General features: G+C 34.1%; 10 protein-coding genes and 1 long non-coding RNA gene across 13 annotated transcripts in view; 8 read left to right on the top strand and 3 right to left on the bottom strand.

Moving 5' to 3' along the window:
• Positions 1-1,188: 1,188 nt before the first annotated feature.
• Positions 1,189-3,580, top strand: LOC112030461 (upstream activation factor subunit UAF30). Its single transcript, XM_024063149.2, has 3 exons — positions 1,189-1,317; positions 2,354-2,555; positions 3,227-3,580. Exons 2-3 carry the CDS (start codon positions 2,382-2,384, stop codon positions 3,353-3,355), a joined length of 303 nt encoding a protein of 100 aa, XP_023918917.1. The 5' UTR covers positions 1,189-1,317; positions 2,354-2,381; the 3' UTR covers positions 3,356-3,580.
• Positions 3,581-3,940: 360 nt separating this feature from the next.
• On the bottom strand, positions 3,941-6,550 carry LOC112007193 (GDSL esterase/lipase At4g26790). The gene is made up of 3 exons (XM_024039499.2): positions 6,153-6,550; positions 5,224-5,713; positions 3,941-4,329 (listed from the first exon to the last, which is right to left on the bottom strand). The coding sequence occupies exons 1-3, from the start codon at positions 6,516-6,518 to the stop codon at positions 4,133-4,135; spliced, it is 1,053 nt and encodes a 350-aa protein (XP_023895267.2). The 5' UTR covers positions 6,519-6,550; the 3' UTR covers positions 3,941-4,132.
• Positions 6,551-13,915: 7,365 nt separating this feature from the next.
• Positions 13,916-14,523, top strand: LOC112012951 (glutathione S-transferase T3). The gene is made up of 2 exons (XM_024045320.1): positions 13,916-14,299; positions 14,389-14,523. The coding sequence occupies exons 1-2, from the start codon at positions 13,916-13,918 to the stop codon at positions 14,521-14,523; spliced, it is 519 nt and encodes a 172-aa protein (XP_023901088.1).
• A 3,421-nt stretch (positions 14,524-17,944) lies between these two features.
• LOC112012950 (uncharacterized) lies at positions 17,945-19,189 on the top strand. The gene has a single exon (XM_024045319.1). It carries the CDS (start codon positions 17,945-17,947, stop codon positions 19,187-19,189), a length of 1,245 nt encoding a protein of 414 aa, XP_023901087.1.
• Positions 19,190-21,864: 2,675 nt separating this feature from the next.
• LOC112030450 (uncharacterized) lies at positions 21,865-22,702 on the bottom strand. Its single transcript, XM_024063137.1, has 2 exons — positions 22,461-22,702; positions 21,865-22,390 (listed from the first exon to the last, which is right to left on the bottom strand). The coding sequence occupies exons 1-2, from the start codon at positions 22,700-22,702 to the stop codon at positions 21,865-21,867; spliced, it is 768 nt and encodes a 255-aa protein (XP_023918905.1).
• A 157-nt stretch (positions 22,703-22,859) lies between these two features.
• On the top strand, positions 22,860-23,751 carry LOC136062394 (uncharacterized). The gene is made up of 3 exons (XR_010624154.1): positions 22,860-23,189; positions 23,327-23,439; positions 23,564-23,751. It is a non-coding gene; the product is annotated as an uncharacterized LOC136062394 (long non-coding RNA).
• A 4,986-nt stretch (positions 23,752-28,737) lies between these two features.
• LOC136062388 (mitochondrial pyruvate carrier 4-like) lies at positions 28,738-32,360 on the top strand. Its single transcript, XM_065761385.1, has 5 exons — positions 28,738-28,849; positions 29,706-29,804; positions 29,958-30,010; positions 31,638-31,711; positions 31,979-32,360. Exons 1-5 carry the CDS (start codon positions 28,795-28,797, stop codon positions 32,022-32,024), a joined length of 327 nt encoding a protein of 108 aa, XP_065617457.1. The 5' UTR covers positions 28,738-28,794; the 3' UTR covers positions 32,025-32,360.
• A 125-nt stretch (positions 32,361-32,485) lies between these two features.
• On the top strand, positions 32,486-36,500 carry LOC112012960 (mitochondrial pyruvate carrier 4). Of its 2 annotated transcripts, XM_024045333.2 has the most exons (5): positions 32,486-32,978; positions 34,144-34,242; positions 34,381-34,433; positions 35,590-35,663; positions 36,240-36,500. In XM_024045333.2, the coding sequence occupies exons 1-5, from the start codon at positions 32,924-32,926 to the stop codon at positions 36,313-36,315; spliced, it is 357 nt and encodes a 118-aa protein (XP_023901101.1). In that variant the 5' UTR covers positions 32,486-32,923; the 3' UTR covers positions 36,316-36,500. The 2 variants fall into 2 exon arrangements, with proteins under 2 accessions (XP_023901101.1, XP_023901102.1); XM_024045334.2 differs by lacking the exon at positions 36,240-36,500 and having other exon boundaries at positions 35,590-35,667.
• Positions 36,501-42,224: 5,724 nt separating this feature from the next.
• LOC112012962 (grpE protein homolog 2, mitochondrial) lies at positions 42,225-45,659 on the top strand. 2 transcript variants are annotated; one of them, XM_024045339.2, is made up of 6 exons: positions 42,227-42,535; positions 43,750-43,972; positions 44,051-44,244; positions 44,400-44,567; positions 44,957-45,085; positions 45,302-45,659. In XM_024045339.2, exons 1-6 carry the CDS (start codon positions 42,392-42,394, stop codon positions 45,386-45,388), a joined length of 945 nt encoding a protein of 314 aa, XP_023901107.1. In that variant the 5' UTR covers positions 42,227-42,391; the 3' UTR covers positions 45,389-45,659. The 2 variants fall into 2 exon arrangements, with proteins under 2 accessions (XP_023901106.1, XP_023901107.1); XM_024045338.2 differs by having other exon boundaries at positions 42,225-42,535; positions 43,750-44,244.
• Positions 45,660-49,346: 3,687 nt separating this feature from the next.
• On the bottom strand, positions 49,347-50,894 carry LOC112012963 (uncharacterized). The gene is made up of 2 exons (XM_024045340.2): positions 50,417-50,894; positions 49,347-49,493 (listed from the first exon to the last, which is right to left on the bottom strand). Exons 1-2 carry the CDS (start codon positions 50,744-50,746, stop codon positions 49,347-49,349), a joined length of 477 nt encoding a protein of 158 aa, XP_023901108.2. The 5' UTR covers positions 50,747-50,894.
• Positions 50,895-65,628: 14,734 nt separating this feature from the next.
• The window catches only part of LOC112039095 (purple acid phosphatase 15), a 9,431-nt gene continuing 5,773 nt past the window's right edge, over positions 65,629-69,286 (top strand). Inside the window, exons 1-4 of the mRNA XM_065761375.1 lie at positions 65,629-66,024; positions 66,469-66,648; positions 66,767-66,825; positions 68,790-68,814. Of these exons, the coding sequence (XP_065617447.1) occupies positions 65,760-66,024; positions 66,469-66,648; positions 66,767-66,825; positions 68,790-68,814 (529 nt within the window). The 5' untranslated portion in view covers positions 65,629-65,759. The remainder of the gene's footprint in view (positions 66,025-66,468; positions 66,649-66,766; positions 66,826-68,789; positions 68,815-69,286) is intronic.

Genomic DNA, 69,286 nt, shown 5'->3' with positions numbered 1-69,286 from the left:
TCTATGACATGCTAGGCGCGAAGGAATGCATGCTAACTAGGTTAAAACAAAACCGACGGGCTGAAGTCCCCTAGGCTGCTGAACAAAGCATAAAGGCTGACGGTAACTTAGCTGAAGGGAAGTACAGGCTGACGGCTGAAAGGCTGACGGTAAGGAAAGGATTCCGCAATCTACGCATAAGGATTCCTATAAGGAAAAGACTTCTACTCCAAGGAAGAAAGGTCCACCCTCTACTACTATAAAAGCCCCAATACCCTCATAAGCCGAGGTACGCATAATTAACCCCTCTCTAGCACTCTAGAGTTGAAAAGAAGTTCTAACTTGACCTTCGGAGGGTATTTGGCCGGCACCACACCGGTGCTCTCTGTGAGGCCCTTTCCTTTTTGTTGTGCAGGTGTTGTTTTGAGCGTGCAAGCGTCGTGCAACTCACTGGTGAAGTTTACGGCATCATCATTAACCATTGAAATTTAATGTGGCTTGATCTTTTGATAAGATGCTTTGTTCATTGAACTTGACATGTCGTAAACTTAATTATATTTTGGAGTGGAACTCATGTTCATCAAATGGCTCAATTTTTTTTAAAAAAAAAACTCTTGGATTATAAAATGACAAATTTACCCTTGATTGATTACCTAGTTGCAAAATTGGGTGTCAATGCCTCCCTTAATGTCCAAAAAGATACAGACGAAACAATTAAGCTTTTCAATAAAGTTTCTGCCTTCAAATCGGAAAATTATTGTGTACTTTCGGAGTACCATAAATGCATATTCCCTCATCTCACATGAATGGTGGGTCCTACCATAAATCCACCATTCATGTGAGAGGAGGGAGTATGCATTTATGGTACTCCGAGAATACTTAATAATTTTCCCTTCAAACCTTATGGCATCAAAGAGTTCCAACATAATTGCTTGTATGATTATAAATATGATTATTTTATGAACATAATAAATAAATAAAAATAGTAATAAAAAATAAATCTTGTCATATATTCCCCAAGTTATTAAACCTGTCATCGGCAAGTTATGGGCTCGGTCTTTAGCCCAGCCCAGCCTAGGGAGTGGTCCAACAACTTGGGCTCACGAAATGTCGAAGATATGGGCTCAAAGGCACAGGCCCAGAAAGGCCCAAAATTCCCAGATTTTTTTTTTTTTAAAAGTATAAAATAAAATTGAATCCCACGTGTACCCATTGCCTCTGAAGTCTGAAGTCGGTCAAGTTTGCTTTGTTTTAAATCATCAAAAACTATTCGAACTCTTAAAACATCGCCAACTGCAACTATTAACCTGAGTTGCCGCTAAAGTTTCTCCATTTTAGGTGAGCTCTTCACTTTAACTAGCTTTGTACTATGATCCTTATGATCAAAACCCTGTTGCCCTTTTATGGTTTTTTTATGCTTTCTAGGTGGTAAATGAAGTAGGGGTTGGATTTTTTTTTTTTTGGGTGTACCAGGTGTTTGATTAAAGTTCCCAGAGAATCAGTTTGGTTCCCCAGAAAGGAAAAAGATGTATGAATCTAAGTCACATAACTGAACAAGGATTAGTGAAGTTGGTTTTCCTTATTTTACTTCCTTTGTGCTGGTTTCTTGGTGATCAAACTGAAAATTATGTCTTGCTAGCCTTTTTAGTGCTAAAATTAAGACACTTGCTGCACTGGGTCATGGGAAAGGCTTAGGGAATATGTGTATCTTAGAATTGGAAGCTTAAGGCTTGTGAATAAGTTGACCCCCCTGATTAAATGTTGAAGCCAACTTGCAGTGTTGCATGTATGCGACACAATCTAGTTGGTGAAGGTATTTCGCATTTGATATGCCATGTGTATTGGCTTAAAATGATATAGAGACAGGTTTGCGTGTTAATCTTAGTGTTAGAGATTTTTTTTTCTTGGATGGGATATATAGCTGATTCATATTATGATGCAAGGGGTGCAACAGTATTTATAAGTGAATTGCACCCTGTCAGCAAAATCACTGCTTTGAGAGGCTTGGGGTTGTATCTTGTTGTGTATTTTGTTTTGCTTTTGAACCTAGCTCACAGTGCATGGCATTAACCCCTGATAAAATACTAAGATGAAATTTTTAATGACAATATCAGATATAATTTGAGAAGACTTAGAAGAGTGGCGTATTTGTGTTTAACCAAGTGACTCATGTTAATTCATAAATTTGTTTGCTTGGGCATATGCACATCAAATGCCTTTCCTGCATAAGTGTAGTAGTTTCAAATGGGAAAAGGAAATTTATGTTTCACCTCGAAATTTTTTACCAAAGTTTTATTTAACTTAAGATTGACTAGAGAATGAATTAGTTGTCCTCAAATATTCAGGTAACAATTTGTTATTTTGTGAGTTGTAGGTCACAACCAGAGTGAAGACTGATAAAAATGCTGCCACAGCACATGAAGAAGGCCATTACTGATAATCCAAAGAAGCTTGCCAACTTGATTGACCTTGTAAATCTTCCTTCAACACTCAGAGAGTTTGTGGGTCAGTCTCAGATTTCTCGTCTGGGCTGTTTTATGCGGGTTTGGTCCTACATCAAGACCAACAATCTCCAGGTTCTTTAACTCTCCTTTAAAAAAGAATGAAAAAATCTGATCAATTTTTTCCCCTTAAAGCTTCAATCTGAAGTAAGTGATATTCACATATCAACTCATTTTTGGCATTGGGATTTTAGTTATTTTGATTTTAGTTAGTAGGGGATAATTCTTTATAGTGTTTATGATTAGAAATTAATTTAATGTTTTACAATTGGTGATATTAATCTAAGAAGAACCAAAAGACTTTGTTGAAAAGACGAAAGATTTTTTTGAACAAGTGACAGATTTGTATGATCCTGGACCAACTCTCTTATCAAAATATTGGCAGTTCATGCATCTCTCTCTCTCTCTCTCTCTCTCTGTGTGTGTGTGTGTGTGTGCATGTGCGTGTGTGCGTGTGTGTGCGTGCACGTGCGCATACATTTCAAAGTCATCTCAGTTATAATAGGTGATGATTGCCATTGCAAACAGGGGGTTGTTTCTATATATTATAATGACCTCAATCCCAAGTACTTAAATCGGTTATATCAGGGGTGACTGAAGAAGCAATATGAAAGAGTATATATTAAAGTTTTCTTCGCCTTTATATTATTGCACTGATTCTGGTTTGCTAGATTTATGTTCTTAATGGATATAATTGTACTTCCTTACCCTGACATGAAATTTGGGGTGTGTCTTTAATTGTTAAGGATCCAAAAAACAAAAATTTGGTCAACTGTGATGAAAAGCTGAGGAGTATTCTCTTAGGCAAGCATCAGGTTGAGCTAGCTGAACTCCCTTCATTGATCAAATTGCATTTTCCCAAAGAGCCGAAGTAAGCTGTGCAATCAAGGCTAAGGTGCCTATCTTTGTTATTCCTACAGAATATTCTCTTCATGAAGTTTTATTTTTTTAATATAGTTTTTGGCTGCTTCATGTTGTACCAAGTTAAATGGTGAGTATTTGTACGTTTGAGTTTGTGACTGGCTTTGGAGTTAGCTTCTATTGTAGTTACTCCATGGCATTAAAATGATAATCTAAGTAGTTATTGTTGTATTTTTCCATATCCTATGTCCATATCAATGGTGGAACAAGAATGTCTGCTTTTCTTAAAGGTCTTTTCTCATCAGGGATGAGAAATGCCTCAGGTTTTGTACATAGGCTAGACCTTTCCCCAGCGAATTTATTTTGATTGAGAGGTTTGCAAGTGGTTACAAAGTACTATCTCCTAAAAGTGAAACCTTTCCCATTACATATCTCAAGGGATTCAATCCATTTGCTTGTTACACCTTATCTCAGCTTTTAGTGGCATCCCTTCCATCTGCCTGTATACATACGTACATGTATATACATACATACATACATACATATATATATATGTATATTCCTAGTGAAGTTTGGGGAGAATCTCAGTTTAAAGAAAATTTCAGTATTAAGTTTGTTTGATCTTTTATTTTTTATTTCATTTCTCATGGAGTTGTTATCAATAAAAACTACAATTGAGAAAGAGCAACATTTCTCTATCTTTCGTTTAAAAAAAAAAAAAAAAGAGCAACATTGTGAATGAATAAGATTAATTCTGTTGTAATTGCACATGGTGCATTATATAACTCTAGTCACCATAGAAACTCAGCTAGACTATTTTTCACTACATTATAAGCAATGATACCATTTGTTTTCTCCGTGGGATGGAAGGAATCCCAAAATACGTATTTATTTGCATCTGAACAAGTGAATGGATTTATCTTATCACACATGTAACTCATCTCGAACTTTCCAGTTCCACAACATGCCTTTGCTGCCTCTTCAAATCCTGCAACGAGGAATTAACTTATAATTTTGGTCTTGCAACACAAATCACTAGTGATGTGATTAGGAATTTGATATAGACAAGGCGCCTGCCCCCTCACTCCACTATGAGTGAGAGAAGTTGACGATGTAAAACCATATAAAGTCTATACCAGCAAAATTAAGCTCTTGAAGCAGATACATTGAAAACATGACACCAAGTAAAAATCAACATTTAAACAACAATATGGAAAGTTTTGCTGCCTTTGCTAGATTTGAATATGGTTTGATAGTCCCTGTTCGTATATACTTTGTTATCTAGTTTGGCAGAAAGTCACTGATCAGAAAAAAGAAGAATCTAGTTTGGTAGAAAGCTCAGAAACTACAATTGAATAACTGAATGGAAGAATGTCTAATTAAAGAGCTGGCTGTGATGCATGGGAAAATTAAAACAAAATATTTGCCACCCCAAACCCAAATAAATAAAGCAAAAGAAAGAACGCACCCATGCGCTTTGATATCTACAATTGTATATTATCTCTAGTTAAACCAGGTGACATGTTGATCGACCAGTTGGCTTGTAACTACAAGGAGCAATTTCATCCATTTAGACTACCTATGCCTCCTGAAAAATTACACGTGTTCCCCTTTCTGTAAATGTTAAATGTTTAATTTCCAAAATATAGTTACATTTGTTCCCTTACTTGGTAAGGATATAATAACACCACTGGCCATGTGATTGCTTGATGCGAGATATTTGTTCTACCATATTGGATCATCAAAACCGATTACATTACTGGACTAGTCATTTGTACCCTTTATGGTAATTGATGAGATGATATATATTATTGGACCTATATGTCATTCATATCATGCAATGTCAAGCCAGTTTTGATTGCAGGAATAGCAAAAGGCTTACCAAAAAATTCTGGATTCTGAATCATTTCTAAGAGAATATCGTAAGGGTTTGAAAGCACCAGTCGGATTCCAGCAAGCTGCTTGTTCAGATTTGCAATCATTCCCTTCAACTTTTCATTGAAATCTTTGGCCACATTATTGTATTTCTCTATACAGCCACCCCCTAACAAGATATTTGTGGTTCTTTCCAATGGTAAACACCCCATTGGAGGAAGCCCAGTTATGGATAGCTTCCGAACTCCAAGATTGTAGAGCTCCGTGATGAAATTTCCACAAATACCTATTAGAAAATTCTGGTACCCCTCGATGGAATACTCTAATGATCTTTTTGGAAGTATATAGTAGTTCTCTAGGAAATCATTGGTTCCAATGCTTAACAGGTAGAGTGCTTCACCCAGAACCACGTTAGCAATCTCATTGCCAAGATATCCTCTCAGTTCCTGCTGGTATTCCTTGTAGTACTCCAATTCCTTCCATAGAGGCATTACAGACTGCAAGTAATAAAGAGAATAAGCCTATAGCTAACCACAAATTTCTCATTATGAAACTTGATCTAGTAATTTTAACCATGTAACTGAATACACCATATTCTATTTTAGCAGTCTATATTTCCAAAACTGGTAGAAAACCATTAAGAAACTTAATCATAATGATGAGAACTTGAAATGGTAACTGAATTTATTTTGAAAATAAAACTGCAACTAAAGTTTTAATTGTCTATATTTTTCTTTAGGGTAAAACTTATTACACATTAGAATGTATGCACACAAGTATTAAATAACACTAAAATTGTGGGTTAAACTCACATTTTCAATTTCAAAATCATGATTTAGACTCACAATTTTAGTGTTATCACACACTTGTGTGGATACACACAAGTGAGTAATAAACACTGCTCTTTCCTTTTTCCAAGGTCAAAGTGTGACTTACTAGCACATCAGAAGTAGCATTATCATAACCAGTTCCAGCAGAAGCAAAGCAAACTCCAGTAGCAAATTCTCTGATATCATATGAAGGATCCAAATATGCAGGTATTACTGGCTTGATCCCAAAAGCTTCAGAAATGAAGTCTGTTGGAAGTCGACCGTTGGAAAACCTTCCTGTGGGCTGACTACCAAAGAAATCTCTACCATAAGGCTGAAAATTGCTCTTTAGGAGTGTAGACATTTGGTTATTGTTCCCTGAATCCACAGTAGAGTCTCCAAACACTATAATTGCCGGAACTCTTGCATATGTGTGCGCTATTTGCAGTAGGAAATGAGTTAAGAAGAAGCAATGAATGGCCTTATTTGCCATCTTTTGTTTCCTTCAGCTTTGGTCTTGATTAATTGGTTTATATTATGACAAGCCTGGAGGTAGTTGTAAAGTTGGCATGGATGAGTTTGAGTGGGGGATGAGAAGAGAGGTTTAAATGGTAAGTTAAAGCGGGCGAAGTTTGTTGAGACTTTTACTTGATTTTGGCACTCTTTGTGCTTAAATTGTGCATTAGCATTTAACTGTAGAAAGAGTGGGTTAGAAACATTTTGAGCTTTTCTAGTCTAAGCAATTGGTAGCCTTGTCTCATACCACTTCATCACGATATTCATGACAATAATTATAAGAAAGATGGAAGGAGTAGGACAATGTTTCTTGAAGTATAATTTCTCATTTTGGTTTGAAATTAATGGTGCTAGAAATCTTGTTAATATAAACCCCCTACCCCCATCTTTCTCTCTTCTCACTACCAACCAGCGAAATTGTTCTATTATTATTATTATTTTTGTATAGGTTCTATTCAACAGCTTTTTTGAAAGAAAAAAAAAAAAGAAAAAGAAGTTAGATCCCACCCAACACTAGCAATATTGCTTTGGTCTATAAGTTTAACTAATGAACTTGTGGTGATCATTAGAGTTTTTTTACATTCTAAAAAATGGGAGGGTATAGGTTTGATCCTCAGGCTTAACACCACCACCCCCCCCCCCCCCCCCCTTTTACTTTCTGGGAGGCTTATTATATCTCTCCACTTACTTATAGCACAAGGGTATTAAAAAAAAAATTATAAAGCCTCTAAAAAAGACCACTTTCTTACATCAATTTTGAATCAAAGTCAATTATTTCTACAGTTTCTTGTTGGGTAGTTTTTAGATAACAGAATCAAGCTTTCAAGAAAGGTTACGTTTTTCTACGTTAACAATTGAGAATGCAAAAGAAAGCAGTGAAATTGCTTTTAAAACATATTGATTCCCACGAGGAAAATGCTTGTTGATAAACTGACTTATAAACAATTAAACTTAGAAAGCTTAAATAGAATCAAACGTGAAAGGGATTGTTTTGTTAAAAGAAAATACATGCCCTAGCCTAACACCTTCGAGCATCGGTGGGTCAAATCACTTTCCCCAAAAAACAGCACTACTTTGGTGCTCTTGTAACGGTTGGGAAGACACTAACTTGTTTCTTTTTGTGTTGGTATATAGCACTGGCTGGTGGTAGTGTCTCATTGAGTCACAAGACTCAACTCACAATTTTAATGTGAAGCACCAGTCCATCTACAAGTGGACGTGTGGCTGTTTGTGCTCTCTCCATCCAATGATGGGCTATAAGTATAATTTTAATCGGTCCCCCTTTTAATGAAAATTAGTTGGTGCTATCAGAAGATGATGACATAATGTTTATTTCTCTCACATTTATTGTAGATTCTATCATGAATTTAATTAATATGATCCATAATGAATGTAAGAGGAGGGAAATTATATCACGGTGCTCTAAAAGCATATAATAATTTCTCAATTTTTATTTTGTTAGAAAAATATGTTTTTTTAGAGAAGATTATAGAATTCTCCAATATTGCAATAAACACATACTCCCTTATCTCATATGAATGGTGGATCTACCATAAATTTAATTAGCAAGACTCACCGTTATGTGAGATAAGAGAATATGCATTCATTATACTCCCAAAGTATTTTATAAATTCCCAATTTTGAGCCACATATGCCATCAAAAAATTGGGGTTGAAGTTTCATTATTTGTGCTATTGAAGCCTATCACAAGTTTGATTACATAGTCGACAAATAACTCCAAATCGATTTATAGCTAGCTTCTCCAAAACATTACATGGTGATTTATAAGATTATCTATGATTATTATTTAAACAATTCACACTACTCATTAAAAAAATAAAAGTACTACGTTCACAATATTTTCATAACACTTACACAATAAATCATAAGTTGTAAATTGTTATTGGTTCTAATTTGAATTACAACTTAAATTACTTTTTTGTCCGTCTATAACAACCAATAATAATTACCACTTAATTTGTTATGGAAGTTTTGTAAAAAAGCTGTAGACATAGCATTTCTCTTATAAAAAAAATTATATCCAAATATTTTCACAACAAAATTTTATGTGACAAATTATTACTGGTAGAAAAATATGTTAATAGTGGGCTCAGGTTAAAACTAAAAAATATTTAAATTAATATTATAATATAATATTTCTCTTAAAAACATCATGCTACTATTTTTACAGTCAGTCATAGCCATTGTTCCTAACCCAAAAAAAAAAAATACTTTTTTTTTTTTTTTTTTGAGAAAACATGAACTATTCATTCCAAAGAAAAAGAGCTACAACAGAGAGAGCACAAACACCAACAAGGAAAACAAAACAACAAACATCTACACACCACCATCCTCAATGATTACATGCTCCACAAAATCCAAGTGGTTCAGTGCATTAGTTTGGTGTGAGATACGAAGCTTCTTCTGAGGATTTTCAACACTCCCATCCGAACAGGCATGCATGGCTATTTTTTTAGAACCCGAGAGCCCATCAAGATTCTGTACTTGCATATTACAGTTTTGAGGTTTCTTTCCTTAGGCTCTAGCAACTCTTTTTAAATTCCTTCTCATTGGGCTTAAAACGGTATTGGTGGGCTCATTTTCAGGAGGGGGTTTTCTTGTAGGTTTCAGGCTGGATGATTTTTGGGCCTCAGAAAGGTGCATTTTAAAGCCCATATCAGAAGCATTGGCTTCTACTCCCTTTTCTGTCACTGAAGACTTTTGGGAAGCACGTGAGTGCACTTTTGAAGAGGGCGTTGGGCTCGAGGAACGTACCTGATCATCCGTTCTCTGGTTCTTCACTGACAGCACTACTGACTTGCTGCCTTGCCCTTGGTTTGCGTTGTTGGAGCTTGAGTGATTTGACAAAGCAATTGAGTGCCTCGTCTACTCCACACTTAGACTCATTGGACTAGTAGTCATTGGACTGTGCTGAACACCACTGTCTTCTTCCGGATCAGCATCAGGTGCAATACCTAGGGTATTGCACCTGGTGCAATACCCCAATTTCCTTCACAAATTTTTTAACTTTTTTAACTTTTTTACTTTAACATTTTTACTCCTTTTTAATATATTTTATTTAATGGCTGAGATTGAAAGTTGCTTTTTCAACTTTCAATCTCAGCCTTTGATAAACTATTGCACCAGGTGCAATACCCTAGGTATTGCACCTGATGCTGATCCGTCTTCTTCCATTCTTTCCTCCGACCTGCCGCTAGCTGCTTTTTGTTTTTCAAAAACTCCCTTAAAAAGTTCAAATCTTTTGTCTCATTTTTTCTGCTCCACTCTATATTCCATCAATAAATATTTACCACGTGTTCACTTAATTAATTAAATATTATCATTATTGACTTATTAATCTTACAATTATTAATTAATAGTATCACATGACAAGTATTTATTGATAAAATATAGAGTAAAACAAAAAAAATGAGACAGAAAATTTGAACTTCCTTAAAACCACTATTTGCTCTGATTCGGTCCCTATATTGCCTGTGACATTCGGACTTACTTTGGTACTCAGAACAATGTTTCTCATCATGATCCAAAACACCACAAATAAAGCAAAAGTTAGGAAGCCTTCCATATTTAAATGTAACCCAGTATTTCTCTCCTTCTGGATTGACTATATTTCCACCTCTTCTCAGAGGCTTATCAATGGGTACCTCCACTCGCATTCGCATGAATTTTGCTTGTTCCTCCGACCAAGATCGCCTATCAGATTGAATATACTTCCCCAATTTATCGCCGAGTTCCTTCCCTACTTCTTCTGTCATGCTTTCAAAGGGAAGACCCCAAATTTGAATCCAAAACGGAGAGTGAGTGAACAAAATGTTGTCCACTGACAGTCCTTTTCTCCATCTGCATAGGAGTAGGAGATTGTTGTCAAAATTCCAAGGACCATTTCTCTCAACCCACTCCAATTGGTAACTTGAACTGAACTTGAACTGGAAGACATTTTTTCCCACGTCTACAATCCTTAGATCCGAACCCATCTTCCAGGCAGATCTTAGAGTGGACTTGAAGGCTCGCATATTTAGATGCCCATCAGCTAAAAGTTGACCAAAAAGACTTAGCGTGCACTCATCCAAGAGGTCTGATCTAATGGTTGAAATGGAGATTTCTTCTTCCTCTTCCTTAGTGAGCTGAAGATGCTGAATCCCATTAGTGATTACTTGATCCATTTCGATGAGGGGTTTAAACCAAACCTTGTAGGCTACTTCTTCTTTCTTTTTTTTTCTTTTTTTTTGAGAAAACATGAACTATTCATTCAAAAGAAAAAGAGCTACAACAGAGAGAGCATAAACACCAACAAGGAAAACAAAACAACAAACATCTACACACCACCATCCAACCTTGTAGGCTACTTAAGACCCAAAAAGAACCCGTATTTGAAAAGGGAGAGAGGACTTGTACTAAGAGCATCCGCAGCCCACATTCTACATCCTAAATCCTATAATGATATGGCATTTAAATGCAAAATTCACCAACAACGGAAAGGCTATATCTTAAAAAGCCAAATTTTTTTGAGATTCAGCTACAGTACCATCTCAAATGTAAGATGGTACTGTAGCTGAATGGGATAAAAAAATAATAATTTTTTATTGCGTGAGTTGATATTTAACCCGGGAATTTCTCTCTCTTCCCTCATTATTGCTCCTCTTTTCTCTGTCTTCGTTCTCTCTTTCTCCTCTGGTCTGTGTGCTCTCTTTCAGACCCAAACTCTCTCCGATGCCCCTCTGTCTCTCTCTCCGATGACCGTCTCTCTCCGATAATGATTTCGACGAGCATCAGTGCTCCGATCCCTTTACCGATTCACAGGCACTCATAAATCCAACAATCTACATACCCATTTCACTTTTCACTCCATTACCGATTCACTCATCCCTTTTGGATTCACCGATTCACTCATCCCTTTACCGATTCAGTCATCTCAAGGGATTGTGGGTTTGGATTAAGACTTTGTTTGCAAAATCTCTTCAGCTCCGTCGGTCTCTCAAATCAAATGTAAATCAAAATCAAAGCAATTTACTAGGTGGGTTTTGATCAATTTATTTGAGTTTATGTTTCTTTTCTCCGATAATGTTTCTTTTCTCTTTCTGCAAGAAAATTTGTGTTTGTGTTTTGGTTTTGATCAAATAATGTTGTTGGTGTTTGCAAAGGTGGGATTCAGCTTGGTTGCTTTGCTTTGCATTTGGTTCTCATTCACTCTCTCTCTCTCTCTCACTTTGCTTTGCTTCAAATCTTGGCCTCTAAAGCCTGGTATGTTTTTAATTTGTGTTTTTTTTAATAGCTGCTGATAATGAATGTTTGCATTAATGGAACCGATAAAATTTATGTGGTTAGAAAAATCTGGATTCAACATTCGACAAAAAGGGTATATACCTTTTGGGGTTTAAGAATGTTTTTGACATTGGGTTTTCTCCAACATGCATGTTTGATTAGTGATACTATGAACTATAGTTGTGGTTTGCAGCTGTGGATTACCAAGTTCTGCCTCTTGCTTTATTCTGTGAATATTAAAATGCATGAGATGAGAACCACAAACTAGAGTTTGTGGTGCAAAAAAAAAAAAAAAACAAAAAAGAGAACCACTTTAAGACCTTATCCAATCCTCGCCCTTCTTTCAAATTTTCAAGCGGACTGTGTGACTCTATATATTATGAGTGCCACACATATCGGGTGCTCTTTAATGATAAGGTATATACCTCAAAAAGATTGCCCAATTTTTAATGTTAGGTTGTATGTTCCCCGAATCATGTATGTAAATGTAAGTAATTGTAAAGTCAATAATTAATGATAAGGTCTATAAGGTTCTCATACCACATAAAGTGGAGCAATAAAATGGTTTAAGAATTCACTATTTAGTGTTTCTACAATTATCCTAGTTAAAACCATTTTTTAATGCCCTATAATCTTATACCACAAACCATCAATAAAGTTTGTTTGTTTGTTATGTGATAATTAAGTTAGAACATGCGCAAGAAAAGGAAGTTGATCCATGTAAGCAACTAAGCATGCATGATGCTATTTAAATTGTAGTTAATTTATACAACCATATAGGCATTGGAGGAGACAAAACAAATCTCCTAAGATTTTGAAACCCACTGTTCCAGCAAATTTGACTTTACCATTTAAGTATTACAAAATGGTGCTTGCAACTTTTCAATATTGAAAATAAAATTAACAAATTTCTTTATTATATTATTGATGTAACTCCAATTGCATTTATTACCGTATCAATTTATAGTTTTTCTTATGGTAAAATTGGTAATAGTTTTGGAATGACCTCACCCCCAAGAATTGATACTATGATCTCCATCATTGTTGTGCCATTAGCTGAGGTCATTTCTTTTCTTGGTGTTATTTATTTGTTCTTTTAAAGTGAACTCCACATGCTTGACTCTATGTCTGAGTTGAATTTTATGGTTAAAATTTTATATTGGTTGGATAAAGATCTTGGATTGGGTTCAGGTTCTAGCTGCAGATAGCCATTTGAATGATGGGAATATGAGGTGTTTCTCCTCTTGAAAGCCCGTTTAGTAGGTGAGGAGGAAGTTTGCCTAGGATGGACTCTTGTAACAGTAGATGATTAAGAGCATCCACAGCTGGTTATGTGAACTTGATCGGCTTAAAAGTTATGAGGATGGTTTCAAACATTCTATGATTTTTCCCTAGGCAATAGGTTGTAAATATTTCAAACATCTTATTCAATTTATGGAACCATAAATGTATTTTTAAAATAAATATGTCATAGTAGAAATTTGTAGTCTAAGATTTTTGCTACAAACTTTAGGATTTTGAATCCACGGTATCCTCTCCATATTGGCTATGCATTACCACTAGGTTGTCTAAGTTCAGCCTTCCAAAAGTAGAGGGAAGTGGACATTTTTTAGAATAGTGGGTAGTTCCCTAGTTGGGTTCATAATTAAAATTGCATCTAGGTTTCAATCTAGTATAACACTATAAACCTTATCAACAATTCTTAATTACATGACTGGCCTCTTTCCAAATTTTTTTTTGCTTCTATAATAATTTTCTACTTAGTCCTTTGAGTATAGTCTGTACTTTCTTGTTCTGCTTATGCTTACACTTGTTGAAGAAAATATTATGATTAGCTTATACTGATTGTAAATATACAAATAAGAATTGATTTGAGTTTTCAGCATAATCATAATATGTGAAGGCTATGAACTCTTGTAGATTTGGTTAAGTTTGTATTTCTAATTGTAGTAATTACTTATCACAAATACTTGAACTCTTGGACTTTGTCAGTTGGCTCTAATTGACTTTATACACTAACTGTTTTAAGTTCCTTATTTAAAAGGGATGAGTACACAAGAAGAGATAACACGATGGGCTAATATCTCACAAATGGATGATGATTTTTTGGCACCACTTTTAAGTGAGTCTCAAAATACTTCAATGCCCATCCAAGAGTCTTGTCCAGAAGTTGAAATTGTCACCCCTAATCCAACAAAACATGGTGGCAACTTCAGTGTAGATGAGGACAAGCTCCTCATCTCTGCATGGCTTAACACTAGCATGGATGCCGTGAAAGGTACTGACCAAAGGATTGACAAATTTTGGAAGATAATTTGGCAATACTTTTGCGAGAACAATACTTGCGGAACCACATGTTCTGCTTCCTCCCTCCAAAGTCGATGGGGAAATATTAGTAGGGAGACAAGTAGGTTTGCTGGGTTCATGGCTAAAATTGAAGCTCGAAATCCAAGTGGTGGGACTTATGAGGACAAGGTATAAAATATATTACAATGGTGTCACAATAATAATTTTCGAATAGTTTCAAGACACTAATTATTTTATTTTATTTTTTAAAAATTTAGTTGAAAGATGCAAAGGAACTATATAAAGAGTCACCAGCAACAAACGGCAAAAAATATGCTTTTGCATTTGAACATTGTTGGGTTGAGTTGAAGAACCAACCAAAGTGGAGTATGCCTAAGGAAAGATCAAAATAGCTCCCTCAAACTCCAAGTTCAATTGATCAAGTTTGTAGCAATGATGATGACACAATGGAGGTAGAGAGACCAATTGGTAGAAAAGCCGAAAAGGCTAAGCGAAAGAGAACAGATGGTGATAAGTGTTTTGAGGATTATTTGGCCAAAAAAATGCAATATATGCAAGAAACACATGAGCAAGACAATGAGACTCTTCGCATCAAAGCGGATAGGGTTCGAGTGGATGCGCAAAGAGCTGAAATTGAAAAGGAAAGAGCTGATATTGAAAAGGAAAGGCTTCGTCTTGAAACTAGTAGGGAGACGCATAGAGTTGATATTGAAAATGAAAGGCTTCGTCTTGAAACTATTAGGGAGGAGGGAAGAATAATGACCTTGGATACAAGTGGCATGAATGTCAAAGAAAAACTTTATTTTGAAAATCTCAAGGATCAAATCCTTGCAAGACAACAATTAGGGTAAATAGTTGGGTTTGACCCAAGGAGATGATGTCTTGTCATAACTATATTTTGGTAGTAAATTATATATGGGTTGGGGTTTGGCATATGTAGATGATATTTTGTTTCAATCTTATTTTGGTAGTGGCTTATTTTAAGCGTAGGTTTGGAACATGTAGATGATGTATTGTTCCAACTTGATCAATTGGCAGTAGGTTGTGCCACTTATGTAATCACATTATTTTTGCTTATATGAAAAACTTATGTCCTTCTTATGTTTGATGATGTATTTTTGCTTATAATAAGATTAATTAACTAAGCTAGTGTTTCAATTTCTTGATTAATATTTTAGTACATGAATGAATATTGCAATTCAATGAACATTCATGTACTAAAATATTTTGATGTAGGGGATAACTATATTTTCTTTCATTTAAGAAGCAGAGTATAATAGAAATAACATACGTGTAATTGTCTATTCAAAGCTATATTAGGCTTTTTTTAATAATAAGTGCAACAACCAGGATTTTCCCACCAAAAAGTTGAAGTTGTGATATTGCTAATAATCTTGTAGAAGTTTGGTTGAAGGATCATGGAACGGTCGGTTCTAAATTTTAATTTTGGCTAGGAAATTGTTTATAAGTTTCCATTTTACTTATCAAAAAGAAAATGTTTTTGTCACAGTAACCCTTTTGTGAAACTTGAATGTATTGCTACATTTTCATTTGAGATTATATTCTGAAGGTCTCTATTGTGAAGTTTGGGTATTTTGCATATTAGGCTGTATGAATATATGTGTGAATTCAGCTGCACAATTGCTTTATTGTTATTGCTGTAAGTAACAAATAGTTCATACTTTGTAAATTATTGAACTAGCTGGCTGTGTTCACCTTTTGTGACCTTGGTTAAAATTGGTGACCCACTGACCCTAATATTGCAGTTTTCTACTAATTGCTATGCAATTTTCAGTTTGCACTAATAGTATCATAATTATTTCTATAGGATAAAGGATTTGAGGAGGCAAAGCCAATAATTGAAACTTTGAAAAGTAAAGGTGCTTCTTCAGTTGGGGCTGCAGGCTTTTGCTGGGGTGGTGAGTTTATCTCTATTAGTTCTTTTTTGCTTTCTTTGTGAGTATCTTTATACAACATTTTTTTGACAATTTTGTTCCACCCAAGAAATGCGTATACAACAAGAACTTTATCATTTGAGTGCCTGCGATTGAGTATCACACCTGCAACCATGAGACACATCTTTTGTGTTCCTAGCCTTTACGGAAACCATAGAAACATCTACTTTCAGTCCAGTCATTGGTACAGTACAAGCAAGACTAGAAATGCTTGAATATAGGTATCAGTCATGGTAGCAAAGTCAGATAAACAAAATTGTGCACAAATGTGCACACAAGCTCATACACATGGAGTGGAGTTCAAAGCCATCTACGCTTACCTAGTCTCTCACCACTCAATGCTTCCTTATCTAAGCATTGTAAACATGCTTCCAATAGAATAAGCAATCTATTGCCATTAACATCCTTTGCCAGTAAAGAGTATGTTTTCACCAACGTTTTACCATGTTGCTATAATTAAAATAGATTTCTCACAAGTACCGTTTTTGTGGATATAATTTATCAGAAGCACTAAAGCTATATAACATTTAATCACTATCATTAATATATACAAGTATCTGTCCATATTGCTTAAAATTAATGCCACAGTAAAAAGAATTAGGAAAAAAAAAACTGTCACACACGTCCATCCTGGTTTCACACACTTACCAAATAGATCACTCTGTTATGATGAATGGATTAACCTCAAGATTCAATCATGTGTCAAAAAAGTGCTATCTATAGCTGGACTGCTTTCTTTATTTCCAAAAGAACCCAAGTGGCAGACCATTACGTGACATGTGGTTCTCAACAATACCTTATTCCAAGCTAGACTGCCTTCTTTATTTCTTTTCCCTTTCCCTTGTAGCCTTTTTTTTTTTCAATGCAAATCCCTATCTGATTTGAATTGACAGAGTCACCTATCCTACACTAAGAATCATAACCTCCACAGCATGACCTTTCTTGCTAGGGGTTGAAGATGGTACTGTACCCTTAGGAAGGGCACTGAGAAACAAACTGTCAGTCAAAGAATAGACTCTCTTCTTGGTTTCCTTCACATCTAGGAGCCTTCTGCCATCTAAACATGAAACAAGTGCACCAAACACAATTAACAACCCCTGATGCATAGTAGAATATAACACAGTTTAATGGCAAGCATAACCATTAACAGGTTATATTCTAAAGAAGAAACTTTGTTGAAACATTCAACTTTGAATTGCAAGGAAAATGCTCAAGACTAAACAATAAAATTAATGCTTATTTGATACTATAGCTAGATTCATAAAAACAGATAACTTCCAAAGTTTTGTCCCAAGTTCACAACTAATTGTCTCATAGACATTAACTCAAAGCCACTTACATTAGATAAGTGAGGGACACTTTACTTGTAAGTCATCCAATAGAACTAGCCTCACTTGAAATTTAGCCTATGAAAATCATTGTTAACTAAAACAATATAATTCACAATCTATGAGGTAATAGATCCCCTGAAAAAATATATATATATATAACCTGATTCCACTGACATTATCAAATAAGATGCATGGACATTGCATTTGAATAATTTAAACCATTATGACTGAAATGATATACAAATTCTCGCCCTTCATACTATGATTTAGAGAGAAAAAATTCCAAAACATGGTCTGGCTGACTGAAATATATGCAGCTGCACATCCAATAACAGTAGGCTCATTTGGAATTCATGCTATCAAAATCCTCCTTATTTAGCAGCCAGTTGAAGTATAAACAGAAACTGATCGTCATCTTCTGCAGAAATGCCTATCTCTCAAATTCAATCTCATCTATAATGTAATCTTTGCTTGCTTTGCAATAATTGTGATAATTTCCTAATACTGTTGTCTTCAAGGTTGTTTCTATGGGTCGCTCTAAGCTTCGCAAATTGCTTCTTGACGACTCAGACGAGGATGAGATAATGAGACGAGTTCTTAAGGGTTCAACATCACAACGTAAACGTCGTCGGTATATTGAACGTGATCGTTTGGCAGGCCATAAAAGACTTTATCTCGACTACTTTGCCGACACGCCAGTATATCCTCCTAATTTATTTCGAAGGAGATTTCGGATGAGTCGGTCTCTTTTTCTCCGTATTCAATCCGCAGTGGAAACTTATGAACCTTACTTTATCCAAAAGAGAGATAATGCCCAAAGGCTCGGTTTATCTTCTCTTCAAAAGATAACAGCTGCACTTAGGATGCTTGCGTATGGAGTGGCAGCTGATTTTATGGATGAGTATGTGCGGATTGGAGAATCCACTGCAATAGAAAGTATGAAAAAATTTGTTAAAGCGGTGGTTGATATTTTCTCCAAGGAATACTTGAGGTCTCCAAACAACGAAGGCATTGCTAGACTTTTAGTCAATGGGGAAAGACGTGGATTTCCAGGGATGCTAGGGAGCATTGATTGCATGCATTGGAAATGGAAAAATTGTCCGACTGCATGGAAAGGTCAGTACTCTGGTCACATTCGTGAGCCAACCATTGTTTTGGAAGCTGTGGCATCATATGATCTTTGGATATGGCATGCATTTTTTGGGTTACCTGGGTCAAATAATGACATTAATGTATTAGAAAGATCTCCTATATTTTCTGAGCTTGAACAAGGACGTGCTCCTGCAGTTAATTACTCAATCAATGGCCATGAGTATACAATGGGATACTATCTTGCCGATGGCATATATCCGAAGTGGTCAACATTTGTTAAAACAATTCCATCTCCACGAGGACATAAGAAAAAATTATTTGCAAAAGCTCAAGAGGCGAATAGAAAGGATGTAGAGCGTGCATTTGGAGTGCTTCAAGCAAGATTCGCAATTGTGCGTGGGCCTGCAAGATTTTTCTATAGTGAAACGCTCCAAGACATCATGAAAGCATGTGTAATTCTTCATAACATGATCATTGAGGATGAGCGAAATGTAAATGAAGCGGTGGAAGAAGATTATGAGCAAATTGATGACAATCCTACTATACAACTGTCGCGGGAGAACACAAATGAATTTACAGAGTTCATTGAAACCCATCAATGTATTCGAGATCATAAAATTCATTCTCAACTCCAATTAGACCTCATTGAACATTTATGGCAATTACAAGGGGAGTTGTAGGAACTTAAGTGTGTGAGTTATGCATGTGGGGTTTTATTGTAATTTGATATATGTACAAGTCTTCTAAAGACAACATTGATAGTTATGTATGTGGATTGTATTTATATATATGTATGTGGATTATAAAAGTTGGTAGGTTGAGTACATTGATATTTGACAGATTGTATGTATATATATGCATGTGGATTATAAAAGTTGGTAGGTTTAGTACATTGATATTTGACAGGTTGTATGTATATATATGTATGTGGATTTTAAAAGTTGGTAGGTTGAGTACATTGATATTTGACAGGTTGTATGTATATATATGTATGTGGATTTTAAAAATTGGCAGGTTGAATACATTGATATTTGGCAGGTTGTATGTAGATTTTTTTTTTTTTTTTTTTCCCCCCCCCTTTTACTTTCTGGGAGGCTTATTATATCTCTCCACTTACTTATAGCACAAGGGTATTAAAAAAAAAATTATAAAGCCTCTAAAAAAGACCACTTTCTTACATCAATTTTGAATCAAAGTCAATTATTTCTACAGTTTCTTGTTGGGTAGTTTTTAGATAACAGAATCAAGCTTTCAAGAAAGGTTACGTTTTTCTACGTTAACAATTGAGAATGCAAAAGAAAGCAGTGAAATTGCTTTTAAAACATATTGATTCCCACGAGGAAAATGCTTGTTGATAAACTGACTTATAAACAATTAAACTTAGAAAGCTTAAATAGAATCAAACGTGAAAGGGATTGTTTTGTTAAAAGAAAATACATGCCCTAGCCTAACACCTTCGAGCATCGGTGGGTCAAATCACTTTCCCCAAAAAACAGCACTACTTTTGGTGCTCTTGTAACGGTTGGGAAGACACTAACTTGTTTCTTTTTGTGTTGGTATATAGCACTGGCTGGTGGTAGTGTCTCATTGAGTCACAAGACTCAACTCACAATTTTAATGTGAAGCACCAGTCCATCTACAAGTGGACTGTGTGGCTGTTTGTGCTCTCTCCATCCAATGATGGGCTATAAGTATAATTTTAATCGGTCCCCCTTTTAATGGAAAATTAGTTGGTGCTATCAGAAGATGATGACATAATGTTTATTTCTCTCACATTTATTGTAGATTCTATCATGAATTTAATTAATATGATCCATAATGAATGTAAGAGGAGGGAAATTATATCACGGTGCTCTAAAAGCATATAATAATTTCTCAATTTTTATTTTGTTAGAAAAATATGTTTTTTTAGAGAAGATTATAGAATTCTCCAATATTGCAATAAACACATACTCCCTTATCTCATATGAATGGTGGATTCTACCATAAATTTAATTAGCAAGACTCACCGTTATGTGAGATAAGAGAATATGCATTCATTATACTCCCAAAGTATTTTATAAATTCCCAATTTTGAGCCACATATGCCATCAAAAAATTGGGGTTGAAGTTTCATTATTTGTGCTATTGAAGCCTATCACAAGTTTGATTACATAGTCGACAAATAACTCCAAATCGATTTATAGCTAGCTTCTCCAAAACATTACATGGTGATTTATAAGATTATCTATGATTATTATTTAAACAATTCACACTACTCATTAAAAAAATAAAAGTACTACGTTCACAATATTTTCATAACACTTACACAATAAATCATAAGTTGTAAATTGTTATTGGTTCTAATTTGAATCTACAACTTAAATTACTTTTTTGTCCGTCTATAACAACCAATAATAACTTACCACTTAGGATTTGTTATGGAAGTTTTGTAAAAAAGCTGTAGACATAGCATTTCTTTTATAAAAAATATATTATATCCACAATATTTTCACAACAAAATTTTATGTGACAAATTATTACTGGTAGAAAAATATGTTAATAGTGGGCTCAGGTTAGAACCAATAAAAACTTATCATTTAAAATTTATTGTGAAAATATTGTAAATATAATATTTCTCTTAAAAACATCATGCTACTACTATCTCTTTACAATCTAGTCATATCATATGCCTTTCCTAGCCCCAAAAAAAAAAAATACTCCTTTTTTTTTTTTTTTTGAGAAAACATGAACTATTCATTCCAAAGAAAAAGAGCTACAACAGAGAGAGCACAAACACCAACAAGGAAAACAAAACAACAAACATCTACCCACCACCATCCTCAATGATTACGTGCTCCACAAAATCCAAGTGGTTCAGTGCATTAGTTTGGTGTGATATACGAAGCTTCTTCTGAGGATTTTCAACACTCCCATCCGAACAGGCATGCATGGCTATTTTTTTAGAACCCGAGAGCCCAACAAGATTCTGTACTTGCATATTACAGTTTTGAGGTTTCTTTCCTTGGGCTCTAGCAACTCTTTTTAAATTCCTTCTCATTGGGCTTAAAAGGGTATTGGTGGGCTCATTTTTAGGAGGGGGTTTTCTTGTAGGTTTCAGGCTGGATGATTTTTGGGCCTCAGAAAGGTGCATTTGAAAGCCCATATCAGAAGCATTGGCTTCTACTCCCTTTTCTGTCACTGAAGACTTTTGGGAAGCACGTGAGTGCACTTTTGAAGAGGGCGTTGGGCTCGAGGAACGTACCTGATCATCCTTTCTCTGGTTTTCCACTGACAGCACTACTGACTTGCTGCCTTGCCCTTGGTTTGTGTTGTTGGAGCTTGAGTGATTTGACAAAGCAATTGAGTGCCTCGTCTACTCCGCACTTAGACTTGTTGGACCAGTAGTCATTGGACTGTGCTGAACACCACTGTTTTCCTCCATTCTTTCCTCCGACCCGCCCCTGCTAGCTGCTTTTTGTTTTTCAAAAACTCCCTTAAAACCACTATTTGGTCTGATCCAGTTCTCATATTGCCTGTGACATTCGGACTTACCTTGGTACTCAGAACAATGTTTCTCATCATGACCCAAAACACCACAAATAAAGCAAAAGTTAGGAAGCCTTCCATATTTAAATGTAACCCAGTATTTCTCTCCTTCTGGATTGACTATATTTCCACCTCTTCTCAGAGGCTTATCAATGGGTACCTCCACTCGCATTCGCATGAATTTTGCTTGTTCCTCCGACCAAGATCGCCTATCAGATTGAATATACTTCCCCAATTTATTGCCGAGTTCCTTCCCTACTTCTGTCATGCTTTCAAAGGGAAGACCCCAAATTTGAATCCAAAACGGAGAGTGAGTGAACAAAATGTTGTCCACTGACAGTCCTTTTCTCCATCTGCATAGGAGTAGGAGATTGTTGTCAAAATTCCAAGGACCATTTCTCTCAACCCACTCCAATTGGTAACTTGAACTGGAAGACATTTTTTTCCACGTCTACAATCCTTAGATCCGAACCCATCTTCCAGGCAGATCTTAGAGTGGACTTGAAGGCTCGCATATTTAGATGCCCATCAGCTAAAAGTTGACCAAAAAGACTTAGCGTGCACTCATCCAAGAGGTCTGATCTAACGGTTGAAATGGAGATTTCTTCTTCCTCTTCCTTAGTGAGCTGAAGATGCTGAATCCCATCAGTGATTACTTGATCCATTTCGATGAGGGGTTTAAACCAAACCTTGTAGGCTACTTCTTCTTTTCTTTTTTTTTTTTTTTTTTTTTTTGAGAAAACATGAACTATTCATTCAAAAGAAAAAGAGCTACAACAGAGAGAGCATAAACACCAACAAGGAAAACAAAACAACAACATCTACACACCACCATCCAACTTGTAGGCTACTTAAGACCCAAAAAGAACCCGTATTTGAAAAGGGAGAGAGGACTTGTACTAAGGCAAGAGAGAGTGGCTCCTACTGAGGGAGAGAAAGAGAAGGTCACACAGAACACTTTTGGGGTTAACACTTTTGCCTTTTGGATCTCTCTTTTCCTCCTTGAGGTTATGGATTCAATCCTTAAAATTGAGGACCGGCCTGTGTCCAATAGTCCAGTTCATTAAGTACCGGATAATTGGACCAAAGTTTTGCGAAAAATTTGAGCCATCACTTTCTGGATAATTGGATTCTCTCTTTTACCTCGCTCAGGTTAGTCCTCCGCTCATTTTAATTCTTTGTTTGCCATGTTTTGCTGACATATCACATGACAGATCTTTTTGTAGTTAATGGTTTTGAGTGGAATTTTTTTTTTTTTTTTAATATTCTGGCTTTTCTCACTTAGCTAGGTATGATATGAAGCTTGGGAAGAAAGAAAATGAGTCTGAAACAGATCGTAGGTGCCTGTGCCTGTCTACGCACAAGCAGATCACATGTTGGAATGGGTGAACTTGGCAAAAAGGTACGAGAAACTTTGTGCTGTATTTATTCTATATTTCATCCTGGATTTTTTAGTAAGAATTTTTTTTTTTTTTTTTGGTGACTTTTGAAGTCTTATCTGTAGAACTTCTGCTCGTTTGTTACAGGATTTGATTGATATAAAATCAAGAGTGGAGGAGTAGGGGTTTTGAGAGAAAACCAAACAAGTAATCCTCCAAAAGTCATTAGAAAGAATAGTCCACCAAGTTCAGAGCACAAAGCAGGGGTCCAAATTGACAGCATTGAGATCGAGATGACAACAAAAAAATTTATCGACAACAATAAAATAAAATACAACAAATCCACAATTTTTTATTTTTCATTTTTGTTGAATACAATAAAATTGTTTGTTTCGTTTGAAAGTCACAGGCTCATAGCAACCATAATAGCAACCATAAATCTATACTAACTAGATAAATATCAAACAATTGTATAAATTAACGGAATATATTTTTCAAAAAAATTCATATCCAAACCTTGGACAAAATGATTCTCCTCAATCCCTCCCTTGAGATTTGTGTAAGTGCGGCAATAATCTCATTCTTACATGTTCTCGCTCACAACATATTTGTGTTCAAGATACACTTTGTGCAATTTTAAATAATGTTACACTACTCAATAACTTATTATTGAATTCATAATTTAAAAAATTAACTGTTGAATTATATATTCTATATGTTTTTAACATGCATTCTAATTTTCATGCCAAACGGATATAATTAACCATTCGATCCATAAACTCATTTTTTATGCATTATTTTAAATTACAAAAACTTAAATTTAAATAATTGATTGATGACATGATTATTGATCTCTGATCATCTTGAAATTTTGTAAGCATGGAGAATATACGAAGATAATGTAATCCAATAATTGATTTTTTAAAATAAAATTCAATAATAAGTTATTAGGTAGTGTAACATTGCTTAGAGTTACACCAGGTGTAACTTGAACCTAATCTCCATATATATATATATATATAAGGTGAATAAATAATATTTAGTAAATATTTTATTTATTTATTTATTTCTAAAACCATTAAATGTTATCACCTTAAGTCTCAAAATGAATTGAATCAACTTTGACTACATAATTGTGGGGGCCAACATATGAGGGAGAAGATATATCCAATACACCTGATACTTCTTTGTATAAAACAAATTCCCTTGAACATTGTACAAATAAGTATGAATGTTTTTTTTTTAAATGAAATATTTTGTTAAAGAAGTAATAATTTTAGAGGCTATAGAATTATATATTGTATTTACAAAAACCTCAATAGAAAAGTTTTCATTTATATGAATGTTTGGAAGGGAGTGGTAATTCCAATAACTTCAAAGAGAGTTAAGTATAATATATCCTTAGATTTTTAGGGTTTGTTTGGATTGAGGGGATAGGGGGGGGGGGGGGGGTGAGGGGAGTAGAGTAAAGTTAACTTAAAATAGGTTAATTTTGGGTCAATTCTACTCTACTATACTATACTCTCCCTCCATCCCCCTCAATCCAAACAAACTATTAATTACATTGTTATTATATTTAAAAATAAACATAATTTAGATGTAATTTCTTAGCTAATGTACTCTGAATTTAATTATCTTTGTGAGAAGATAAAACTTTTCGTACTGTATTGATTAATGCAGCCATTTAGTATCATTTAATTGAATAACATAAGATATAACATCTAAAAAATTGTATATAAGCTTGCATTTCAATAAAGTTATAGACATAATAAATTTCACATCTAAGATAACAAATCTATATATAAAATAATAGGTGAAGATGAGAGAAAATCAAACTAGAATTCCAAATTAGAGTTTCAATTTTGCGCCATGTGTCATAAATTATTTATTTTCAAAGAGTTTTATTTCTTAATTTTAGAATCAAATATGGGACCACATCATAGATATTCATCCAAGTGAGTTATTAAGTACAAAACCAAAAAACCTAGAATAAATGAATCATTAAACCTAATAATATCCTTACAAAATTTTTTAAAGAGTAAAAAAAAAAAAATGACTATCAATAGTATTTCAATTATATATACGGGAATTATATTATGCATCTTATTGTATATCTTTAATTGTATCCATGCATATGCATGAAGTTACAAGCTAGTTATAATTAACGCAATGCAACAGGGGTTCAATCCCCTGATGGTAAAGTCTCTGACGGTTGAATAAGAGATCTGAGATTCAATCTCCGTCTACCAAAAAAAACTAATTGGTGTCTTGGTCTGGTGATAAAAAACTATTATCATGAGCGGACATCATAGGTTGAAATTAGGGTGTGCAGCCAATCCGCCAAAACCAACTCAACCCAACCCAACCCGCAAGGTTGGGTCGATTTTTAGGGTGTGGTGGGTTGGGTTGGGTTACAAATTTTTTTTTTTTTATGACAGGTCGAGTTGGGTTCGGGTTATAAAATTCCAAACTTTCTAAACCTAACCCGACCCACCCATATATTTAATATATATTTAAAATATATTATATAATTAATAATTTTTTTTAAATAACCAACTCTTCCTATCCTATATAAAAGCCAATTAGTTCCCACAAATCTCAGGGAATTATTATTGCTGTTTAGTCATTAGTGTTGTTTGCCTTTAAGGAGTTATATTTATACTAATTTTTGGGTTTTTTTTAATATATTTATATTTATTATTTTGCTCAATTTAATAATAATAATATAAAATTGTCCAACCATGGTTCATCGCGACCAACTGACCCATGTGTGTTGGGTTGGGTTGAATTGAACTCATGTGATGGGTTGAGTTGAGTTGAATTTTTTTAACCTACTATAGTGGGTTGAGTCAAAAATCCTCTTACCCAACCCATACACATCCTAATTGAAACTCTCTAAAAAATATAATTAGTGCAATGTAAGGTTGCTTTCACATAAAAGCACACTAATATCACTTGTATTGTAGATCAATAACAACTTTCTATGCTACAACAAAAAAAAAATCTGAAATTTCTTTTAAGAAAAAATTTAGCTCCAAACTTATTTAAAGTTATTTTGTTCCAACTAATAGTGTGCAATAAAAATGTCATTGTATATAATTTTAGTCACTCAACAACTTTATTACTAATATACGTAACTTATTTAAATAATACAATTAAATTTCTTATAAAAATAGCTCCAAATTTTAAACTTTGTTTCATATGTAAGCACTTGCACCAGTATAGAAAAAATGCATAATTTTATATATTTTTGCTCAAAATTTAATCACATCACATCAGCACTTTAATATTACTATAAATATTTATTATTACTACAGTAACACGGTTATTATAATTTTGTGCTTTAGGATACGTTTGGTACGCTATAATAGCTCATGTAATGGAATAGCGAATATGTGTAATATCAATTCGGTCATTTGGTTGCATCTTTATTACATGGATTAATTATTACATTGGAATAACTATTCTTTAAATTGAAGAATAGCTATTTCTCTTTAAAATAGATGTAATAGCTATTCTTTAGTGTATATAATAGGTTTTAAAATTAATATATTTCCAAAAATGTAAAGTTTCCTTATACATCTTCTTTTACAAGTTTTCCATATGTAACAACCAAATTTATGAATAGTAATAATTATTCCATTACAATGTCTTCTATTCCTAGTAATAAAGATTACTATTCTTAATGTAATCTACATTCAGTGTACCAAACGCACCCTTAATATTTTTTTCTCTCTCTCAGAGTTGTACCCTCTCACATCCACTTTCACTCTCTTTTATTCCATTTCAAAATCTCTCACTAGAACGCTCTCTCTCTTCCTCTCATCTCATCATCTTCCTCTCTCAAATTTCCATGGCTGGACGTCTCACCGCCGCTCACCGCTTCCACCTCCATGGTGGTTTTCCTTCCTTCCTCGCCGCAAAGCCCTCTCCGATCTCACCCCTTACCTTGGCCAGACCTGAACCCAAGCAAACCATGCCGCTCGCCGCTGCCACCTCCGTGGAGGTTTTCCTTCTTCTATTTTTTCTTTGTTTGATTTGTGGGTTTGGGGATTTAGATTTGACTTGGCTATTAAAGATATGATGTTGCTTGCATGTGCTTGGTTTGATTGGGGTTTCGTGTATGGTGGATTTGGTTTGAGATTTCCTTGGATTTGTTGTTTGTTCTGCTGTGGGTGTGAGCTTTGATATGGGGTTTGCTTCAACATGGGTTGGATATGTTGTATATATTTTGGTGGTTGTTGCGGTGGTGGTGGTGGTGGTGGTGGTTACGGTTGAACATGGGTGGTAGCTGTGAGAGAGGGAGAGGGAGAGAAAGAGAACGTTGAACTTTATGTCGAAGGAAGTAATAAATTTTTTTTTAAAAATGAAAATTATATTGAAATAAATTTGTAAAATAAATAAATTGATGTAGTTGTTTTTAAAAAGTAGGCGAGTTAAAAAAAAAAAAAGAAGTAGGTTGTTATCCTAAAATAAACAGGAATTTATTTATTTACTAATGTGAATGCTCTAGTCTTTTTATCTTTAGGAAAAAAATGGAAAAATTTTAGTTACAAAATTAGTTATAGCGTAAAGTTACAATCTTACTTAATAAAATAAACATTACTAAATATTTTGAAAATTTAACTATTAAATTATACGTTCTTTACACTTTTTATACATATGTCAAATTTTGTGTCAATAAGATATTATTTACTATATAATTTATAAGTTTATATTCTATGCATAATTTTAAACGATAGAGTTTGTAATTTAAACAACTTATTGATGACATAATTATTGATTTTTAATTTTCTAGAAATTTTACAAATATAAAGGATATAAGAAAAAAATGTAATCCAATGATAAATTTGTCAAAATTTACCTCTAATAAAGAAATATTAAGTAAATGTGTAGTTTTAAATTATAATCAATTTTGTAATTAAATATTGTCACAAAAAATTTGTAAAATTTAATGGATATAAAGACCTTTTTTTTTCTTTTAATTCTATATAAAATAAAATAAAATAATTTGTTGCCTTTCAAAAGCAAGAAATTTTATGTTTATAATATTTTTACAATATTTTTACAATAATTAATTATTATTAATTTAAATTTAAACCTACTACTAAGATTTTTTTTTTTTTAATAATAACTACCGATAATAATTTATCACTTAAAATTTATTGTAAAAATATTACAGACAAAATTTATATAATATTAAAGTGACAAGTGACAACTCATGGGTCCCGTAGATACGGTCTTTAAGTGTGTCGTTGTGCCACACTCTTCTTCTCTTTCTTTATAACAGTGCCACACTGATCTTCTTGAATCATCCTTAATATTTTACCATAAAATTGAAAAACTGAGTCACAAAAAGCAGAGAGAGATCGATTACCATGGCAGCATCCAAGCTGCAAGCTTTTTGGAACCACCCCGCTGGCCCCAAAACCAGTTTGTAGCTTCCTCACATTTCCAATTTTACTTTTGGACCCTTTTATTTATTTATTATGTTCAGTTTGTTAATTCAACTTGTATGATTTAATATGAAGCAAATTTTTTTTTTTGGGCATCTGCGTCTTTTGTTATTTGTGCAAATAAATCATTTGTTGTCTAATGGTGGAATGAGTCATTTTTAGTGCTTGTCTTTGGCTTAGTAAATTTGCTGAAATTGAGATAATAATATAGTGAGTGTTTAAATTTGTTGAGCTCGTATTTTGTCCTGAAGGCTACTGTGTAGTGTGGGAATTTACTTGCAATCTGTATTCTGATGTAGAATTTGATGAGTCTTAACAGAGAGTGGTGGGTCATTCTATATATGAAACTGTGTATTCATTGACTTAATTGTAAAGGTGGTGAATTTTCTTTTTTTTTGCTTGCAGCTGTTGATATAATCCATTGTTAGGAAATTTTTTGAAGTTATACAGTATGAAGTCTGATTTTACTTTGAATTTTCTTGAGGATAATTCATGACAGTTCTTTTTCAGGCGTTGGTGTTTGTCTTTTTGCATTCTTTAGGCAGATAAATCTCCATTGTTTTGTTAAGGAAAGCACTTTTTCTTCTTAAAAGATTATTTTCATTGGGAATTATTTCTTATTTCTTCCAGACTCTTGAGCAATCTCTGACGGCAGATAGTGTTGATAGGACTGAATACACATTATGGAGCTATAAGAAGTTTTGAAATATACCAAAGCTATTGTTTCTTTGAGTTGCCCACTTGATCTTGTTGACCAATGTTGAATTGCTGCGTCTGTATTGCTTGTAGTTTTTGTTCTAATATGTTCTTAAGAGTCTCATAATTAATTGCAGTTCACTTTTGGGCTCCAACTTTTAAATGGGTCATCTCCATAGCAAACGTTGCAGACTTCTCAAAGCCACCTGAAAAGATTTCTTATCCTCAGCAAATAGGTATGCATCTTATAAACGTATGCGTTGCAGAATTTTAGCTGTCTGGTTTTTAATTACTGTTTTTAATAAAGGATATACATCCTAGTCTTTCTCCAAGTGCTTTTGTGCCTTATTGTCAAATTGATGTTCATTCTAACCACAATTGTTGTGCAGCTGTTACATGCACTGGACTTATTTGGTCACGCTACAGCATGGTGATTATTCCAGTATGGTTCCTTTCAAACTTTTGGAGAGACTTAAATGCAGATGAATTTTTAACTGTTAAATCTTTATATATTTTTGTTCTGCAACATAATAATATAAGTTTGTTTTCTGTATACATTTTCAATAATATCCCTTCCCTTAATGGTTTGAAGCTGGTTCACTGTTTGATTGTTGTTTCAATGAGATGGGTTAATTTTGCATGACATATAATTTTATATTCAACTTTGCATTCACCATATTGTAGGCACAAAAAAATGTTGATGACTTTTACCCCAAGCATCCTATGTCTATATCTATTTATAAAACCTCCTGTTTCTTTATCTTTAAACTTATTACCTTGTGTCTATTTGTTGTTAGGCATAATTTATAGGATTTTAGGATTAATTTATAAGTGTTAGGGGTGTCTTTATGGAATATCTTACACTCAAGAAAAATACCACATCTGAATTTAGATCTTACCCTTTGGGGGTGTGATGACTGGAAGTTTAAGTTTCAAAATGAAGACCTAGGAGTTCAACTATAAGTTAATCAGGACATAGAAACCCAGCTTATGCAGACAGAGGTGGCGGTAAACAAGTCAAGCTAAACCGTGTATTAAAAGTTCAGGATTGTTCATTATATTTATTTTGAACACAAGCCAAATTTGAGCTCATTACCAAATTAGATTACATTTTCTTGTCAAACAAGCTCGAGTTTGTTTACTAGCTACTTGATTAATTTATTATTTTTTATATATAATAAAGACTGTCTAAAAAATTTTAAACCTTCACAAATATATGCTAATAATTAATAAGTATATTATAGTTGAAATTATATATTACTTGAGTTAGATAGAAAGATTTTCCACTTATAAACTTATGAAGATTAGATTCACCAACCTTGTATTATTAAAAACATATATATATTTTTACTACAAAATGGATTATTTATATTATCAATAAATTTCAAATAATAATTTGAAATCTATGAACTTATTTACAAACTTACAAAATCCAACCTCAAGACTATGTAAGTATATTTTAAACATTTATACATATAAACATATGATATTATATATACTTTAATCAAGCCTCATGCTTGTGAGCGTATTCACAAACACAATATTATGTTTGAGCTTGGTTTGTTTAATACCTAGTCCAAACTTAGGCTTGAACTTGACTTATTTGCTAAATGAGTGAGCATAAATGAACTTTTTTCTTGAGCCGAGCCCAAGTTGTTTTTGTTTGTAAACAACTCAGTTCATTTATAGCCCTAGATGGAGGTTCCTGCAGCTTCATTTTTTATTGCATATCATACTCAAAGTCATTGTCATGTTGCCAAGTCATCTTAAAGAAAAATTAATCATAAGGAATGATGCTTGCGCATATAATCACTCATGTAGTAGTGCTATTGCCTTTGTAATTCAGAAGTCTTTTATATATGAATTGGTGCATTATGGTTCTTATATTCTGTTGCATATGTTTCTGAAGAAAAGTTTTCATTTATCATTATACTGTCCTTCCAAAAATCTAAAGTCTATTTGGACTAAGTCTTGCAGTTGATTCTGAATTATTTAACTCCCCACCCCCCCCCCCCCCCCCCCCTCTTTTTTTTCTCTGGGTTAGCAATAAAAATTTCTTGATATTGCAGAAAAACTGGAATCTTTTTAGTGTTAATGTTGCAATGGCTGGGACAGGCTTGTATCAGCTAACACGCAAAATTAAGTAAGTAGTAGTTCAGCCCAAAACTTCCCTTTGAATTGGTGTCTGAGCCTGAGCTTGGCCAGCCCTAACAGCCCTGGGTCAGCTCTGGGTTGAAACAGAAAGGAGCTTGCTACAGCCACTGAAGTTTCAGTTACTCCTACAAGTCTTTAGTGGTTCAATTTAATAACTCATGTCAACCTATCAAAAAAAAAAGTTAATAACTCATGTCTATGTTAACCAAAAACAAAATATATCTATGCTTTTAGTAACTTTATCTTAATTTTTCAGGCATGATTACTTTTCTGAGACGGAAGCAGCTGTTGCAAAAGAATGATAACAAAAATCTCAGACACATATATTAAAATGGTTTTGTGTTGCCAGCATTTGTATATTTTCAACTCAATTTCATGTTACATTCTCAACGGGCCACTGTTTTTTTTTTTGGGTGTATTTCTGGTAATTCTTAGCTGTAATTGTAGTTAATTAGTGCTCCAGTTGGGCTAGCATGGAGGAATAGTTGTTGATCTGATGTTGAAATGCCTTGTTCTGTGTATTGTTTTCTGTAATTGAATTGGGTAGGCAGGTTCCTACATGTCTTGGTAAGCTTTGTATAGATTTGAGATGATGTTGTTGAAAGATTTCCTATTCTAACTTGTAGTTCGTCATTTAATTGTGTTCTTTCTTCCCCCTTCCACCTAAATTTGTTCTTCTTGAAGGTTGAATTGTGGATGATAAAGGTCCAGATAGATTCTTTTTCTTTTATACATTTGGCATTGTGGATCAGCCATTTTGGAAGTATTCTGATGTGCAACTTGATTGGAAATCAACAAGAGATGATTCATTAAATAACTTTTTTCTGTTATACATTTGGCATTGTGGATCAGCCATTTTGGCAGTTTCTGATGTGCAACTTGATTAGAAGTCAACGATGGGTGATTCATTATGATAGTCTTTTTTATTGGTAAGTTACATATGTATGTAAGATTGGTGGTTTTGTCCAAGACTCCCAAGATAAGCAGCCTTCCTGATTGGTAGTGTTGTACCATCATGGCTCCCCTAGATAATATATTCAATGACAATTTATTTTTTTGGTCGTATAGACTATAGAGTTGCACCCTTTTCTTGAATCAGTCAGTTCCAATTGTTTTCACTTTTTTTAAGGTCATTGTGAGTTAAACTCTGTCTCCTTTCCCATAGTACCTGAGAAGCCACAGAAGGAAGAGACTGATCCCAATGGCGGCTTCCAAGCTACAATCTTTCTGGAATCACCCTGCTGGCCCCAAGACCAGTTTGTTCCCTGTTTTCTTTCTTATTTATTGAGTTCTGTTATTTTTCTCCATATAGTTTCATAGATCAGTCACCAAATCCTCCGTGATGATTTTAATCATAATATTATTCAAGACTGGCCAAAACATGTTACATTTTGGCAACTGGGTTTTGTGTGTAATTCATGCAAATAATCAAAATATCTAATGGTTGATAAGCCATTTTTACCGTAAAACTGGTTTTTGCTTGCAGTTCTTGATATAATACTGACAAGGATTTCTCCCTGTCACTCTCTGTGAAAACATGCAATATATGAAATTATACGCTATGCTAATGTTACCAGAATGGTTGGAAAGCGTGTTAGTTCTCTTTTAGGCCATTATGGTAGTTAATTCTCTGTATTCTTTAGGCAGATAATACTGCCATGTTATAAACAGCAAAGCATTGTTTTTCTTATACAAGCACTTCTTTCCATTGAAAATAAATTCTAGTTCTCTCTAGGGGCTATCTGTTGACAGTGTTGGAAAGGACTGAAGCACAGAGTTATTGTAGTTAACTACTAGCCTAATGAATTTCAATCCCGAGTTCGATTGCAATTCCTTCGATTCAAAACGTGGAACAATTTCATTCCAAAATGCTAATAATGATCCAAAATGTCTGTTCTCTTTCTTCCTTTATATTATTATATACCATTCCCCATTTTTGAAAAGGCAAAAAGAAATATTAGAATCTTATGTGTAGAGATAATAAACTTTTTCAGAAAAACTCAGCTACACTGTTAGGTCTTACAGCAGCCTACCTCCATTGTTCTGCATCCTACCTCCACTGTTCTGCATCCTACCTCCACTGTTCTGCATCCCGAGATACGTGCAGTACCAAATTCCCAATTTTGTTCCACATACCATAATGATTCGAGTTCCCAAGTAACTTAGAACCTATTATCCCTTCATTACTACTGATTACTGTCAATCCTAAATTAATTATTCATTATGCCTTATCCCAACCGTTTGATCAAGTTGCCTACTTAATAATGCTGACTGATGCTGAGATAGCTAGTTCAAAAAAATAAAACTTCTGCCCTCGTCATTTGCCATATACAGTGATTCTTGTCTAGGATGGTATAGTACAGAGTCATTGCTTGTAATTTTAGTGTATACATTCTTAAGAATATGTCATAACGATTGCAGTTTTCTTCTGGGCTCCAACTGTTAAATGGGGCATCAGTATTGCAAACGTTGTTGACTTCTCAGAGCCAGCTGAAAGGATCTCTTATCCTCAGCAAGTTGGTATGCACCTTATTATGTTGAATTAGCATATGCTGCATTGACTGATTTCTAATTTCATTTTTTTAAAAGGATCTGGCCTTGTCCCAGACTTTTTGTGCCGTATCATTAAATGGATGTCATATCACATTTCTTCTGCAGCTCTTATGTGTACTGGACTTATTTATTCACGCTTCAGCATGGTGATTACTCCGGTATGGTTACTTCTCAGCTTTGAAGATACTGAATTCAAATGCTGATCAATATTTGAAAAGTTTTTCTAAAATTACAAAACGTTTTATTTGTATATTCTTGTTTTATAACATAACAATATAGCTTGTTTTCTAAGAAATTTTTTGTAATATCCCTGTTCATAATGGCTTGAAGGTGCTTTGCTCCTCAATTATAATAGCTGCTTCACGATATGGGTTTATACTTGATTAAGTTCAATTCAATCATATACTACCCATCCCCATTTGCCATATTCGATGCAAATAGTGTCATTATCACTTTTCCCCCCAGCATTCTATCACTTTAACAAGTTCTAGAAAAATTTTGTTTTACTTATTATGTATATTAGTTGTTAAGGATAATATTTATTGGCCTCTATGTTGTTTTGATTACTCTGAAATTTTTGGGCTGCATCACTTCTGCAGAACAACCATCACTTCTGCATTGGCACTCTTACAAAAGTGAATAAATACGGTACATTGAACCCAATCCAGATTTTCCCATCTTGAAGGAGGATTCAATTAGAATCTTCCGCTTGACATATATTGGGAACCAAAAGAGACTCTTGTAAGAAGGCTGTAATAATGATATCCCTAAAGATTGGAAATTAATTGGTTTACACTATGTATCATATTTCTCCACTGGTTTGATCTTCCTTTCAAATTTAAAAGATCTTTTTGACTCCAAAAATTAGAAGTTCAGACTTGCAGGCAAAAAAGATGGATTAATGTCGATGTTCAAATGGCAGTGTGATAAAAAATTTCATCTTAGAATTTAGAAAGAAGACAAAGAACAACAATAGGAAAAAGTTATCGTTGTTAGATTTTTTTTTTTTTGGGAAGGTTTCTGAGGTTTCATTTTATCTTGAATATCATCCTTACAAAATCATTTTCTTGTTCTTAAGTCTTCTTTATAGAATATGTGAGGGAGGAACAGGGATAATTACACAGGCAGTAATGCTTTAGCCTTGATCAGTGGGAACATGGTGGCACTTATATTCTCATGCTAATTCTGCTGAAGACAACCTTTCATTTGATGCTTTTCTTTGTACTTTTTTTCCAGCAAGTTTCCTTTCCCAATCCATATATAATTTGGACTAGCTCGTTCTAATTTATTCATTATACTGTTCCGATGTTACAGAAAAACTGGAATCTTTTTGGTAATAGTATTTTTATGGCGGGGACAGGATTGTATCAAGTAACACGCAAGATTAGGTAAGTATTTCAATTTCACATGTCAATTGCCATGTATGGTTTAACAAATACATCTACTGTTATTCCAACTGTACTATAATTAGTCATCTGAGTATGGTTCCTCTTAGAAGACATTATATTAAAACGATCTTGGCTCCCAATAAGATTAAAAGCCTCAATTTGCTACAACCATATGGCCTAGTCAATGAAAATTCTTTTAAAATATTTTGGAAGGCAAAATAAAAGAAGATTAAGATCAATTGTTGCTTGGTTTCAGTACTAGTAACTAATATCATGGAAGACTTGGAACACATTTGGTACTGTCAAGTTTATTCTGTCCATTTTTCCTTTTGTTTATTATCACTCCTCTCTCTCTCTCTCTCTCTCTCTCTCTCTCTCTCATTTTATACTGTCCAAGTTTTGTTCTTAGTGCAAATCAGGTATGAGCTGGAACTCAACCAGCTCTCGCATCCCTGCCTTAGCTCCTGGTTGAACCAGAAAGAAGTTTGCTATAGCTGCTTATGTTGAAGTTAATTAATCGTATGGCTACAAGTTTAATAACGTGTTTCAATCTTCTTTTTTATTTTTCTTCCCTAGGCACGATTACATGGCAGAACTAACTGAGGCAAAAGAACAATCACAAAAATCTCTCAGGAGTCAGGACCTACATTGAAAATGGCTTGATTTTGCTAGCTTTCGTATTTTCTCAACTCATTGTCAATCTCAATCAACCGAATGTGTCAGAAGGGACTTGTTCTGTTACAGTTCTAATAAGTTAATTAATCCAATGAATTGTAGCATCTTGAATGTAATTCTTCATTGTTTGTAATTCATTGGATATTTACTTTTTTGGTGAAACGGAATTTTAAATTAAGAAAAAAACAAGTACAAAACAGTTTAGCGTAACTACAATACCATGCATCAGCTAGTAATTGGTTTACAATAGTAGTTAGCAGGGTTCAAATGCAACGCACAAGATTTCCTTTAATTACTTGCCACCTTTGCCAAAAGGGCCACGTAGTGATTTCTTTCTCAGTTTGTGTGGGTGGATGGATGGATGGGGGTGAAGGGTATTTGATGGAAGCTCTAACAAAAAATGGTACCTGCACATGTAGAGCAGGACAACTCTTGTAGGGGGTGGCAATGAGCACTTCAAAGATTTAGTAGAGGAAATAGATGCTTTAAGAAAGTTGAGATTTTCTAAGTTTGCTTGAGCTTTTTTTACCATCATTATACATGCCCTTCCTACTTCCTAGCAAGCATCATGTGTCTCTGCCCGTTTTGCCAAGCTAGGGCATGTTTTAACATGGTGATCACTGATCAAGACTCATGCTAGTGATAAGTCTAATCAAATTAAATACTGAGTGGGTAGTTGGGGTCATAATTAATACAATGAGTAAGAGAGATTTATCTAAATAGGCTAATAAGAGTACTCCAAATTGATCTTGGTGCATTTTGATATCCTATTTTACCCCTATTTATCGTTCTAACCCCCAATAGGCCGTAGGACCATAGAATATATGATGAAGTTGCACCACCTCAAAACATGGGAGGAGCAATATGCAAATAGCAATTAAAGCGCTATGTGGGTGGATGAGACGTAAACTGAATTGTTGTGTATATGACATATCACCTCTTTTCAATCAAATTTTATTGATTTTTAAAAAACCAAAAAATTAAGTTAGTATCCCAACTTTTGATTTTTCGTTTAAAAGGACAAACGGTACTAAACATTTAATTTAGTTCAAATTTGGTTAGGAAAAAAATCTCTTTGTCAACAGATTATTTGGTGAAACTTTTGGAAAGGAAGGTAATGCAATTCAGGATAAACAAGGAATTGAGGACATGCATTATATGATTATAAGACCGCAAACATGGAGAATGGAATGTATGCACAAGTAAAACTAAACCCTAGTTTATTCTACGATGATTGGGGAGGGGGATTCGAACCCAATTATTATAAGACTGCAAACATGAAAATGGCATGCATGTACATGTAAAAACTAACCCCTCCTGTTTAGTCTATGATTTATTATTATTGTTATTATTATTTACAAAAATGGGAGAGGCGGATTCAAGCCAAGTTTTACTCTTGTGAGGGGGATCAAATAGTGCGACTGAGAACATTTTCTCTCTCATTTTTAATGTTTTGTAATAAAGTTTTGTTTCATAAAAAATGAAAAGGAGAATTCATTCAATATTCTAAAAATTGGCCATTAGACAGTGTTGGTAAAATTTTAGAAAATGATTTAAATTATAGCCAAAAATTGTGTGAGTTTTAACAAACTTCCTTCTTAATCTTCTTCTTCTTTTTTCCATTTTTTTTCAATGAATAATTTCTAGTGACTTTCAAAAGTTCACATATTGGCTAGCCTAGTATCACAACATTACAACTAGTTCTATTGCCTATCAAATATCTTCTTTTTTTTTTTTTCCTCACAACAAGGTGGGAGATGGTAATTCCAAAGTCCGCGTGGTGATTTTTTTTTATTAGGTCAAGATAATTAGTTTTTTATATAGCTAAGATTTTAACCTCAAATCTTTTATTTAAGATACAAAAAACTTTACTTAATGAGCTAAATGTAACCCATAATGAAAATGTAAATATGATAATGCTTAAAACAAGGAACTAAAATTTTGAGAAGCAAAAATGACCATTAATATAGAGCATGGGGGCAAAAACTCCTCGCCTTCAGCATTGACTTCACCTTGATAAAAGCTTATAGTAAGGTCGTTTGTTATCTTTGTCTCTTTATTTTTTCTTTTCTTCCCTCACTCTTTTTTTTTTTTTTTTGAATAGTAGATAGTTAAAAAACAAGGATTTGAACTTTAAATATCTCTGTTAAAAATATCAAGATATGTCAATTGAACTATAAGATTTTTGACATAATATTGCTACTATCTACTTGTTACTAAAATGAACTCTATTTTCTCTTCTTTTCGGTTTTTTTTTTTTTTTTTGCTGCATTATTAGTAAAATGATTTATATAAGAGAAATTATTCAATTCATTAACCTACTATATTTTTCTCTCACATTTATGTGAAAAGAATAAATAATAATAATAATTTGAATAATTTCACCCAATGACAAACAATTGTACAAATACCTTTAAAAATTAATTAATAATTATAAAAACCCTTTTAAACGGTGCCGTTTGATCTGTCTGTTGAATCACTTGTTCGGACAACCAATGTGTCACGTGGCTATATATATTACCTCGTAGCGACACAGACATGGAGTTACGAGTACGACTTCCGAGTCTATCCTCATGAGCCACTGTTCTTCTGGAGCCTTCTAAAGCCAAAGTAAAAACCCAACAGGACTTAACCTTCTAATATCCCAAAATGCCCCCCGGTTTGCTTAGCAAATAATAATTAAAAACTCATCGAAGCCAAAGCAATATACAATAAAAAAAAAAAAACACACACTCTTAACTCTAACCTTTACTTTCTCAAACAAAAAAAAAAAAAACTCTAACCTTAATAATAATAATAATTTTTAAAAAAGAAAAAAAAATTAAGAATAGTTATAATGCACATAAAATTTGGATCTACTTCTTCTTATCTTCGTTGAAAACATGTTCATTCCATATAACAATTATCAAATTGTCATTTTAAATGATATCACTAAAATGTTATCTTTTTTAAATCATTGATGGGTAAAGTGATTTTTTTTTCTTTCACAATAGAGTAATGTGTTATGTTTTATTTTTACATGTGTATAAATTTCTAACTATATAAGCCGAATCTTATTCCTTTTGGTGAGTTTGAACAAAAATCTTATGTCTCCTACTCATTAGAAGTGGTAGGGCTATCCAAGGACCCGCCGGACTGACACACCCGCTGCCGCCGACGGAACCCGACCTGCCGTCGATTGAACTGACTACTCCAACAGTCAGCGACAAATTTGATTCTCCAAAATCCGAGATCAACGGGTCAGAGATCGGATCTCCTCCTCTCAAATTTGAGAAACCCAATCTGACCGACCCATCATTTTTTCGGCGAGAAGGTGTAGATCTGGCGAGATTTGAGATTTTTTTAGGAAGATTTGAGCTAGATTCGGTGAGATTTCGCTAGATCTAGCCAAGATCTTGCCGAAAATGGCCAAGATCTCGCTGGATCTGGCGAAATCTGGTTGGATTTCTACCGTTTTTCAAAAAAATTTCACCGAAGTTCTAACAGTTTTCATCTTTTCTTGGCCAATTTTCTCACCGTTTTCCAAATAATCAACGCCGACTGATCCGCCCAAACTCTGTGGAAGCTCTGACCTACCCCAATCCGATCAACCACTCCGGTCGGCGGCGGGTTAAAATTTGAAAGACCCGATTTTGTCGGGTCGGTTTCGGGTTGGGCACAAACTCGACCTGGATCGACCCATGGACAGGCCTAAGAAGTGGTACACTTGAGAGAGAGAAAGTATTCCACTTAATATATTGTATTCTCTTTTTTTTATTTTATTTACTTATTGAAACTTGAATTTGAATATAGGTCCTTAATTTATTATAAACAAAGTATTTTTAGCTTGAAGGGTCATGGTACAAAGAATTTGAGAAATGAGTTTGAACTATAAATAAATAAATAGAAGTTGTGCATGTGGGTAGTCATGTTCTTGTACATGAGTCTCTCGCAAATGACAAAACTTTTGTGCAAGTAAGATATGAATCAAAAAATTGCATTGCAAGCTTTGATCCAAAAAGCAAGTAATTAGCTTTGATCCAAAAAGCAAGTAATTCATGAAACTAGACTAAATTATCTACAACATAGCAGAGCTACTTTTCCAAAATAGCTCTAATCCTCAAAAAAAAGATTAAGTGCAAAGTGGATCCAAAATCACAAAATAGAACTTGATCTAAACCATACTATAATTTCTTACTATTTTATTTAAGTTACTTAAAAAATTATAACTAAATTTTTCCAATAAAAGGATTCTACAATATATGCTTCTTCTTTTTTAATGCATAGTACATGTAATAGTTAATCTTGTGTTACAAGTAAGCATACATATAAATTATCCAAAAAAATGTAATAGGTTTTTTTTTTAAGCAAAAATTAAATAGACGTAGTACATATATAAAATAAAATAAAAAGTAAATATGAAAGTGTCTTTTGTTTTGAACCATTTGATCATTGTAAACCGTTGTTGCAGTAATAAGAATAAAATTTTATCTCAAAAGATACATAGAAAAATTATTTTTGAAAAAAATGGAAAAAAAGAAAAAAGAAAAATAATAAAAGGGCAATTTAGTCAATCAATAAATGGCACACCAAAACCCCCGGATTTTCCAATCTTGATGGTTTTCTTTCTCCCCAAGCACAAAACCACTGTTTTTTCCGATACTTTCCTCTCATAAACCCTTCCCTGACATTCTCTCTCTCTGTTCCTAGAACCTCACCTCTTTTTTTTCGTTTCCCATTCTGCCCTTTCCTCTGATTCATCTTCATCCTCCAGCCATGTTCTCTAGGGTTTTGTCTCGCGTGCCCAGGCGCGTCGTCTCACGCGGCTCCTCGCTTGCCCTCTCATCCGTTCCTCAAAAGCAACAGGCTCCGATCCTCTGCAACCAGCTCCACTCCCTCGTTCGTGCATCCCCCAACGTGGTACTCAATTCAAACCCTCCTTTTTTGTGAATAGTTGTAATCAGGGTTTTGCTAGGGTTTTAGGGTTTTCCTTTAAATTTAAGCCATTACAACTGCCCCTTTAGATTCAAGTCTCATTTTGATGGTATTTTGTGTTGTTACCTTCTGAAATTTCATTTACCCAGAAATGAAAAACATGTAAATTTGTGATTTTATGTGCCTTATGGATCAAATTAACCAATTGGAGTTTAAAGTAGCGGTTTTTTATTATTTGGATGATTTATTTTTGGTGTTTTGCTTACAGTAGGTATATAGATGCTTGAATTTTATTGTTTATTTATGAGTCTCTCGCAAATGACAAAACTTTTGTGCAAGTAAGATATGAATCAAAAAATTGCATTGCAAGCTTTGATCCAAAAAGCAAGTAATTAGCTTTGATCCAAAAAGCAAGTAATTCATGAAACTAGACTAAATTATCTACAACATAGCAGAGCTACTTTTCCAAAATAGCTCTAATCCTCAAAAAAAAGATTAAGTGCAAAGTGGATCCAAAATCACAAAATAGAACTTGATCTAAACCATACTATAATTTCTTACTACTTTATTTAAGTTACTTAAAAAATTATAACTAAATTTTTCCAATAAAAGGATTCTCCAATATATGCTTCTTCTTTTTTAATGCATAGTACATGTAATAGTTAATCTTGTGTTACAAGTAAGCATACATATAAATTATCCAAAAAAATGTAATAGGTTTTTTTTTTAAGCAAAAATTAAATAGACGTAGTACATATATAAAATAAAATAAAAAGTAAATATGAAAGTGTCTTTTGTTTTGAACCTTTTGATCATTGTAAACCGTTGTTGCAGTAATAAGAATAAAATTTTATCTCAAAAGATACATAGAAAAATTATTTTTGAAAAAAATTGAAAAAAAGAAAAAAGAAAAATAATAAAAGGGCAATTTAGTCAATCAATAAATGGCACACCAAAACCCCCGGATTTTCCAATCTTGATGGTTTTCTTTCTCCCCAAGCACAAAACCACTGTTTTTTCCGATACTTTCCTCTCATAAACCCTTCCCTGACATTCTCTCTCTCTGTTCCTAGAACCTCACCTCTTTTTTTTCGTTTCCCATTCTGCCCTTTCCTCTGATTCATCTTCATCCTCCAGCCATGTTCTCTAGGGTTTTGTCTCGCGTGCCCAGGCGCGTCGTCTCACGCGGCTCCTCGCTTGCCCTCTCATCCGTTCCTCAAAAGCAACAGGCTCCGATCCTCTGCAACCAGCTCCACTCCCTCGTTCGTGCATCCCCCAACGTGGTACTCAATTCAAACCCTCCTTTTTTGTGAATAGTTGTAATCAGGGTTTTGCTAGGGTTTTAGGGTTTTCCTTTAAATTTAAGCCATTACAACTGCCCCTTTAGATTCAAGTCTCATTTTGATGGTATTTTGTGTTGTTACCTTCTGAAATTTCATTTACCCAGAAATGAAAAACATGTAAATTTGTGATTTTATGTGCCTTATGGATCAAATTAACCAATTGGAGTTTAAAGTAGCGGTTTTTTATTATTTGGATGATTTATTTTTGGTGTTTTGCTTACAGTAGGTATATAGATGCTTGAATTTTATTGTTTATTTGAATCAGGGTTTTATTAGAGTATAAGGGTTCCTGTTATTTTAAGGAGGAGCTGTAAGGTTCATTTTTCTTAGCTTTAATGCTAGTCTTTTTTTAGTACTACTTAAATATGAGATTTAAGGTTTTTTGAGTTTTGGGTTTTAAAAAGCTTAGACTTTTAGATCCTTTTTTATTTTATTTATCAGGTTTTAGCATTTGTAGATGTTTGGATTTGGTTTTCTTTATGTTTGAAAATTAGTGTTTCGATTTGCTGGTTTGAATGTGTAAAAGACTAACAGTGTGTATGCATGCCCCCATTGAGTTGGAAACACTTAGTACTGTTCTGCATTATGTTTGAAACAGGTATATTGTGCTTATAGTAGCATTATGTTTCAAGCACATGATTAGAAGCTAAATTTTTTTGGTAAAAATAGTTGAATGTTTGATTTGATTGTCTAATAAAGTAAAACTGGATATGTTGTCTTGAAGAAATACATCTATTGCACCCTTATTTACCTCAAGTTTTAATTGAGATCAAGTAGCTATAGCAGATCCGTTTAGAGATCGGAACCCCATTCTGGGTACACCCATTTTAGTAGCAATTGCCCCTAAGCCGGTAGTCGAGATCTCCTTTCATTTTTTGTTGATTTCTGTAACCCCCCTCCCCCACCCCCCTAAAAAAAAAAAATAAATAAAATTCTGAACACTTGAAGGCATTCCAAAAACCATTTAGGTTAGTGCTTTGCAGTTTTATTTTTATTATGGGTACTGTGGTAAAAATTTTCTATTATTTTAGAGCCGTCTTTACTTGGTTGCTCTGTTAACTTCTGTTTTCTTATTTATAATAATTTGTGTTTGCAAGCTTTTACAATGTAAATGGTATTCTCAGTGAGTTGCTCATCTGAATTTTATTTTCCAGTCAGTTCCAGGTCAGGTGGCTTTCTTACATCATTCAGCAACCCGCTCCATCTTCCAAAGGTTTGGAGTTTCTTCATCTGCCTCCCCTGAGCCTACTGACAAGGAAAATGGGAGTACTGTAGATAATAACGGTGCTCCTACTACTAGTGGAGATGCTAAACTTGCCGATCAAGCTGAAGATTCAGGTCCTGGACAGAGCAAAGCTGCTGGGGCAAAAGAATCAGGTCAATCCCAGTCTACAATGTCTGAATCTGTCAAAAGACAGAGAAAAGTTACTAAACGAACTGCATTTTCTGATTCAGATTCGGAGAGCGAGGGTGAGCTGTCCATGGATGATTTGGTTAAACTAGTGACAGAGAAGGAAGAACTTTTGAAGTTGAAGCATAAAGAGATTGAGAAAATGCAAGATAAAGTTCTCCGTACTTATGCAGAAATGGAGAATGTCATGGACAGGACAAGACGTGAAGCAGAGAACACAAAAAAATTTGCCATACAGGTCTGTATTTTTTTTTTCCACGTATAATGGCTATGTAATTTCACTTGAATTCTGGTTCATTATGCAATTTTTTTTTTTTCTTTTGATAAGTAAAATTTTATCTAGTTTCTTTAGTAGTCTGAACTCTGACATCCTCAGTAAAAAAAAATGTCCAGAATTTTGCAAAGAGCTTACTGGATGTTGCAGACAACTTGGGAAGAGCTTCTTCAGTTGTCAAAGAGAGTTTTGCAAAAATTGACACATCCAAAGATCCATCTGGAGCTGTGCCTCTCTTAAAAACACTTCTAGAAGGTGTTGAAATGACTGAGAAACAACTTGTGGAGGTAAGTTTCCTATAAATATTAGTATGTCACCAACACTCACAACTGAGCCATACAGTTTCCCAATTACACAAGAATTTGTAACTGTCAAACACTTTCAATCTTATGTTTTACCTTTACATGTTTCATTAATAAAAAAGTACAAACAAGAATCAGATTGTCATCTTTTTTTTAAAATTTCTAATGCTATAAATTTTTAGTTAAATATGCGTTGCAGCAACAAATAGAATTTTAAGGACATTGTTATCAATTGTAAATTTCTTCTCTCTCTCTCTCTCTCTCTCGGAAAGCATAGTTTTCTTTACTCAACATTTGCACTTTTATGCGATGTAGCAAGATAAATAAGAAGTTATATCTAATGCTTTGAGGTTTATGAATGCTTTTGCTTTCAGGTATTTAAAAAATTTGGATTAGAAAAATTTGATCCTACAAATGAGCCATTTGATCCAAATAGTCATAATGCAGTTTTCCAAATGCCAGATGCTTCCAAGCCACCAGGCACTGTTGCTGTAGTTCTTAAGGTATCAATTTTTTAAAGCCATTTATTCGTCATGTATTCTTTTCAAAATGAGTAGTTATGCTGCTACATTTTTTGTTCTATTTGCATGTATAAAATTGCAAAGATCTCTTAGCCACTTGATCTATTTTGATTCATATATCTTTTCACTGCTTTACTAAGTGTGACCTATTCCTTGAAACAATGTTGTAGTTATAGCTTTCTTGTGTTTGAATTGCAGTCAGGGTACATGCTTTATGATCGAGTTATTCGGCCAGCTGAAGTTGGTGTGACTCAAGCAGTGGAGAATGATGCAACTGAGGATTAGTGCAGCTTACAAAGGCTCTCAGGCTTGAAGAAATTACTCGGTGGAGTTTTTACTGCATATCATCAAAAATTTTGTGCATGTTTGAGAGAAGGATTAAATATAATGTTGTTTTGTTTGATTAGTTCTAGCAACTGTTTTGAGCACAACATATAGGACTGATTATTTTTATTCTTCCAGAGTAATTTATCCTTGTTATCTATAATTTTGTCAAAAAATACCTGTCATTATCCTTTTTATTTTTTAATAATCGATATGGATGGCATTTACGCTTCGTTTGTTTCAGAGTAAAATATTTTACACTGAAAATGTTTTCATTTTACAATGTTTGGTTGTGCACTTGCAAATGCTCAACGATTCATTTTCCAGTGTTTCTACATGGTAAAATGAGGATTAAAAAAAAAAAAAATCTTCAATCAGAAACAACTTCCACCCCCCCAAAAAAAAAAAAAAAAAAACGAAAGAACCTTCGAATCTCAAATAGTATTTTTCTTGTGGCATACAATTAATTGAGTTGTTGAAGTATTGAACATTGAAAGGCCTCTACGCTGGTAAAGCCGTAGAAGATCAGGAAATGATGCCTAAGAAAAATAAGATAGGTTCTTATCCGTAGGATAGAGACTTCAGTATGAGTTTCCACCATCTTCTTCTATCTTGGAGAAACTACCCCGTTGGGTGTTGCTGAAGGAGGTGGAGCCAGTAATGGGTGGAAGAGAGGGATCAAAGGTGGCTGGGTTGTGGAGAGAAAACTAACAGGGAGAGAGAGTGTGAGAGGGGTATCGGGACTAAGAGGGAGCTGCCAATGTAAAATGTTTTACCAAAATTTCAAATGTAAAAACATTTTGCACAAATTTGACTAGGTTAATTTAGTTGACTGAAAATATTTTATTGCAAAACAAACACTATAAAATGTGAAAATATCTTAGATGCTAGTGATTTTCACTTATCAATTGTTGCCAAGTCCTATTACGTAGGTTTATAAAAGCAAATGTCCTCTTTAGTAGATTTCTTCATGTATAGTGTTTTTTATGGCCCTCAAAATTTTCATTTCCCTAAAATTTGGTTTAATTTCATCTTGAAAGATAAAATCGTTGCAATCCTTGATATATTTGAAGCCTCAAGAGCAATAATTTCTTCTATTCTCAATTTAATTTATTCTTGGTGGTCAGTAAAAATATATCACATATATAATATCTTTAATAGCAAACTGAGATATTGATATCTTTTTTTTTTTTTTTTTAATTCAATAATTGAAAAAGGGAAGATTTGAACACCAAGAAATGTCAGTTAGTTGAATTATAAGACTCTTACCTATCTTCTAGTTATTCTAAAATAAATTGCAACTTTTAAAATTTATTGAGTCAAATTTAAATCAAATTTTAGATAGTGTTTTTATCTTTTATGGGGGAAAGATGGATAAAAGAAATTTGTGTAGGTCCATATATTACGTAATTGATACACCATTTCACTAATGTCATGTTTTTGAAAGGATTGTCATATCAATCCAGTTCTTAATAGGGTCTAAAACTGATACTAATTACATGCATGCAACGTTGACCTTGTATTATGTGGACCTTATTTACTTGTGAGATCCACACAATGTGACAAAGATGATGCATGTAGCTTACACATGAGATACAACATATATGCCACTTAAGAAGACCTATCGCACTCAGGAGTACGGAGCCACGAGTTCAACGGGTTCAAGTTGTGACAAGCCCCATTGGTGTCTAAGTGGGTCCCACATTACAACGGAATGTAGAGATTTAAGAGTTCAACAAGTTCAAGTTGTGACAAGCCCCATTGGTGTCCAAGTGGGTCCCACATTACAACGGAATATAGGGATTTAAGTGGAATATAGGGATTTAAGTGATACGAGGACAGTGAGGGCATTGATCACATCTATGACTCCCCTTTTTGGGTTATCCTAAAAAAAAGAAAGAGAGATACTGCATCAATCAATCATCAACGAAGTACAACCCACCCTAGCCTTAGCGTTCTCTAACCCTATGTTTGGAAAAAGGGAGATGGAAGGAGACATCAATTATAAACAGTCTCACGCACTGTAGCCCTGCTGTAGAAAAGATGTAAATATTATAGGATAAATTGGCCCAACAATTCATCCATACTCCAGTACCGTTTAATGTTTATAACCTTTCACCTTCATGCGTCTCAATCATTATTAGTAGCATTGGGAACTCTATGCTCATGCCATCAAAGTACCTAATGCTACTAATAATGATTTTTTCACCACTGTTGTCTTGCAGACATCCCACAATAACACTAGATTCACAAACATGGCAGCAAAGAGAAAGAGGGGTTTTGTACTTTTTCTGAGGACTAAGGTACTCCATGGCATGAGCATAGAGGTGTTAACTAGCTACAGAGGTGAACAACATATACAGGCAATAAAACAGTCAAGCCACCATTTACTTTTCATTACATACTACTAAAACTTACTAGCCTAACTATATATAAGGTGATGCTGGATTTACCAAAGGCTGTGACTTAATTACAAGATTAACCAGTATCACTTTCACATAGAGATTGTACGATAATAGTGCAGTGGTCACAAAAGCTGACTTCATGTTATTGCATTAAGCAATTTTTCAGGTCAGTTTGTCTTCAGAAAATTCTGAACCTCAATGTGTTGACCAAAACCACTTGAGCTGGCACTCTCCATTTGACTCTCTCTGTTCTGGCCAACAGAATCAACGTTGCTATTGGGGCCTGTTAAGCACAAACCCAAATCCAGATGGCTTATATGTGAATCCTGCAAGCCAAATGGATTCTGTTAAGATTCTTGCATTATAAGACAAAACTATTGAATTTTTGTCACATGATGTCATGAATAAATACTTAACTAAAATTTTGTATTAAAATTAGTAAACCATCTCCCAGAGTCATTAGACTTGCTAGAAAGGGGTAATAATAAGAAGAGTTTTCACTTTCACATTACTGTGGGTGAATTTTAGATATCTGCATATTGGCTTCTATATGAGAACCAAAAAACATACCCTAAACAAATTTAGATACTTTAGATAGTATGTTCGTAAAATTTGTTAACAAGTTCAGTGGGAATGCTAGCATACAGGATGATACAGCCTCTAGAACAATTTCCTTGGTACAAAAACTCAAACAACTTGACTATTGCCTATAGAAAGAAGTCCCAGAAAGAAAATTGACGTGTAGTGGAATGATGAGTCCTGGTTGTAGGCACAACAGACCACTACACCTTCAAACATCTAGCAGAATTATTCCTCATATCAATCTGTTGGAATGATGATCTTATCCATGGATCATAGATAAATTCTTTTTTTACAGTTTCACTACTGGTAAAAGGGAGAGAAGGAGGGCTTAACCCCCTTATGTTTATGAACATATTACACTGCTCCTAATTTTTATTCTCACACAAGTTTTGTCAAATGTTGACTATCGGAAATTATCATATAAATGCATTGTCAAATCCAGAAATCCTAAATCTAACTGTATAAATCCCATGCCATGTGGTTGTGTAAGAATTTAATATTTCTGCCTAGGATAAAACTTAGGTGCAATACATTAGGTTCCCAATTAAATTCAGAGACATGGTTGCATCGACCAAGAAAGCACAAACTGTGTTATCTTTTCCAAGGAAAATTAAATTCAATGCCGATATGTGTTTGAATTTAATTGGAGAACTTAATGTACTACACCTAAAAGATTGCAACTAAGTTTTACCCTTCTGCCCATGTAGTAATTCATAATAACATAATACCACATAAAACTTCAAAAAACATATATTTGTCTTTTTTCCCCCCTCTTATTGTGTACTTTTCCCAAAATATGAACAAAGACCAATCCATAATCAGTTATTCATTTCATCACACTTAATAGCTTTAGTTGAGAATTACTTCCAACTTCCAAAGATGAGCCCCGAACTAGGAGAACATCCTTGATTATATACAAAAAGAATATATACCTAAAAGCAAAGGAAAGAACAAATTGCACTAATCTTTTTTTTTTTTGGTTTCAAAACTTCATCGCTGTTCGGCCTCATCTCACTTGTGATAGCTTCGTCTTCAGCCTTTTTTACAACTGCCCTTTTCTGCTCTTCTAGCACCGCAATCTGTACAATTGTCAGTCATTAAACTCTTGTACTAGGGACCCAACAAAGGAAAAGAGACTGAAAATTTCAACTTTGTTTTTTATTTCAGAATACTCTAAATAAAGCTCTAAAATTGAACTATCTACAAAACAACATAATGGAATTGAAACCATACTAAATAAGGGAAAGTTCACAACAACCAAACCAAAGAAAGAATTTCACTTATAAACTCAAAACCCATATTCAAAATCATAACTTTAACTCAAAACCAGGTAAGAGTATTAGTCTATGATTCAAAACCAAAGAATTAGTCAAAATCTCTCGTACTTTTTTGTAACCACAATCGATGAAGCTCTTAAAACTTCCCACAACACAAAAAATGAATAATCTACAATACAACAAAATCACGAAAATGAAGCCATACTAAAAGATTGAAACTTTACAACAACCAAAAGAAAAAGGAATTTCACTTATAAACTCAAAACCCATATTCAAAATCATAACTTTAACTCAAAACCAAGTAAAAGACTAAAGTATGAGCCTATGAATCAAAACCACAGCATTGATAAAAATTTCTCATACTTTTTAGTAAACACTCTCAACGAAGCTCTTAAAATTGAAGAATGCACATACCAACAAAATCATGGAAATGAAACTATACTAAAAGAGTGAAACTTTACAGGAACCTAACCCTTCAAAAAAATTGCAGATATGAACTCAATACTCATATTCAAAATCAAAACTTTTTTTTGCTAAACTAAAACTACTAGCCTAAAGGCCCTAAACCACAGAACAAATAACGATTCATAGAGTCCACCTTTGCTCAAAAGAATTAAAACCCACCTTTTATTTTCACTGAAGAACCCACAGAAAGTCCTCAAACACCGACACAAACCCAAATCCCCATGTCCACAAATACATGCACAAAACATATACACACTTACTGGGGTGTAGCGGAACTTTCTTCTGGGGGGCTCGTCAGCAGAGCCGGAGCCGGAGTCGGCGGTGGCGGCGGCAGCAGCGGGGGTGGGAGAGAGAGGGGTCCAGCGGCAGAGGATGAGGCGAGAGCCACCGTTGTTGTTGTTGATGGTGGTGGTGGTGGTGGATTGGGATTGGGAGTGGGAGTGAGAGTTGGAGTTGTTTTGGTAAGTGAGGGTGGATTGAGAGACGTGGACCCACTTCTTCTTCCACTTCCTGACTGGGCCGGTGAACACTGCGGTGGCTGTGCCGTACCGGGATGAAGCCCGGCCCAGTCTCGACCCGACTCCCTCCATCACGCAGAGTGAGTGTGTGTGTTTGTGCTTTGTGTTTGTGTTTGTGTTTGTGGTGGGTAAAAGCAGAGTGGCAGTAGTGGCACTGGCAGGAGTACTACTACTAAAGTACCAGGTTTCTCTCTCTCTCTCTCTCTCACTCAAGACAAAAAGGTGTCATTGCTAATTGGATTTGGAGGCCAAGTGCGCGACACTTTGAATTAAAAATTATTATAAAAAATAAATCTATTAAAAAGTATTCCTTTGAGGGCCAGGAGAACCGGTAAAAAAATTTTAATTTAAAAAAGGTTGTAAAATAATTTATGATTTTAGTATTATTATTAATAATTTCATAAAAATTGATACTATAATATGAGTGAGGTGTCTTTTGTCTTTTAGAATGCTTATTTTGATAGTTTATTTGTTTAATATGAGATAAAAAATTAAAAATTAGATTATTATTAAAATGCTAAAAATTAATTTATTTAAAATAAGGTGAGACAAAAAATAGTATGAGACTTGTAAAAAGTATAAAAAGCTAGCTTATAATAATTTTCCTAGTACACACTAGTGGATGCCACTTATTTGGTAAATAACCATCATATTACTAATAAAAATTTATAATAGAGCTAAAATGAAAATTTTAAAACATAAATAACCAAAATAAAAATAATCTCAAATTTTAAAAAGTCAAAAAGTGTTCTTTTAGCCTAATAATACAAAATTTTCAACGACCTTTTTCTGAATTGATATGGAGTGATGGTTACTGATTATAATGATAATATAATTTATTCATATTTAAAATAATTTTATTCTATCTATTTACAATTTGTTATGCCATCAATTATATATATATATATATTAAGTCTAATTCGATCTCTCTCGATTATTAAAGTGTCAATTTTGTGTTTTGATTTTCCAGGCTAAGTCAATTTCCTACTCGAATCCCTCAACTATTAACCTTAACAGAGAGAAAACTCAAGTATAAATTTGAGTTTATTTGAAAATTGATGTACTATATAGACAAAACTAATCAAGCACATTTCAATTTTACTTTTTTTTTTTTTTTAAATTTGAGAAGAAGCACATATAGTAAAGACTGTAAAGTTCCATATGGCAAAGTTACTAATTTGGTCCATATAGCAAAGTTCAGTATAGTTTTTAAAAAATAGTTGTGCTAATGGTTAGACAATTTAACTACAAATTTGGTACATATCTTAAGCACAGTACAATTTGATTGCTAACTTTTTGTGGTGATAAATTATGATTAATACAACACTACTTTCATATAGACTCTGCATTAACGTTACACTTATTAGGATTACGAGTTAATGCCACAAAAAAAGAAGTACTACTTATTGTTTTATACTTAATAGTATGATAAAAAAGAGTCTAAAACCTCCAAAATAACACCCACCTCCCAACAAAAAAAAAAATGGTAGAAGCAAAAGAGCATCATCGAATTGATAATGCCTTATCATTGATTCAGCATTTCTCTGTTCCTGCGTGACTGAGAAGTTATCATTCAATCTAGCAAAAGTTGAGCTATGCCTACAACCTCCTGGTCAATCAGGTTCTGATTAAGTTTTTTGTTAACGAGGTTGACTAAAATAGTAGCACCTTTTGAGCAAAGTGTTGTTCAACATGTGTTTATCAAAAAAAAAAGTGTTGTTCAACATGTAAAAGTTAGTTAATTTTTCTTGTTGAACCCGTCCCCACATGTACAATATATATCATTTCCCATTCTCAATGTTTCCTAATGCTAATCAGGCAAACTCACTGATGAAAGATAAAGCAGCAGTTTATGATCAAAGGACTCCAAAGTTTAAAAACTGATCACAGGTTTGTGCTTCTTTATGCATGAACCTGGCTTAAAGCCAGCTCCATCAACTGCTGTAATATCAGTGGGCAATAGGTCTAACTTTCAAGAGCGCATTTTCAAAATATTTCCCATGTTCATGATAAAGCACCATGTACTATTGCACGCCTATTGTAGTATTGATTATCTTGTGCATTCGGTATATGCAGCATGTCTCAGCACATGGAGACTATAGCTGTGTATGACCTACATGCAGTGAGAGGCATGCTATATAGGCCGGATGCAGCAAATACCTTCTCCAACTGTAGTGTGTTTCACCGCCTTTACTTTAAGCAATTAAGGCTTATGATTAGACTGATTAATTGAACTTCCTGCACCTGAATTGGTAACTGACTACTAAGTCAGAATGAAAATATGAGAAAGTGTGAGATACAGGTATCATAAACATCTTTACTAAATCACAGAATAGAACCCTATAAACTTGATCCCTGTTACAAAAATTTCAAGTGGCCTTCCTCGTCTGGAAAACACAACAATGTAGACAAAGCATACAGGATAAAAAAAAAAAAAAGAAGAAATTAAAAATAAAACCAAATACCATAAATTCAATTTGTAACGTTAATTACAATTTTTTTATCTTTCTGTTATACCATTAAAATCATGTTGTTAATTAACTTTATTAGCTTTTTTTGTTGTTATCCCAAAATTTGATATTTATCCAAAAAAATAATTTAAAAAAATATTTGAAAAAAAAAAAAGTAGATTACAAATTTATTATCAATAACTCCCTTGTGTATATCCCTCAATGAAAGTTGTGATGAAGTTGATATAAGCCAAAAAGCAGGAATTTATTTAATATAAAATAACATAAAAATCAAGTTGTTCACGTTAATTACATTTTTTTTTCTTCTGTTATACCATAAATATCATGTTGTTATTAGCTTTTTTTTTTTTTTTTTTAAATCAAAAATTTGGTATTTATCCAATAAAATAAATTAAACAAAATATATTTGAAAAAAGTAGATACTGAATTTATATCCTCTTTTGATAAAAATAAGAAAGTTGCTACTTTTTTTATAATACACTACATGTGAAAAAAAGAAAAGAAAAAGGATTAGATGGATTAGATGAAGAATTTGGATTGCAATCAAATTAAGATTTTTATCAACTTAGAAATTATAGGAGAAGAAAATTATATATATATATAATTTTTTTAAATCTAATTTTTTTTTTGCAATTTACTGAAGCCATTTGGCACAATTATGACGTCTAAGCCCAACTTTTATTATATAGTATATGATATGATATGATCATGTTTTAAAAACCGGTACAGTGAAAGAACCAGAATAAGGAGTGTTTATCAGTTTTATGGTCCGACTGGTAGTCGAACTGATGATGTCATAAATACTAAATAATAAATAAATAATTATTAATTATAAAAATAAATAAATAAATAATTTTATAACTAGTCATTTTAACTAAAAAATTAAATATAGTAAAAACATAAATATTAACTTACCAACTTTTGGACACCACTTAACAAAATTCAACCAAAAAAAAAAAAAAACCATAAAAAGGTAAAGTGTAACAATTACAAACCATTTTTAGTTATTTTTTAATTTGTCAAATAACAAAAAGAAAGTTACCAACGGGTAACAATATCATTGCCCACTTGATATTTTTTTTCCCACCTATCCTACACTTACACGTTTATATCACACCCATCACACATTTTGAAAATCTACATCCACACGTTTTAGTGTTTTATTCAAACTTTCAAACAACTCTAAACTTAAGTTTCTTTCCTATCCTACTTTTTGCTAAATTTTCATTTCCCTATTCAATATTTTCTCCCTCTTTCTGTCTCTCTCATCAATATGGGTATGTGCAAGTGCAATTGTGCAAGAGCAGCAAACAAAGGCTGAAGTGGACAGATCAAATCATTGTAAATTTGCTTTGTTTTTGGGCTCCTTCCTCAACACAAAGATAGGAGATTTGATGTTTTTGGAGTCATTGTTGGTGTCTTAGGCTTCACCACTTCAGGCTTGAGAACATTTTCAAAATCAAAATCTCTCTTCTCAAATCTAAAACAAAATCTCTCTCTCTCTCTCTCTCTCTCTCTCTCTCTCTCTCTCTCTAAAACACAACATCTAAAGTTGTAATGAAGAACTGCTAAAAAATGGTTTAACAGTACCGGTTTTCGGTTTTGTTAAACTGGCGGTTTTTGGTTTTTCTTTTATTTTCAGTTTTTAACAATAATTGAATCGGATTAGTATCCTGTTCCTGGTTCGGTTTTAAAACCATGGATATGATACCCCCTAAACCTAAAAAAAGAAAAATATGGTCAAAAACCACTAAAAATTATTAAAATACCCCCGAAACTTAAAAAATGACCAAAATACCGAAATTAGAAATTGGCCAAAATATTGGCGAAACCTAAAAAATGACTAAATACATTGAAACATAAAAAATAACCAAAATACTCCTGAAATCTAAAAATGACTAAAATAACCCCGAAACCTAAAAATTGACCAAAGTACCCTCTAAATCTAAAAAACCAAAATACCCTCGAAACCTAAAAACTGACCAAAATATCTCTGAAACTTAATAAGTAAACAAAATACTCCTGAAACCTAAAAATTACCAAAATACTCCCCTAAACGTAGAAAATGACCGAAATACCCCAAAAACCTAAAAAGTGACCAAAATACCCTCTAAACCTAAGACAATGACCAAAATATCCCTAAACCTAAAAATTACCAAAATACCCTTGAAGCCAAAAAAAAAAAAAAAAAAAAACCAAAATACCCTCAAACCTATAAATTGAATAAAATTCCCATAAATCTTTAAAATGACCAAAATACACCCAAAATCTCTCAAATGACCACAAATAAACCTCTAAAATTACCAAAATACTGTGAAACTTCTAAAACAACCAAAATACCCCTCAAAATATCTAAAATGACCTAAATACCACTGATCCTATAAGATGAACAAAATACACTTGAAGCCTCTAAAATTACCAAAATAGAGGTTTGGGGTATTTTGGATGTTTCGAGGGTATTTTCGTCAAATTAAAGGTTCCAAGAGTATTTCAGTCATTTGTAGGTTTCAAGGAAAATGTCACTAATTTTTTAGGTTTTAGGAGTGTTTCGTTAATTTTTAGATTTTGGGGCTAGTTCGGTAATTTTCTAGGTTTTGGAGGTCTTTCAGTCATTTTTTGGGTTTCGATGGTATTTTAGTCATTTTTTTAGGGTAGGGTATTTGGTCATTTTTTAGTTTTAGGGGGGATTTTGGTCATATTTTTAGGTTTAGGGTGTATTTTATCGTCTTATAGGTTTAAGGGGCATTTTTGTTATTTTATAGGTTTTGGGGTATTTTGGTCATTTTTTAGGTTTCGGGAATATTTTGGTCATTTTTTAGGTTTAGAGGTTATTTTGGTCATTTTTAGGTTTTAGGGATATTTCAGTCATTTTTTTTATGTTTTAGAGTTATTTTAGTTAATTTTAGGTTTCGAGGTATTTCAATCATTTTTTAGGTTGAGGGGTATTTTGTTCAAAATTTTAGGTTTAGGGGGTAATTTGGTAATTTTTTAGGTTTGGGCGTATTTCGGTCATTTTTTAGGCTTAGGGGTATTTTGGTAATTTTTAGGTTTCGGGGGTAAGTTGGTCATTTATTAGGTTTAGGGGTATTTTGGTCAATTTTTAGGTTTTGAGGGTATTTTGGTCATTTTTTAGGTTTCGTGAGTATTTTGATAATTTTAGGTTTAGGGGTATTTTGGTCACTTGGTTTTGGAGGTATTTTGTTCAATTTTTAGGTTTGGGGGGTATTTTGGTCTTTTTTTTTAGGTTTCAGGGGTATTTTGGTTTTTTTTTTTTTTTTTTTTTTTTTTAAGGTTTCTTGAGTATTTTGGTCATTTTTAGGTTTTGGAGGTATTTTAGTAATTTTTTAGGTTTAATGTGTATTTTGGTCTTTTAGTAGTTTTGGGTATTTTAGAATTGGGTTATTTGTAAAAATGATACTTGAATCATAATTGGGTCTAATTGGGTTCCTAATAATTAAAACCCAATAAAAATTAATGTTAATTGTGTTTAACTAGGTTAATACTATTTAACCAAATTAATAATTGAGTGAGTTTGGGTCTTATTTAAGTGGGTGGGTTTGGGTGGGTATATGAGTTTGGATTGATTTGTCACCCCTAACTTTTAAGGATAGAAGCGTAAATCTATCTATCTGCACTTTAGGCCCTACCGTTTTAAGCTTTCTGCTGTCGTTTTACCAAACACAAGTAACTCAACTGTCCCTTTTTTTTTTTTTTTTTTTTTTTTTTTTTTTTTTTAAGAATCCGCCTAGAAAAGGAGACGGGGCTTACATATTATTGATAATTTCTGCAAGATAATCAACAGAAGAAACTACAGGAACTTCCTCAATCCAAGTACAAAAGGAGAAAAATTACATGCTGATTGTGCTAGACTATGAGCGACTTTGTTTCCCTGCCTACGTGTATGCCAGAAGACCAGGCACTTGAAGTGAGTAGATAGGACCTTGATGTTAGAAAAGATGTATCCAAAGCTTGTAGCAGAATAACCTTCCCTCTTCATAGCTTGAACTGCAATTTTAGATTCACCTTCCAGGATGACATGATCAAAACCGAGCTCTTTTGCAAAGATAAGAGCCCTCTGTGCTGCTAATACTTCCACCATCTCCACCAAAGTGAGTAGTGGAATAACTGTGTTAATGTAGCCATAACTAGACCATGGTCGTTATGAATGATGGTTCCTAATCCTGCTTCACCACTCTCCTGGAAAACGGCACCGTCAAAATTGACTTTGACCCAATCCGTAGGGGGGCATCCATTTAGTATGGCTTTGTGCCGGAGGAGGTTTGGTGCTGTGATGTTGGCATGTTGAAATTCCTGTAGAGCATCTCTAGTCATTGAGTTAAGCAGTTTTTAGGTCAGCCACTTCCTCAACCAATCTCAATTTATTCCTTCTAAAACCAAATCTGTGATGCTAATATTGCAAACATATCAGTGGCATGAGACTTCTCCATACACATTCGAAACACTTCTAGGAATGTCGAACACTTTCTAGCTTTACTCCTTAGCGATCCAAAGTGCATAGCCCATACCTCATTCAGTTTTGGACAAGACCAAAGTGCATGCAGTGTAGATTCTTGTTCTATCCCACAAACCTGGCAAGTGGGATCAGTGACAACTTTCCTTTTCATAAGGTTGACCCGAGTTGGAAGAGCATCCAAATTTGCGCACCACATCAGTGTTTTAGTTCTGTTGGGAATCCTTAGTTTCCATAGACCCTTCCATGTGTTCTTAGAATGAGACACATTCGATGTTCCAACATTTGAACTTAGCTCTTCTTTAACTAGGAGTCTATACCCGCCTTAACCGAATGTACCCCATCCACATTGCTCGGCCAAACAGCTTGTCTTCATCATCAATAAAGCTTATGGGAATTGATTTGATTAGCTTAGCTTTGTGAGGCATGAAATTATTATCAATTGCATCTTCAATCTAGCGACTCCTCTTCGTGTCAATTAGCATTGATACTTATGCATCACAACCAAAGAAAGTTGGGGGGATTGAATTTTGGTGTATTGGGGGTCAAGTAGCCATTTGTCTTGATATATGAGGATGTTCTTGCCATTTTCCACTTTCCATTGGGCCATTTTTTTATGACCTCTCTACCTTTAAGAATACTCTTCAAGCAAAGGAGCCATTACCTTCCTTTGCATAAAAAATATTACCACTTGGAAAAAAATTTGCATTGAAAAACCTATGGAAGAGAGAGGTCTTATCTTCTAATAACCTCCATACTTGCTTTGCCAACATTGCATCATTAGATTTTTGTAGTTCCTTAAATCCCATACCACCTAGGTCTTTTGGAAGGCATAATGAACTGCACTTTGTCCAATGTATTTTCCTTTGGTCCTCGCGATGGCCCCACTAGAATTTTTGAATCAGCTGCTCTATGTCATTGCATAATGTGATGGGAAGTTTTAAACAACTTATGACAAAGGTTGGAATAGCCTACACCACCGCCTTTAGCAACACTTCTCGCCCGGCTTGGGAAAGAAGTTGTTCTTTCCAACCTTGTAACTTGGCCCAAACCCTCTCTTTGATAAACATGAGACTTGCCTTCTTGTTCCTTCCCACTAGAGTAGGTAGACCGAGGTATTTTTCGTATTGTTTGACCTCTTGAATCCCAAGGTAGCTTGTTATCTACTCAGTGGCTTCTATTGGAGATGATTTGCTGAAAAAGAGAGAGGTTTTGAACCTGTTTAATTGCTAGCCTGAAGCTCTTTCATATCTGCTTAAAAGATCTTGAATCTTGTGGCATTTCGTAATTGAGGATCTGCAGAAAAGCAAACTGTCGTCGGTAAAGAAGAGGTGGTCAACTGAGGACCTTTCTTGCATATGGAGACCCTTTTGATTTGGCTAGAAATTGCAGAGTGTTGTAGTAGGCTATGGAGACCTTCTGTGCAGAAAAGAAAGAGGTAAGGGGAGAGTGGATTCCCTTGCTTGATGCCTCTGGTTGGGTGAATGACTGGTGAGGCTTCGCCATTAATAAGGATTGAGTAGTTAACTGATGAGATACATTCCATCATTAAGGCCATCCATCTATCTACAAAACCCATCCTCTTCATCATTAGCTCCAAATACTTTCGTTCAACACGGTCGTATGCCTTGCTCATATCTAGCTTTAAGACCATCTAGCCCGCCTTGCCCTTTTGATGGTGCTTCATATAGTTGCAATGTTTCAAAAGCCATTAGTATGTTGTTTGTGATCACTCTACCTGCTTGAAAAGCACTTTGGTTCTCTGACACCACTGAAGGGAGGATACCTTTGAGCCTGTTTGCTAAAACCTTAGACACCAATTTATAAATCACACTGCATAAACTTATAGGTCGGAATTTAGTAATTCTTTCCGGAGATTTAACTTTTGGAATTAAAGCAATATGAGTAAGGTTTATTTCTTTAGGAATCTTACAATTATGCAAACAATCTAGAATAGCAAAGCAGACATCCTTTCTAACAGTACTCCAAAAAGATTGATAAAAGAGCGGAGGCATACCGTCGGGGCCTGGGGTTGTAATGGGCTCCATCTATTTCATGGCTATTTCCACTTCCTCCCTGTTGAATTTCCTGAGCAACATTGAATTCAAAGCTTCAGTTACTGAAGGTTAGACCTTGTCAAGGACTTCAGTAAAATTTGATGGGGAGGAGAATGAGAACAGAGATTGGTAATACTTAAAGGCAATGTTTTTAATCTAGCTCTCCTTTGTACACCAAACATTTTGATTATTCTTCAATCCAAGAATCTGATTTCTTCGAAATATTTGGGAGGCCTTGCTATGGAAGTAAATGGTATTCTTGTCTCCACATTTCAAGAAAAGCGCCCGTGAACGTTGTTGCCACATCTGACTTTCCTTATCAAGAAGGTCATTTATTTCCTTTTGAAGAGATTTTACCAGCATTTGATCANTAGACAAAGCATACAGGATAAAAAAATTTTAGGCAAGAGAGTGGACTACTTCAAGATGGTCCAAAATTCGCCTCTTTGAAAATTTGGCCATGCTTTCTGCAAAGGCTCCTCAATATCTACAACACTTAAGAAAATCAAGAACTATCCATGGATTCAACAATGACAAGATTTTTGCACTGATCTTCTAAGGACATTTAAAACCATTTATGGGAAAAACAAAGTGGAATTCTCTCATTTCCTGTGACGAAAAATGTCTCACTGAATGAAAAGTTTACCTGGTCCAAAATCATCTAAACTGAGTAGTCTTGGGGAACAATAAATGACTAAAGATAGATGTAAGCAAATACAGCCATTACCATCTGGAAATTTGCATTACACACAGTGAATACAATACACACAGCAAAAGGTGCACAAAATTCTGGCATCCTTATTGTTAAGATGCAAAACAGGACCAATAACTTAAAAAGATTTCCATATTTTGGAGTTCATCTGGCAATCCATTCTGTCAGTAAATCCACCATGTCAAATAAACAGCCTCCAAAAGGTGCTATAATTTATTCAAATAAACCCAAGCACAAAGCATGTCACTGCAGTGGCAAAACCGGTGTCTCTTTCCAAAGGAACTACAAGTATTACTAAAAGAAAGTTATTATCTTAAATTCAGCATCTTTAGACACAAAATGGTTTACATAAATGACCTGCATGACTACACGTTAAGAAATTAGAGAGATCCAAATAGCTCTTTAATTTTATTTAGAATTAATAGCATAAGTCTACAAATATACAGGGATAAGGACATAAAGTGCAGATCTAGTTCCTCTAATGCTTTCCCTGTGGCTTTTATCCTAATTAATGCTAGTACAGTGACTTTTTTTTTCTCTATTTTATTTTATTTGTTTAGTTTAATGTTTAGAATTTTATTTTTGTGTTTTCTTTCAATGAACATGAGTAGAAAATTTTTTATTTCAAAGTTCAAGATGAAACTTTGTTAAGGATTATTAGTACTATTATAAGATTTATTTTTTTCTTATAATAGTTGTTCTTTAATAATTTTAATTGTTCTTGCTTCATACCAATTGACAAAGGTAGAATTCTGAAAATGAGTTCAATCATGTTTTTCTCATGATTTCAGATTTATCTTAATTGATTAAATGCTTGTTTATTATTTCTTGTTTTTAAAATTGGATATCTCTTATGAATTTTTGTTAACATATACAATTGATTATTTGGTTTTATATTTAGGAAGCATATAAGAGCATGTTTTAGATTTTAAAACAAGGGTTTTAATGTTAATATCTTCCATGATAATAAAATTGATTTCTAGATTATTATGTAGTAATTTGGGTTAAAATTAATAATCATGATTATATACTGATATGAATTAATAAGGTGGATTCCAAAACTTTAATTCTTTTATCTAGATTTTTAAATCTCTTTACTGTCTATGGTTTGTGCGCTTGTGAGTATTTATATATTTCACAACAAGTTTTTCACACCGCTTTCGAGGACTTGGTTAGGAAAATAAATTAGATTATAATTGAATTTTTCCTTCTACTAGTTGTAGTTAAAATTACAATTAAAAAAAATATTAGATTTTTTTTTTTTTTTTTGGGTGGTGTATGAGAACTTAGATTCGTGATAAAAAACATCATCTCATTAGTTTTGATTTTCCATCTAAAATGGGAGATCCTGTAGATGATTTAAAAACTCTTAGAAAACTGTTCTCACCCATATCTACCAATCCTCATCTTTATAGTGTTGCATGCAACCATTGCCGCACACTTTGAATTGAAACCACAAATTATCCAACTCCTTCCTACTTTCCATTGGTTAGATAAAAAATATCCTTGCATGCATATAAGGATTTCTTGAAATTTGTGCTATATGCAGTTCTAAAACTTCATTGATTATTTTGTTCACTTGCAGCTATTCGCTTTTTCCTTCAAGGATAAGGCAAAAGCATGGCTTAACTCTCTATCACCTCATAGGAGCTTCTAGTCACAAAATTACTTTCTAAATTCCCAATGGGCAAAACCAATGTTTTAAGGGGAGAATTTGTAAAATTTTATGAAGATGAACAAGAGAAATATTTTGAGAGTTGGAAGCTATTAGGGTCATATTTTATGTAGTTGGCATATATTATAACAAAACGACTTGTATTTAGGTAGTTTTAAGTGGATTCAAAAATATCATAAGTATGTTGAATAAACTTTACAAGTGTAGTATTGAAACATGAAGACTGCACAAAGAAATAAGTGGTAAAAGCTGAATTTGCAGGTCCCGATATCTATTGAAATTTAATGAAGCTCGATACCTCTCGATAGATCAAGAGGTACGAGATTTAAGAATATAGCCTGCAACATTTGGATTTTAACTGGCTATTGTTTATGGGTTTGTGTAAACCTAATAAGAATGGGAGAGCCCATTTAAAATTTCCATTAAGCTCCTATATAAATAAAGTGGTAGAGAAAGAAAACCTTACCCTAGAATGCTTCATAAGGTTTTTTTTTTATTGAAACCCTAGCCTCCATCTTTTGAACCTGTGAATTCAAAAAATAGAAGAAAGAGATTTTGCTTGACTTTTATGCGCCTTTAGGTTCTGTACCAAGCAAAGTCTCTGCACTAACAATTGAAGATCTTATTGGTGTTTTTATTGAAGCTGCTGCAAATTAACTATAACAATCAAAAGAGTTGTTGTGAAGTTAATTAGTATGTACTAGGATTGTGCAAAACTGTTAATCATGTACTGGGATCTGTGCAAAGAGAAGAAGTCTCTACAAAATCAAGTCTAATTAGTGATTGGCGTAAGGAATTATAGGTAGGTACTTTGAGATAGGCCAAGAGGGTAAGATTCATTATACTTGTAATCTCTTGATTTTGCTTAGTGATTCTTGAGAGTGATGATCTGAAAATCACCTGGTGGGATTTTTGCCTTGTGAAGGTTTTCCTATTAGTCAAAAATCACCGTATCAAATTTACTTTCCATTACACTCTAGATTATCTAGTGATTTGTTTGTGCCTCCACGATATTACATGTAATTGTTGATTAATTAGATCAAATTACATGTAATATCGTGGACGTACAAACAAATCACTAGATAATCTAAAGTGTAGCGGAAAGTAAATTTGACATAGTGATTTGTTGACTAATGGGGAAACATTTACAAAGGTAAAAACCCTACCAAGTAATTTTCAGGTCACCACTCCAAAGAATCACTAATCAAAATCAAGGGATTACAAGCACGAGAAATCTTACCTCTTGGCCTATCTCAAAGTACCAACCCATAGTAGAATCATTATGCCAATCACCAATTAGACTTGATTTTGTAGAGACTTCTTCCCTTTACATAGATCCTTGTACTTGACTAACAACTTTGCACAAATCTCAGTATGTGACTAACTCCATAGCAATCTTTTTAATTGTTGTAGTTGATTTGCAATAGCTTCATATAAAAAACCAATAAGATCTTCAATTGTTGGTGCCAAAGACTTTGCTTAGAACAGAACCTAAAGGCACACAAGAGTCGCAACAAGATCTCTTTCTTCTGTTTTCTGAACTCACAGGTTCAAAAGAGAGAGACTAGGGTTTCAATAAGAAAACCTTATAAAGCATTTTAGGTTTAGGGTTAGGGTTTTTTTTCTCTACCACCTTATTTATATAGGTGCTTAATGGGCCTTTTAAATGGGATCTCATATTCCTATTATGTTTACACAGGCTCTCCTATTCCTATTAGGTTTACACAAACCCATAAACAATAGTAAATTAGAATCCAAACGTTACAGGATATATTCTGAAATCTCACAGCTCGATAAATCTACAGGTATGAGGAAGAATCGGGACTTGCAGATTCATTTTTACCACTGGTTTCTTGTGCAATCTTCATGTCTTTAATACTACCACTTGTAAATTTTATTCAACATACTTCATGATATTTTTTTAATTCGCTTAAAATTACCTAAATACAAATAAAGTGTGTTTTGTCATAGGAACTACATACAAATATGACCCTAACAAGAGTGATTTAAGGACTTGATTTTAAAGTGTCCACACCATGGTTTTGAAACATGGAGATTGGTACAACATTTTTATAACAGTTTAACTTAGATGAACTGCAACATGATTGAGTCCATGAATGGTGGTAGCTTTTTGACCCCCCCCCCCCTTTGCTGCATCTAGTTCTGCTATGGATATGAGCTTCCTCTTCTCCTCAAGCATCTTCCTAACGCTCCCAAAAGAATTCTTACTCCACTGAGTATGCTTTTCTCCATATGTTTGTAATTTTCCTACTACCTCAAGCATTGTAGCCCCCATTATAGATGGGCCCCAAGCATTAGTGACTGTGTCACTACACCTCTATCTTGTAGCCACATTTGTTCGAATTTAAAAGTTTGCTTTGGTTTAGGACTGATACCTTTGGGTTTCACAATTATGGCTTGATGATTTGAAGAGTCGGAGTGGAGATGTTAAACTTTGGTGCCTGGGTTTTGAGAAAGCCACTGATTGTTAGCTACCACTCAGTCAAGTTGTTCAAGCACAAAGCCACCTTGACGACGACCTTTCCAAGTAAATTTCTTCCCTACATATCCCAAATCCTTTAACCCGGCCTCATCCAATACATCACAGAAATCTTTCATTGGAGTTTCACTTCTCGGACCCAGACCACACTTCTCATGGGACTAGAGGATTTCGTTGAAATCCCCCACACAGCAACGACATCGAGAAACTTGCATGTAGTTGTCAGAGCAGAGCCCATGTGTCACATTTTTTGGTCGGATCAGCAAAGCCATATATGCTGGTGAGATGCCATTTATCTTCCGGCGAATCCCCAATAACGACATTAATGTGATTCAGCGACAAGGATATTACTTCAATTCTAAGCAAATTCTTCCAAAACATAGCCAAGCACCCCAATCTATTGACTTGCGGAGTAACCAATACTAATCAAACCCCAGCTTTATGCACAAACTAATTAGCCTAGCCTCACCCGCCCACGTCTCGGCCAGGAAGAGGGCAGTGGGATCTTCTGCCCGGATGAAACTCTTAAGCTCATGAACGGTGCGTCGATTCCCAAGCACATGCACGTTCCAGAATAAAATGCTCATCGTGCTCAGCGAGGCTGCTGGCCAGCCACTGCCATTTGATATAGATATATAATATTTAAGTTTGTATACTTGGTTTTTCTATACTATTATTTAAGAGGTTTTTGGTGTTTGGATTCCTTATTTTTTATTTCAAAAATGTCCCTACACCCTTATATTTAAGTAGAGACAAAATTAAAGAATAATCCGGTAAAAATGCAATTCTAATCCCTACTAAAACATTACCTAAAAAATAGGATCACTACATTGTAAATTTTCAAATTATTTTACCTACTTATAAATTAGATTATCAAAATAAAAATTATGTATATAAAATAAAAACACTAACTCTTTTAATAAAAAAAAAAACCACATCGCAAACACACTACACTGTTAATTACGCACACTACACTGTTAATTTTCAAATTGTATTATCTATTTATAAATTAGATTATGAAAATAAAAATTATATATATAAATTATTCAGTGTTATTTACTTATTGTCCTCTCCATGGCTAAAGTATTGTGCTCTCTCTCTCTCTCTCTCTCTCTCTCTCTCTCTCTTAGTTCCAAGCAGCATCCTTAAAAACCAACCGGTTCTGGGTTGTTGCTAATCCATGCAGATAGAAGCTACAAATGGGTTTTGCCCCAATGTCTGTAATTGAACTTGTTTTGGTGCTTTCACTAAGCTTCTTTCATGGTGGTGAGGGTGTTCTATCTACACTTGATGGACCTTTTAAGCCTGTCACGGTCCCTCTTGATAACTCCTCTCGTGGGAAAGCGGTGGACTTGTCAGACACTGATCCGGTTGTGCAAAGAGTTGTTGAAGGTTTCGAACCTGAGCAAATTTCATTGTCTCTCTCTGCAACCTATGACTCTGTGTGGATTTCTTGGATCACAGGTCTCCTTCACACTATAAACTGTTTACTACTTTTACTTTCTTAGCTTCTCATTTCTTTCTTTTATTAATCTGAGATTTTTATGAGATTTGATAATGATTAAAATGTGAACTTAATATCCGTTTTTGTGAAATGTGACAATTGGGTTTTGTCATTTTTGTGTTTTCAAAGTCAAAAAGAGCTTAGCATTCCTTAAATTTATGGTTCCAATGTTACTTCAGCTATCATGTATAAGATAAAATTCAGTAATTATACAAGTTCAATGTTACTTTTTTTGTTTTTGTTTTTGTTTTTGTTTTAGTAGTTGTTTTTATAATGGTTGAAACTTTGAATTTTGGAAAGGGATACAATCACCTAATCTTTATCTTTAAAAATTTTGAATACATTGGGTACGGGATTTACTTTCCTTTAGTCAATCACAGAATATAGTTGGATTGACTTTGCAGGTGAATTCCATATCGGGTACAACATAACATCATTAGATCCTAAAACTGTAGCAAGTGTTGTTCAATATGGAATGTATGGATTGCCAATAACTGATGAAGCAACGGGTTATTCGCTTGTTTATAATCAATTTTATCCTTTTGAAGGCCTTCAGAACCCCACACTGGTTGGGTTTTTGCTTTGTTATGGGTATATGTCCTTGTTGGGCATCTCCACTTACTAGTTTAAGCTTTTGGGTTGAATGGTTTTAACATGGTATTAGAGCTTGGTTGGTCATTTGCCTGTTTGTCTTGGTTTCAGTTTTTGATCAGCTTAGATGTGGGAGAGGAGAGGGTGTCAAGGAATCCAACATCGATTGGGTTAGTGCTTGGGTTATGGCCTAAGGGTTTATATACTTCTTAGGTCTTTCCACTCATTAGCTTAAACTTTTGGATTGGATACTCTAAAATCTCTAACATAGGAAATAACAACATCAAGCTTTAAAGTTACTGGTTATATAACCAAATGCATAAAATTGGCCATGTACATAATAAATGAGAAGGTAAAGCAATGGAAAATAGGCTTTGTTTTTTTAATGACCATGGGAAATTGCTAGCGATAAAAAATGAAAATATGAAAGAGAACTTTAGTTCACCTGGTTTGTTATAAGATATGTAGGCACCAAGCATAATAAAATGTATCCCACCTGCATTAAAAGAATAGTAGAATGTGGATGATGATCCGCTCTCTTCAGATGGAAATGCAAACCTAGAACTGTAAGCAACAAAAGTCTGATTTTCAGCCTGTTGTTCAATTTCATGGTTCCCTTCTACCACCATTATTGGAACTTTAGACACAAGAGGCTGCATGTACCTAACATTAACCATCCCATGATAATTCTATGAGCTAAAATGCTTACTGAAAAATTCAAACAATAACAAAATTGCCAGTCTTTTTTTCTTTTTGGTCCAACAAAATATAAGGTTTTGAGAGAGAGCAGTTTCCAATAAATTGAACTTTTATTCTTTCTAAACTTAAAATTTTTTGGCTGTTTTATTTGATTTGGGAACCAATAAAATTTATCAGAAAAAGAATACAGAGAATACTTTCTGATGCAAATTAGCACGACATGTAATCTGAGGTCATCATGCATCAATCAACCATCTGAAACTAACCTATAGAACATCCCTCCATACCATAAACCATATTCTAGAAAATCTAAAAGTCCCTAATCTTTACTATTGTTACTACTAGAATTTAAAAGTGCATTTTTTATTCAACTTGCGTAATTAATAGGGCTGAACAAGCCATATGTTTGACAACCAGACCAGTTCCTATATAGAAAATATCCAAGTGCCTGCCATTTGATAGCCCTAAATGGTAGGAAAAAAGTTTGATTGGATAATTTTCAGTGAAAAAAAAAAAAAGTTGGAAATTCACCTTCCCCAATAATCCCAACGTGGCTGATAAGTTTCATGAATGGGAGTTTGTGAAAATGAACAAGAGTAGCAATCAGACCCAGTTCCATTTGTGAGATACAAGTTAGCATAACTAACATCACCAACCAGTAGAACAAGATCAGGATGGTTACTGATCATGTGGTCCACAGTTGATGTGGTGTTGAATGTGAGACCAAGGTCCCCCACCACTGCTACCCTGCTAGGGTAACTATGGGGTCCAGAAACAGGCATTGTCCTGAAATAATTTACATCACTCATTGCTGATATTGATGGATCTCCACATTGATACTGATATAGTGTGTCGGGCATCAGCCCTGCAGAAAGACGTAATAGAGTTGTGAAACTAATAAATAAATTCACATGTTGGCAAGTTCAGATACACACAAGGTCACAAAGATGCATAGGCACACAGAGATTCACAAAAACAAAAAAGGCAGGAAACAGATGGGGGGGGGGGGGGGTGTTGTTATCAACTTATGACTTTCAATTATAGATGAAATGGCTCTGTGTAGGGAGAATTATACATGTCAATTGTCATGCTGGGTTTGCAAATACTTGATATTTGACCCAGATATTATTGAAAAAGTATAGGTAAAAAGCTGTTCTAAGCTCAGGTGTATAAATATTCATTTGCTATACATGCAACCAAATCTTGAAACATACATTGAAGACCATTCAATGCCTTGTGAAAACACAAGACCTTATGTGGTGAACCAAAAGAAAAAAGAAGTTCTAAATAGAATTACATAATTGCACCATTCAATCTGTCAAATTAATGGTTCCACAGTGGAAATCCATTAGAAGAGAAATTTGAACACTGCAGCTGCTTCTTACATCCATATCCTTTGTATGGATAATAATCTTGAACTGTTCTTACTTTACAGCTACGGACATTTACAACCATCATTGGTAATAGACAAATACTTTTTAAGTTGTGATGATAACAGAATGCAAATGCCCAACAATGGAGGGTGCTAATAGAAGCTTTATTTTTGGAATAACTTCTCATCTCTGGTGAAGAACATCCTGTCCCCAAGAAGATTTAGGTGAACTGGTTTTTTGAGGAAACATGAGACAACAAAGAATTAAAACAAATCAAGGATCCAGTTAATTACTGAGGGGATATATTCATGAGTAAAGATAACTGAAGTGAGCTTGCAATACAGAATTTGGAGAGTACACTCTCAACCTGACTGCAGAATAGTTGGATGACTCAGAAGAATGACTGGTCTAACATTGAAAAAGTGCTACTGAAGAGCAACTTTGTAAATAACAAAGTGTTTTACATGGTCAAATAACCTGAGGGTACAGTTAAAAAACTTCAAATTTTCCATTTTCAATCATGATCAACAGCTGCTACATCACAATTCTTTGGGAGCAC

The sequence above is a fragment of the Quercus suber genome, unplaced genomic scaffold (genome assembly GCF_002906115.3).
Source record: "Quercus suber isolate HL8 unplaced genomic scaffold, Cork oak 2.0 scaffold_409, whole genome shotgun sequence".
NCBI lineage: Eukaryota > Viridiplantae > Streptophyta > Magnoliopsida > Fagales > Fagaceae > Quercus > Quercus suber.
The sequence above is the reverse complement of the archived record's forward strand: the minus strand, read 5'-3'. Positions and strand labels throughout refer to the sequence as shown.

What these genes read in the sequence shown, in the direction of transcription:
- LOC112030461 (XM_024063149.2), top strand. Translation starts at nt 2,382, where the DNA reads ATGCTGCCACAGCACATGAAGAAGGCCATTACTGATAATCCAAAGAAG. An exon ending in TCAAGACCAACAATCTCCAG is followed by an intron (nt 2,556 to 3,226) that starts GTTCTTTAACTC and finishes TTAATTGTTAAG; the next exon opens with GATCCAAAAAACAAAAATTT.
- LOC112007193 (XM_024039499.2), bottom strand. Translation starts at nt 6,518, where the DNA reads ATGGCAAATAAGGCCATTCATTGCTTCTTCTTAACTCATTTCCTACTG. An exon ending in ATGCTACTTCTGATGTGCTA is followed by an intron (nt 5,714 to 6,152) that starts GTAAGTCACACT and finishes TATTACTTGCAG; the next exon opens with TCTGTAATGCCTCTATGGAA. An exon ending in TCAGAATCCAGAATTTTTTG is followed by an intron (nt 4,330 to 5,223) that starts GTAAGCCTTTTG and finishes TCCTCGTTGCAG; the next exon opens with GATTTGAAGAGGCAGCAAAG.
- LOC112012951 (XM_024045320.1), top strand. Translation starts at nt 13,916, where the DNA reads ATGGATGATGATTTTTTGGCACCACTTTTAAGTGAGTCTCAAAATACT. An exon ending in GTGGGACTTATGAGGACAAG is followed by an intron (nt 14,300 to 14,388) that starts GTATAAAATATA and finishes TTAAAAATTTAG; the next exon opens with TTGAAAGATGCAAAGGAACT.
- LOC112012950 (XM_024045319.1), top strand. Translation starts at nt 17,945, where the DNA reads ATGGGTCGCTCTAAGCTTCGCAAATTGCTTCTTGACGACTCAGACGAG.
- LOC112030450 (XM_024063137.1), bottom strand. Translation starts at nt 22,702, where the DNA reads ATGGATCAAGTAATCACTGATGGGATTCAGCATCTTCAGCTCACTAAG. An exon ending in AAAAATGTCTTCCAGTTCAA is followed by an intron (nt 22,391 to 22,460) that starts GTTACCAATTGG and finishes ACTCCTATGCAG; the next exon opens with ATGGAGAAAAGGACTGTCAG.
- LOC136062388 (XM_065761385.1), top strand. Translation starts at nt 28,795, where the DNA reads ATGGCAGCATCCAAGCTGCAAGCTTTTTGGAACCACCCCGCTGGCCCC. An exon ending in CCCCGCTGGCCCCAAAACCA is followed by an intron (nt 28,850 to 29,705) that starts GTTTGTAGCTTC and finishes AATTAATTGCAG; the next exon opens with TTCACTTTTGGGCTCCAACT. An exon ending in TTCTTATCCTCAGCAAATAG is followed by an intron (nt 29,805 to 29,957) that starts GTATGCATCTTA and finishes ATTGTTGTGCAG; the next exon opens with CTGTTACATGCACTGGACTT.
- LOC112012960 (XM_024045333.2), top strand. Translation starts at nt 32,924, where the DNA reads ATGGCGGCTTCCAAGCTACAATCTTTCTGGAATCACCCTGCTGGCCCC. An exon ending in CTCTTATCCTCAGCAAGTTG is followed by an intron (nt 34,243 to 34,380) that starts GTATGCACCTTA and finishes TTTCTTCTGCAG; the next exon opens with CTCTTATGTGTACTGGACTT. An exon ending in CAAGTAACACGCAAGATTAG is followed by an intron (nt 35,664 to 36,239) that starts GTAAGTATTTCA and finishes TTTCTTCCCTAG; the next exon opens with GCACGATTACATGGCAGAAC.
- LOC112012962 (XM_024045338.2), top strand. Translation starts at nt 42,392, where the DNA reads ATGTTCTCTAGGGTTTTGTCTCGCGTGCCCAGGCGCGTCGTCTCACGC. An exon ending in CAAAAAAATTTGCCATACAG is followed by an intron (nt 44,245 to 44,399) that starts GTCTGTATTTTT and finishes AAAAATGTCCAG; the next exon opens with AATTTTGCAAAGAGCTTACT. An exon ending in CTGAGAAACAACTTGTGGAG is followed by an intron (nt 44,568 to 44,956) that starts GTAAGTTTCCTA and finishes TTTTGCTTTCAG; the next exon opens with GTATTTAAAAAATTTGGATT.
- LOC112012963 (XM_024045340.2), bottom strand. Translation starts at nt 50,746, where the DNA reads ATGGAGGGAGTCGGGTCGAGACTGGGCCGGGCTTCATCCCGGTACGGC. An exon ending in GAAAGTTCCGCTACACCCCA is followed by an intron (nt 49,494 to 50,416) that starts GTAAGTGTGTAT and finishes ACAATTGTACAG; the next exon opens with ATTGCGGTGCTAGAAGAGCA.